General features: G+C 44.6%; 1 protein-coding gene, 1 long non-coding RNA gene, 1 other non-coding gene and 1 pseudogene across 3 annotated transcripts; 2 read left to right on the top strand and 2 right to left on the bottom strand.

Moving 5' to 3' along the window:
* The first annotated feature begins 37691 nt into the window (after positions 1–37691).
* On the top strand, positions 37692–43485 carry LOC147982436 (uncharacterized; annotated as a pseudogene).
* Positions 43486–44027: 542 nt separating this feature from the next.
* LOC147982435 (uncharacterized) lies at positions 44028–46048 on the top strand. The gene is made up of 9 exons (XM_087517332.1): positions 44028–44369; positions 44436–44504; positions 44580–44708; positions 44828–44896; positions 44976–45053; positions 45136–45216; positions 45331–45417; positions 45499–45735; positions 45822–46048. Exons 1-9 carry the CDS (start codon positions 44046–44048, stop codon positions 45840–45842), a joined length of 1095 nt encoding a protein of 364 aa, XP_087373458.1. The 5' UTR covers positions 44028–44045; the 3' UTR covers positions 45843–46048.
* A 7265-nt stretch (positions 46049–53313) lies between these two features.
* On the bottom strand, positions 53314–57264 carry LOC147982434 (uncharacterized). The gene is made up of 6 exons (XR_015600050.1): positions 56984–57264; positions 56383–56480; positions 56218–56295; positions 55404–55560; positions 54166–55319; positions 53314–53493 (listed from the first exon to the last, which is right to left on the bottom strand). It is a non-coding gene; the product is annotated as an uncharacterized LOC147982434 (long non-coding RNA).
* On the bottom strand, positions 54994–55127 carry LOC125517802 (small nucleolar RNA snoR80). The gene has a single exon (XR_007287810.2). It is a non-coding gene; the product is annotated as a small nucleolar RNA snoR80 (small nucleolar RNA).
* Positions 57265–72089: the final 14825 nt, after the last annotated feature.

Below are 72089 nucleotides of genomic sequence, written 5' to 3'. Positions count from 1 at the left end.
TCCTGCCTGCATCTACTACTATTACTCCACTCATCGACCGCTATCCAACATGCATCTAGAGTATTAAGTTCATGAAAACAGAGTAACGCCTTAAGCAAGATGACATAATGTAGAGGGATAAATTCATGCAATATGATAAAAACCCCATCTTGTTATCCTCGGTGGCAACAATACAATACGTGCCTTGCTGCCCGTACTATCACTGGGAAAGGACACCGCAAGATTGAACCCAAAGCTAAGCACTTCTCCCATTGCAAGAAAGATCAATCTAGTAGGCCAAACCAAACTGATAATTCGAAGAGACTTGCAAAGATAACCAATCATACATAAAATAATTCAGAGAAGATTCAAATATTGTTCATAGATAATCTTGATCATAAACCCACAATTCATCGGTCTCAACTTACACACCGTAAAAAGAAGATTACATCAAATAGATCTCCACAAGAGAGGGGGAGAACTTTGTATTGATATCCAAAAAGAGAGAAGAAGCCATCTAGCTAATAACTATGGACCCGAAGGTCTGAGGTAAACTACTCACACTTCATCGGAGAGGCTATGGTGTTGATGTAGAAGCCCTCCGTGATGGATGCCCCCTCCGGCGGATCTCCGGAACAGGCCCCGAGATGGGATCTCGGGGATACAGAAAGTTGCGACGGTGGAATTAGGGTTTTGGCTCAGTATCTGATCGTTTGGGGGTACGTAGGTATATATAGGAGGAAGGAGTACGTCGGTGGAGCATCAGGGGGCCGACGAGGGTGGAGGGCGCGCCTTGGGGGGTAGGCGCGTCCCTACCTCGTGGCCTCCTGCTTTGTTTCTTGACGTAGGGTCCAAGTCTCCTGGATCATGTTCGTTTCGAAAATCACGTTCCCGAAGGTTTCATTCCGTTTGGACTGCGTTTGATATTCGTTTTCTGCAAAACTCTGAAATAGGCAAAAAACAACAATTCTGGGCTGGGCCTCCGGTTAATAGGTTAGTCCCAAAAATTATATAAAAGTGGATAATAAATCCCAATAATGTCCAAAGCAATGATAATATAGTATGGAGCAATCAAAAATTATAGATACGTTGGAGACGTATCAAGCATCCCCAAGCTTAAGTCTTGCTCGTCCTCGAGTAGGTAAATGATAAAAAAGATAATTTTTGATGTGGAGTGCTACTTGGCATAATTTCAATGTAATTCTTCTTAATTGTGGTATGAATATTCAGATCCGAAAGATTCAAGATAAAAGTTCATATTGACATAAAAATAAAAATACTTCAAGCATACTAACTAAGCAATCATGTCTTCTCAAAATAGCATGGCCAAAGAAAGTTCATCCCTACAAAATCATATAGTTTAGTCATGCTCCATTTTCGTCACACAAGAATGCTCTCATCATGCACAACCCCGATGACAAGCCAAGCAATTGTTTCATACTTTAGTAATCTCAAACCTATAAACTTTCATGCAATATATGAGCGCGAGCCATGGACATAGCACTACGGGTGGAATGGAATATGATGATGGGGGTTATGTGGAGAAGACAAAAAAGGAGATAGTCTCACATCAATGAGGCTAATCAATGGGCTATGGAGATGCCCATCGATTGATGTTAATGCAAGGATTAGGGATTTCCATGCAACGGATGCACTAGAGCTATAAATGTATGAAAGCTCAACAAAAGAAAACTAAGTGGGTGTGCATCCAACTTGCTTGCTCACGAAGACGTAGGGCACTTGAGGAAGCCCATTGTTGGAATAAAAAAGCCAAGTTCTATAATGAAAAATTCCCACTAGTATATGAAAGTGAAAAAGAAGAGACTCTCTATCATGAAGATTATTGTGCTACTTTGAAGCACAAGTGTGGCAAAGGATAGTAGCATTGTCCCTTCTCTATTTTTCTCTCATTTTTGGGCCTTCTCTCTTTTTTATGGCCTATCTTTTTTATTTATTTATTCCTCACTTGGGACAATGCTCTAGAAAATGATGATCATCACACTTCTATTTATTTACAACTCAATGATTACAACTCGATGCTAGAACAAAAGATGACTCTATATGAATGCCTCCGGCGATGTACTGGGATATGCAATGAACCAAGAGTGACATGTATGAAAGAATTGTGAACGGTGGCTTTGCCACAAATACTATGTCAACTACATGATCATGCTAAGCAATATGACAATGATGAATGTGTCATGATAAACGGAATGGTGGAAAGTTGCATGGCAATATATCTCGGAATGGCTATGGAAATGCCATAATAGGTAGGTATGGTGGCTGTTTTGAGGAAGATATAAGGTGGTTTATGTGTGAAAGAGCGTATCACATCACGGGGTTTGGATGCACCGGCGAAGTTTGCACCAACTCTCAATGTGAGAAAGGGCAATGCACGGTACCGAAGAGGCTAGCAATGATGGAAGGGTGAGAGTGCGTATAATCCATGGACTCAACATTAGTCATAAAGAACTCACATACTTATTGCAAAAATCTACAAGTCATCAAAAACCAAGCACTACGTGCATGCTCCTAGGGGGATAGGTTGGTAGGAAAAGACCATCGCTCGTCCCCGACCGCCACTCATAAGGAGGACAATCAAAGAACACCTCATGTTTAAATTTGTTACATAACGTTTACCATACGTGCAGGCTACGGGACTTGCAAACTTCAAAACAAGCATTTATCAAATTCACAACTACTCAACTAGCACGACTTTGATATTATTACCTCCATATCTCAAAACAATCATCAAGCATCAAACTTCTCTTAGTATTCAAAACACTCATAAGAAAGTTTTTACTAATCTTGAATACCTAGCACATTAGGATTATTTAAGCAAATTACCATGCTATTTAAGAATCTCAAAATAATCTAAGTGAAGCATGAGAGATCAATAGTTTCTATAAAACAAATCCACCACTATGCTCTAAAAGATATAAGTGAAGTACTACGGCAAAACTATATAACTCAAAAGATATAAGTGAAGCACATAGAGTATTCTAACAAATTCCAAATCATGTATGGCTCTCTCAAAAGGTATGTACAGCAAGGATGATTGTGGTAAACTAAAAAGCAAAGACTCAAATCATACAAGATGCTCCAAGCAAAACACATATCATGTGGTGAATAAAATATAGCTCCAAGTAAAGTTACCGATGGAAGTAGACGAAAAAGAGGGGATGCCTTCCAGGGCATCCCCAAGCTTTGGCTTTTAGGTGTCCTTAGATTATCTTGGGGGTGCCATGGGCATCCCCAAGCTTAGGCTCTTGTCACTCCTTGTTCCATAATCCATCAAATCTTTACCCAAAACTTGAAAACTTCACAGCACAAAACATAAAGTAGAAAATCTCGTAAGCTCCGTTAGCGAAAGAAAACAAAATACCACTTCAACGTACTGTAATTAACTCAATCTTTATTTATATTGGTGTTAAACCAACTGTATTCCAACTTCTCTATGGTTTATAAACTATTTTACTTGCCATAGATTCATCAAAATAAGCAAACAACACACGAAAAATAGAATCTGTCAAAAACAGAACAGTCTGTAGTAATCTGTAGCTAGCGCAAGATCTGGAACCCCAAAAATTCTAAAATAAATTTCTGGACGTGAGGAATTTATCTATTAATCATCAGCAAAAAGAATTAACTAAATAACACTTTCTAAACAAAAATGGCAGCAGTTCTCGTGAGCGCTAAAGTTTCTGTTTTTTACAGCAAGATAACAAGACTTTCCCCAAGTCTTCCGAACGGTTCTACTTGGTACAAGCACTAATTAAACACAAAAAACATAACCAAAACAGAGGCTAGGTAAATTATTTATTACTAAACAGGAGCAAAAATCAAGGAATAACAATAAAATTGGGTTGCCTCCCAACAAGCGCTATCGTTTAACGCCCCTAGCTAGGCATAAAAAGCAAGGATAGATCTAGGTATTGCCATCTTTGGTAGGCAATCCATAAGTGGCTCTCATAATAGATTCATCAGGTAATTTAATTTTCTTTCTAGGAAAGTGTTCCATGCCTTTCCTTAACAGAAATTGGAATCTAATATTTCCTTCCTTTTGCTACCTCTTGAGCACTGCGTTGGATTTCCTTGAAGAGGAAAGGATGATGCAGCTAAGTATAGTAAGTATTTCCCTAAGTTTTTGAGAACCAAGGTATCAATCCAGTAGGAGGCTACACGCAAGTCCCTCGTACCTGCACAAAACAAATAACTCCTTGCAACCAACGCGATAAGGGGTTGTCAATCCCTTCACGGTCACTTACGAGAGTGAGATCTGATAGATATGATAAGATGATATTTTTGGTATTTTTGTGATAAAGATGCAAATAGTAAAATAAAAGCAAAGTAAAAAGCAAAGGAAATAAATAAGTATTGGAAGATTAATATGATGAAGATAGACCCGGGGGCCATAGGTTTCACTAGTGGCTTCTCTCAAGAGCATAAGTATTTTACGGTGGGTGAACGAATTACTGTTGAGCAATTGATAGAATTGAGCATAGTCATGAGAGTATCTATTTATGATCATGTATATAGGCATCAGGTCCGAGACAAGTAGACCAACTCCTGCCTGCATCTCTACTACTATTACTCCACTCATCGACCGCTATCTAGCATGCATCTAGAGTATTAAGTTCATGGAAACAGATTGACGCCTTAAGCAAGATGACATGATGTAGAGGGATAAATTCATGCAATGATAAAAACCACATCATGTTATCCTCGATGGAACCAATACAATACGTGCCTTGCTGCCCCTGCTGTCACTGGGAAAGGACACCGCAAGATTGAACCCAAAGCTCAGCACTTCTCCCATTGCAAGAAAGATCAATCTAGTAGGCCAAACCAAACTGATAATTCGAAGAGACTTGCAAAGATAACCAATCATGCATAAAAGAATTCAGAGATGATTCAAATATTGTTCAAAGATAATCTTGATCATAAACTCACAATTCATCGGTCTCAACAAACACCCCGCAAAAAGAAGATTACATAGAATAGATCTCCACAAGAGAGGGGGAGGACTTTGTATTGAGATCAAAAAAGAGAGAAGAAGCCATCTAGCTAATAACTATGGACCCAAAGGTCTGAATTAAACTATTCACACTTCATCGGAGAGGTTATGGTGATGATGTAGAAGCCCTCCGTGATGGATGACCCCTCCGGCGGAGCTCCAGAACAGGCCCCAAGATGGGATCTCGTGGATACAGAAGGTTGTAGCGGTGGAATTAGGTTTTTCGCTCCATATCTGATCGTTTGGGGGTACATAGGTATATATTTGAGGAAGAAGTACGTCGGTGGAGCAACAGGGGGCCCACGAGGGTGGAGGGCGCGCTTGGGGGGGGGGGGTAGGCGCGCCCCTACCTTGTGGCCTCCTCCTCTGTTTCTTGACGTATGGTCCAAGTCTCCTGGATCATGTTCGTTCCGAAAATCACGTTCTCGAAGGTTTCATTCCGTTTGGACTCCGTTTGATGTTCCTTTTCCGCAGAACTCTGAAATTGGCAAAAAAATAGCAATTCTGTGCTGGGCCTCCGGTTAATAGGTGAGTCCCAAAAGTAATATAAAAGTGGATAATAAATCCCAATAATGTCCAAAAAAGTAGATAATATAGTATGGAGCAATCAAAAATTATAGATACATTGGAGACGTATCAAGCATCCCCAAGCTTAATTCCTGCTCATCCTCGAGTAGGTAAATGATAAAAAACATAATTTTTTATGTGGAGTGCTACTTGGCATAATTTCAATGTAATTCTCCTTAATTGTGGTATGAATATTCAGATCCGAAAGATTCAAGATAGAAGTTTAATATTGACATAAAAATAATAATACTTCAAGCATACTAACAAAGCAATCATGTCTTCTCAAAATAACATGGCCAAAGAAAGTTATCCCTACAAAATCATATAGTCTGGCTATGCTCTATCTTCACCACCCAAAGTATTTAAATCATGCACAACCCTGATGACAAGACAAGCAATTGTTTTATACTTTTGACATTCTCAAACTTTTTCAATCTTCACGCAATACATGAGCGTGAGCCATGGATATAGCACTATATGTGGAATAGAATGGTGGTTGTGGAGAAGACAAAAAGGGAGAAGATAGTCTAACATCAACTAGGCGTATCAATGGGCTATGGAGATGCCCATCAATAGATATCAATGTGAGTGAGTAGGGATTGCCATGCAACGGATGCACTAGAGCTATAAGTGTATGAAAGTTCAACAAAAGAAACTAAGTGGGTGTGCATCCAACTCGCTTGCTCATGAAGACCTAGGGCATTTTGAGGAAGCCCATCATTGGAATATACAAGCCAAGTTCTATAATGTAAAATTCCCACTAGTATATGAAAATGACAACATAGGAGACTCTCTATCATGAAGATCATGATGCTACTTCGAAGCACAAGTGTGGTAAAAGGATAGTAGCATCGCCCCTTCTCTCTTTTTCTCTCATTTTCATTTTTTTATTTGGGCTTCTTTGGCCTCTTTTATTTATTTATTTTCGTCCGGAGTCTCATTCCGACTTACGGGGGAATCATTGTCTCCATCATCCTTTCCTCACTGGGACAATGCTCTAATAATGATGATCATCACACTTTTATTTAATTACAACTCAAGAATTACAACTCGATACTTAGAACAAGATATGACTCAATATGAATGCCTCCGGCGGTGTACCGGGATGTGCAATGACTCATGAGTGACATGTAATAAAGAATTATGAACGGTGGCTTTGCCACAAATACGATGTCAACTACATGATCATGCTAAGCAATATGACAATGATGGAGTGTGTCATAATAAACGGAACGGTGGAAAGTTGCATGGCAATATATCTCGGAATGGCTATGGAAATGCCATAATAGGTAGTTATGGTGGCTGTTTTGAGGAAGGTATATGGTGGGTGTATGATACCGGTGAAAGGTGCGCGGTATTAGAGAGGCTAGCAATGGTGGAAGGAAGAAAAGTGCGTATAATCCATCGACTCAACATTAGTCATAAAGAACTCATATACTAATTGCAAAAATCTACAAGTTATCAAAGCAAATTATTACGCGCATGCTCCTAGGGGGATAGATTGGTAGGAAAAGACCATCGCTCGTCCCCGACCGCCACTCATAAGGAAGACAATCAAAAAATAAATCATGCTCCGACTTCATCACATAACGGTTCACCATACGTGCATGCTATGGGAATCAAAAACTTTAACACAAGTATTTCTAAAATTCACAACTACTCAACTAGCACAACTGTAATATCACCATCTTCATATCTCAAAACAATCATCAAGCATCAAACTTCTCATAGTATTCAACACACTCATAATTAAGTTTTTACTATTCTTGCATACCAAGCATATTATGATTATTTAAGAAAATTACCATGCTATTTAAGAATCTCAAAATAATATAAGTGAAGCATGAGAGATCAATAGTTTTTATAAAACAAATCCACCACCGTGCTCTAAAAAAATATTAGTGAAGTACTAGAGCAAAACTGTATAACTCAAAAGATATAAGCGAAGCACATAGGGCATTCTAACAAATTCCTAATAATGTATGGCTCTCTCCAAAGGTGTGTACAGCAAGGATGATTGTGGTTAAAAAGAAAAGACTCAAATCATACAAGACGCTCCAAGCAAAACACGTATCATGTGGTGAATAAAAATATAGCTCCAAGTAAAGTTGCCGATAGAAGTAGACGAAAGAGGGGATGCCTTCCGGGGCATCCCCAAGCTTTGGATTTTATGTGTCCTTAGATTATCTTGGGGGTGCCATGGGCATCCCCAAGCTTAGGCTCTTGCCACTCCTTGTTCCATAATCCATCAAATCTTTACCCAAAACTTGAAAACTTCACAACACAAAACTTAAAGTAGAAAATCTCGTGAGCTCCGTTAGCAAAAGAAAAATAAAGACCACCTCAAGGTACTGTAATGAACTCATTCTTTATTTATATTGGTGTTAAACCTACTGTATTCCAAATTATCTATGGTTTATAAACTATTTTGCTAGCCATATATTCATCAAAATAAGCAAACAACACACGAAAAACAGAATCTGTCAAAAACAGAACAGTCTGTAGTAATCTGTAGCTAGCGCAAAATCTGGAACCACAAAAATTCTAACATAAATTGCTGGCCGTTAGGAATTTATCTATTATTCATCTTCAAAAAGAATTAACTAAATATCACTTTTCAAATAAAAAAGGCAGCATTTCTCGTGAGCGCTAAAGTTTCTGTTTTTTGCAGCAAGATTAACAAGACTTTCCCCAAGTCCTCCCAACGGTTCTACTTGGCACAAACACTAATTAAACACAAATAACACAACCAAAACAGAGGCTAGATAAATTATTTATTACTAAACAGGAGCAAAAATCAAGGAATAAAAATAAAATTGGGTTGCCTCCCAACAAGCGCTATCGTTTAACGCCCCTAACTAGGCATAAAAAGCAGGATAGATCTAGGTATTGCCATCTTTGGTAGGCAATCCATATGTGGCTTTCATAATAGATTCATAAGGTAATTTAATTCTCTTTCTAGGAAAGAGTTCCATGCCTTTCCTAACGGAAATTGGAATCTAATATTTCCTTCCTTCATATCAATAATTGCACCAATCGTTCTAAGGAAAGGTCTACCAAGAATAATAGGACATGAAGGAATGCAATCTATGTCAAGAACAATAAAATCTATGGGCACATAATTCCTATTTTCAACAATAAGAAAATCAATGATTCTTCCCATAGATTTCTTAATATTGGAATCCTCAAGGTGCAAGTTTAAAGAGCAATCATCAAAATCACGGAAACCTAACAAATCACAAAAAGTCTTTGGAATCATTGAAACACTAGCACCCAAATCACACAAAGCATAGAACTCATGATCTTTAATCTTAATTTTAATAGTTGATTCCCACTCATCATAAAGTTTTCTAGGGATAGAAACGTCCAACTCAAGTTTTTCTTCATAAGATTGCATCAAGGCATCAACGATATGTTTAGTAAATGCTTTATTTTGACTATAAGCATGAGGAGAATTTAGCATGGATTACAACAAGGAAACACAATCAATCAAAGAGAAATTTTCATAATTAAATTCCTTGAAATCCATAATAGTGTTTTTAGCAACATCTAGGGTTTTGATTTCTTCAATCCCACTTTCATCAAATTTAGCATCAAGATCTAAAAACACTGAATTTTTGGAACGCCTTCTAGGTAAAGGTGGATCATATTCAGTCCCATCATTATTAAGATTCATATTGAAAAACAAATATTTAATAGGGGACACATCAATAACTTTTAGATCTTCATCTTTATTTTCATAGGAACTAGAAGAACACGCTCTTATAAAGGCATCCTTCTTAGCACGCATCCTAGCGGTTCTTTCTTTGCACTCATCAATGGAAATTCTCATGGCTTTGAGAGACTCATTGATATCATGCTTAGGAGGAATAGATCTATGCTTTAAAGAATCAACATTAAGAGAAATTCTATCAACGTTCGTAGCCAAATCATCAATCTTAAGCAATTTTTCTTCAATCACAGCATTGAAATTCTTTTGCGAAGTAATAAATTAATTAATATTAGATTCAAAATCAGAGGGTATCTTATTAAAACTTCCATAAGAATTGTTGTAGAATTACCATAATTATTAGAGTAATTACTAGGATAAGGCCCAGGATTAAAGTTTCCTCTACACGCGTTGTTACCAAAATTATTCCCGCCAACAAAATTCACATCCAAAGATTCATTATTATTCTCAATCAAAGTAGACAAAGGCATATCATTAGGATCAGAAGAAACACTTTTATTAGCAAATATTTCATAAGTTCATCCATCTTTCCATTCAAAACATTATTTTCTTCTATCACATGCACTTTCTTATTAGTAGATCTTTCAGTGTGCCATTGAGAATAATTAACCATAATATTATCTAGGAGTTTAGTAGCTTCTCCTAAAGTGATTTTCATAAAAGTGCCTCCCGCGGCCAAATCTAAAAGATTTCTAGAAGCCAAATTCAATCCGGCATAAAATTTTTGTATAATCATCCACAAATTCAAACCATGTGTAGGCCAATTACGTATCATTAATTTCATCAAGTTTCTTAAAATTCATAATATCGTTTCTAAGAGAGATGATCTTAGCGAGAGGAAAATACTTAGAGATAAAAGCATCTTTGCACTTGTTCCAAGAATCAATACTATTTTTAGGCAAAGATGAAAACCAAGCTTTAGCACGATCTCTAAGCGAAAAAAGGAAGTAGCTTCAATTTAACAATATCATTGTCCACATCTTTCTTCTTTTGCATATCACACAAATCAACGAAGCTATTTAGATGGGTAGCGGCATGTTCACTAGGAAGGTCAAAAAATGGATCTTTCATGACAAGATTCAGCAAAGCGGCATTAATTTCATAGGATTCAACATCGCTAAGAGGAGCAATCGGAGTGCTAATAAAATTATTGTTGTTGGTATTGGTAAAGTCACACAATTTAGTGTTATCTTGAGCCATCGTGACAAGCAAGCAATCCAACACACAAGCAAACAAGAAACGGGCAAAAAGAGGCAAATAGAGAAAGAGAGAGAGGGCGAATAAAACGGCAAGGGTGAAGTGGGGGAGAGGAAAATGAGAGGGAAATGACAAATAATGTAATGCGGGAGATAAGGGTATATGATGGGTACTTGGTATGTTGACATGTGCGTAGACTCCCCGGCAACGGCGCCAGAAATCTTCTTGCTACCTCTTGAGCACTGTGTTGGATTTCCTTGAAGAGGAAAGGATGATGCAGCCAAGTAGCGTAAGTATTTCCCTCAGTTTTTGAGAACCAAGGTATCAATCCAGTAGGAGGCTACGTGCGAGTCCCTCGTACCTGCACAAAACAAATAACTCCTCGCGACCAACGCGATAAGGGGTTGTCAATCCCTTCACGGTCACTTACGAGAGTGAGATCTGATAGATATGATAAGATAATACTTTTAGTAAAATAAAAGCAAAGTAAAAAAGGAAAGGAAATAAATAAGTATTGGAAGATTAATATGATGAAGATAGACCCGGGGGCCATAGGTTTCACTAGTGGCTTCACTACAAAAAAAGACACATCCGTGACATTTTGGGCCGAACGAATTTTTTTTGTCATACATATGACACTTCTATGATGATAATTGTGACAAAACCCGGTATCATCATAGATGTGGTGGGCTCCTACTTCTATGACAAAAAATCATGACAGAAAATGGGCTTTTTGTCCTGGGCGGGCCAGAGACGCAGTTGCATGACATTCTTTGGGCCGTCCATGACGGAAAAAATCATGGTAGAAGCGAGGGGGAGGAAAATTTCGGGGAGTTCCCGGTTACGGTGGGAGGTCAGGGGCTGAGCGATGCGCGTTTCTCTCGTACACGTACACTCGTGTGTGCGAGGCGTTGGCTCTAACTGAACCCGAGCGAGGCGTTGGGCTCTAACTGAACCCGAGCGATTGCACTGCAGGCTATGCGTTAATGAACCTGAGCGATCGATCGATGGCTGTTAACTGAACCCGATCAAGCGATTCCTTCGCTACTGCTACTAACTGAAGCCGATCGATGCTGCCTCTGGGATGAACAGTGAGCGTTGCGGGGGGTTTTGGATGAACAGTGAGCGGTGGCGTTGCCTCTGGATGAACAGGACCCCGTGGTGTGGTGGAGGGCTGGATGAACATTAGACGGTGGACGGGTTCCCATGGAGGGGTGGTTGAACAGGACCCCGTGGTTTGGAGGGCTGGGTGAACAGTAGACGGTGGAGGGGTTGTTGAACAGTAGCCGATGGAGTAGGGCGCGGTGGAGGCTAGATGAACAGGAGCCCGTGGAGGCTGGAGGAGGTCAACGGTGGAGATGAACAGTATCCCGTGGAGTCCCGTTTTGCGGTACGCCACACCCCTCCCGATGAACAGGACCCTCGTTTCGACCGTAGGAGGTCTGTTTTGTCCGTTTTGCGGTACGCCACACCCCTCCCGATCAACAGGACCCCCGTTTCGACCGTAGGAGGTCCGTTTCCTTCGTTTTGCGGTACGCCACACCCCTCCCAATCAACAGGACCCCCGTTTCAACCGTAGGAGGTCCGTTTCCTCTGTTTTGCGGTACGCCAGACCCCTCCCGATGAATAGGATCCCGTTCCAAACGTGCCCGATCGAACACAAGGCCGTTTCCTCCATTTTGCAGTATGCCAAGCCTCGTTTCCATCACCTGTTCCGTCCAAGCCCTCCCGATGAACACGACCACGCATTCCGTTCCGACCCAGCCGGTTGGCTCCCACGCGTTCCGTTTGCCTCCCGATGAACACGACGCATTCCGTTGCCTCCCCATGAACACGACGCATTTCGTTGCCTCCCCATGAACACGACGACGGCGTTGTTTCTCCGTTCCGACCCAGCCATGTACACGAGCCCTGGCAGTACGTATGCGCGAGTAGGCGTTTGAGACCCTGCCCGTATGTACGTACGTGGCCGTATTTTCTTTCTTGCACCCTGGCCGCTGTACGTACGTATACATGCTACATGCGCGCCTCTACTACGACACGTACGCGCCTCTACTACGACACGTGCGCGCCTCTACATCGACAGTATATATGTATGTACACGTTCGCGACCAGAATGACAACGCTACGTACGCTTCGACCAGGTGGGTCCCGACTGTCAGGAACTTCCTTGCCTGCGAAGATGTAGCTGGTGGGTCCCAACAGTCAGGGGAGAACGTTTTTTTCACGAAATACGGTGGCCCGTCTGGTGGGTCCCCGCTGTCAGGTGGAGGAATAATTATTTTGCACGTAATAAGGAGGCACTTCCTTGTTGCGGCCGTGGACCCAGCTGTCGGCCTCTCCACGTACAGTCCACGTCCGAGGGAAGCCGTTCCTTCACCACGTTGACCACGCCGCGCCGAGAGCACCAGGGCGGTGGACGACAGCGAGGCCTAGGAAGTGGACGAGGCGGAGCCGGGGAAGACGCGGTAGTGGATGCCCACGCGTAGAGGAGTACGAGGGTTCACTGGTTCGCTGCGGTGTGAGGCTACCGTCGCCGTAGAATAACAGGGGGTGTGGGTGAGTAGAGGGATTGCCTGGCCAGCGGTGGGAGTAGTAGGGGGCAGTGAGGTCTCCGCCGCATCGCAGCCGGCCATGGGAGGCAGGAACATGAGGCACGACCGGCGCAGGTTTGGGCGGCTGGAGCAAGAATACCAGAGGTTGAAGAAGCACTACGGCCGTTGGATGGACATCGTACGGTCACTGGAGCTAGAATCGTGCATATTGACAAAGTTGACAAAGCCCTCCGTCCCCGTCAACTTAGTAGGCTCACAAGTTAGCCTGCCACTATACTAGGTCCCAGCTAACAGGGGGAGTATTCATTTTTTGTGTGCGTAATAAGGAGGCACTTCCTTGCGTGCGAAGATATAGCTGGTGGGTCCAAGCTGTCAGCGGCGGTAAGGTTTTTTCCGCGAAATACAGAGGCCCTTTCGGTGGGTCCTTGATGTCAGGTGGAGTAATCATTATTTTGCGCGTAATAAGGAGGCATTTCCTTGCGTGCGGCCGTGGACCCAGCTGTCGGCCTCTCCACGTACAGTCCACTTCAGATGCATGTCGTTCGTTGACCACGTTGACCAGGCCGCACCAAGAGCACCAGGGCGGTGGACAACGGCGAGGCCTAGGAAGGGAATGAAATGGAGGCAGGGAAGACTCGACAGTTGTTTCCCACGTGGAGGGGAGTACGACTGTACGAGGGTTTACTAGTTCGTCTGCCGTCGCCGGAGAATAACAGCAGGGGTGGGTGAGTAGAGGGATGGCTAGGCCAGCGATGGGAGTATGGTGGGGCGGTGAGGCCTGCGCGGCAGCAGAGCCGGCCGCAGGGAGGAGGGAGCAGGCAGTCCCGCCGGCGCTTGTTTGAGTGGCTGGAGCAAGAAGAGCAGAGATTGAAGAAGCAGGACGGCCATTGGATGGCCATCCAACAGTCACTACTTGTGCGTCAACCTTTTTTTTAGGAAAGCCTCAAATCTATGGAAAACAGCATACAACCCATCTGCAATTATTTCTAATAATTTACAGCCCATTTGCTAATTATTAAGGTTTTTTGGAGCCCATATTCTTTTTTTGACTATATACTGCAAGGCAACAGCCTCACAGCCCTTTATTAAAAACAATAGGTACGCTGTACAAAATTACAAAGGATAAAGAAAGGCTACTCACAGAGAGGGATTAGGGAAGGGAAGCTATCCAAGAGGTTAGTCTATCTCTATATTTACACTTGATTCTATGAGCTAAAAGAGAAATATCATGAATAAAATTCCTCCTCCAAGATCTGAAAGTGGGCAACTCATTTCTGAAGATCCTTCCATTTCTTTGGGTCCAAATATTCCAAGTAGCCATAAAGACAACCTCAGTGAAAAAAGGCTGACCAAATTCCTTCCTGGCTGCGCAAGCCATTTCAAAAGTATTCTGGTTAGGGTGAACACTCCATGAGATGCCCAAATAATTCCAGACCCGTTGACTAAAGTTGCAAGCAAAGAAGAGATGAGCTCTATCTTCATGCAAACCTGTGGAGCACATAGCACATGTACCATCCTGAATAATCCAATGTCGTCGCTGCATCATATTCCTAGTGTTTAGACGATCCATCAAAAGGAGCCAGCCAAACACCTTGAGTTTGAGGGTGCAAGAACATTTCCAGATCCACCCAAATATGGGGTCAACCACAACTTCGGAAAAACAAAACTAATAGTAGATCCTGGATTGATAATCCCCAGTCCTTGAAGGCCATTTCCATACATCATTAACTCCCTCATGCAAATTGATCAGAGGCATTAAAGCCTGGAGCTGGTTGAATTCCTCAAAAGCTTCAACTGATAGAGGCAGGTGAAAATTGTCGGTCGGTTCTGGCAACTCCATCACCTCCTTAATGGTAAGAGTGTCATCAATCACAAAAGAATGAAGCCTCGGGAAACGTTGTTGCATGATAACCACCTCGTTATTAAGTTGCCACCGATCCAGCCAAAAAACCACCGAGTCTCCGGAGCGCACGTGAGGGACAGCCAATTTACAAAATTTATCAAACAGTTTCATCACGTCACGCCACCAAAACGAACCACAACTTCGAGTTACTTGGGGCGGTGCAGCAGCATAATATGTGTCCCAGATAAGAGAAACCCAAGGTACATCCAACTTGTTAAAATTTTTGAAGAGATGCTTGATCAACAAGGCATCATTCTGTATGCCCAGGTCCAGAACCCCAAGTCCTCCATGGCTCTTGGGCCGACATACTAACTCCCAAGCTGCCAATGATTGTCTTGGTGTATCAGAGTTGCCTCGCCACAAACATTGCCGCATTATGCGTTCAATCTGCTTCAAAATTCCTTGAGGTAATGAGAGAGTGCACAAGAAATATATTGGCATCGATGAAAGAACATATTTCAAGAGTTGTAGCCGGCTACCCTGGTTCAAAAGACAAGAGGAGGCAGACAATCTTCGCTCTATGCAGTCCACTAAGGGGAGCAGGTCATAAATTGTGGGTCTACTAGTACCCATTGGCAATCCCAGGTAAGTAAATGTCATGGAACCAACATCACACCCAAGAAAAGCAGCCACACGTTTACCCTCCTCATCTGACATATTCATTGGGATTAATGAAGATTTACTAAAATTAACCCGCAAACCCGTAGACTTAGCAAAGGTCTCAAGCATATCCTTGAAAGCAATGAGCTGGCTGTCCACGGCAGGAAGGACAATTAAAGTGTCATCAGCGTATTGCACAATCGGATAGTCCTGTGAAGAGGTTGGTATGGGCAGTGTGAGAATGTTTCTTGCACACATCTCATTAACCACAGACTGCAATAAATCCACAGCAATCACAAATAACAAAGGGGATAATGGGTCTCCTTGACGCACACCCGAACGACACACAAAATGACTACCAGGCACACCATTTAAAAGAACCGAAGAGGATCCAGAGGACAAGATGCTCTCAATCCAACCTGTCCAGCGATCATCAAAACCCTTACATTTCAGGATCCTGAGAATCAGCTCGTGCTCGATGGTATCAAACGCCTTCGTGAAATCCAACTTGAGTAGGATTATAGGCCTTTTGGATGCCTTGCACTGGTGGATATATTCAAAACACCATGCGAGACAATCTTGAATGGATCTACAGCGAAGAAACCCATATTGATTGCGGTGAATACATTTTAAGACCACACTTTGTAAACGATTTGCCAAAAGTTTAGTTAAAAACTTGAGGCAAGTATTTTTCAACAAAATGGGCCTAAAATCACCAATATACTCCGGGCACAACTTCTTGGGAATAAGGGTAATGAGAGATGTATTTAGACACTCCAGGTCACACTTTCCCTCATAAAATTCCTTGACCAGCTTCATAAAATCTGGCTTTAGAATATTCCAGCATTTCTTGAGAAAAAGACCAGTAAACCCATCAGGGCCCGGAGCGCGGTCAGAAGGCATGTTCTTAATCACCGTATCCACCTCGGAGTCCGTGAAAGGCAAGGATAAATTCTCCAGGCCATCAATCCGCGTAAGTAATGTGTCAAGGTCAAAACCCATTTGAATACCTTTTGCCTGGCCCATTCTACTATTGAAGTCAGACCAAAACATCCCTGCTAACTGATGATGGTCAGAAATCACCTCCCCATCCATAGATTTGATCGAGGAGATGGTGTTTCTCCGATACCTTTCCATTGTCATAGCATGGAAAAATTTTGAATTTTCCTCACCAACTTTGATATTTCTGATCGTGCAACGTTGCTTCCAATAAATGAACTGCCAGTGCAAAATATTTTCAAGATGTAATTTGACAATCTTGCGAAAATAGAACTCCGGCCAACTCAAGTGCCTAAATTCCTCAATATTATCCAAAAACATGATTACTTTGTTGCAATCCGAAATGAGAGCCTTGACTGTGGATAGGTTGATATGCCATTTCTTAAGAGCACAACGAAGGGTTTTGAATTTAGTAGAAATGATTAATGCAGATGAAGATCTATCCACAGGTCTGTTCCAAACCTCAGATACGCAATCCATAAAACCAGGCAGATCAACCCAATTGTTTTCAAAGCGAAAAACTTTTGCCTTAGGAATACAAGTGGCAATGGAAACCACACACGGAACATGATCAGAGGCAGTGCGCGCAAGCGGTAGGACCATTGTGTTGGGGTGATCATGTGTCCAGGCCACAGATGTAAAGAACCAATCAATTTGTTCTAGCAGAGGTGTGGTTTGCATATTAGACCATGTGTACTGACGACCCTTTATTGGCAGCTCAACCAGACCCAAATGACCAATTATTTCGTTAAACAAAAAGATATCATTCACATCACCACCTGGCTGATTTCGGTTCTCAAACGACCGCATAAAGTTAAAATCGCCTAAAAGCAGCCAATTATCCTCAAAATGAATATCCAGATTATATAACCACTGTACAAAATCATCGCCGCCGGTCCTTGACACGGACCGTAATTTGAGACAAGAGACCAAGTCTCTGATGTATACTTAGATTGAAACTTTATAATAATACCAAATGACTTAGCCTCAATTAAATTGCCTATGAAGAAGGATGAATTCCATATGACCACCATACCAGCTGATGCCCCCACCGATGGCACATAAACAAAGTTATCAAAACGCCGAGGACAGAATTTCCTAATGAAGCGTTGATCAATATGCATGCATTTGGTTTCTTGGAGGCAAACAACAGAGCACCCACTTTCATTGATCTTTTGCCTAACAGCGAGCTGACGCGCTTCAGAATTCAAACCCCTAACATTCCAACAAAGTACTTTCCACTCTCTAAACGAAGTTTGATTCATTACAAACCAAAAGAGCACACAATTAAAAGTAAGCCACGCAATGACCTACAACCCACTAAACAGACGAAAACCGCAATGTTCCAAACAGATAAGAACAGATAAATGGCAATTATGGTACACCATGGACCTAAACCCTGGATGAAGCAACTAATCATCTGAACTTGCACTTTTGTTGGAGCGGGTAGGATTAGCTGCAAGCTTATCCGTCGTGATCTTCTCCGGCGCGATACGAAGACGAGTACCAATTCGCTGAAGATCGACTATGGCCATCAGAGGAGGCACTGTAGAGTCTTCGTCAGGCTGGGAAGGCATAGATTTGCGCTTCTTCAGTGTATGCAGCCTCCTAGGAGATGTGCCAGAAGTTACCTGACGATATCCATCATGCATCGCACTAAGACGAGCACTGCGCCTGACCTCAGAATCCACCATAACTCGAGAGGCCTTTGGCTTTCTCCCACGCTTTAGAGTAACTTTAGAAACAGTCGTAAACTCAAATGCTTCAGCAACAGGTTCATCAATATCATCAAAACAAAGAGCTCGGGCTACCGGCCGTTTAACAGGTGTCACTTCCATAGACTGAGTCATAGAAACAGGTGCAGGCAGAAGCTGTAATTTTGGGGATGGACTGTTGAAAAGAGTCGCCCAGGACTGCTTGTTCGGAAAAGCACCAAGATCAGATCGGAAGCCAAACTTTGGGATATCAGAGATCCCCATAAGCGGCAGTACCTTCTCAAAAGTACGTTTCCACTGCATTGCAGGGGGCATAACAGGCCCAAAAATAGTTAGAACTTGTCCGATCATCAGAGGAGGCTGCTGCAGTCCCATTGGGTGTTGGAGAACAGCCATTTCAGCAGCATCATTCGCATTGTTAATTGAATCCTCAGACAGCTGGAGCATGATGGATTCCTGAGACTGAACTTCCTCAACATTATCCTGCTGCAGAACTTCCTGAAACTGTGGGGGCTCATTCTGTGGATGCCCATTGTCAGGTGCAGGCACATCATTCCAGCCCAGTTCTGGGAACTCAGGCAAGACCCAGTTATGATTGTTGAACTGCATGTTGCCAGGGAGAGGGTGGGGATTGCCATTGAAGGGCATTGGGTCCTCATCAGCAGGTAGGATATCAGCAAAGTCCGTAGATAGAATATAAACTGGTGCAGACCAAGAGATCCGAACCCCTCCAAAGTCTACAAATTCTCTGTATGTGACTGATCTCGGAACCATAGTCGGCGCAGGAAAAGACACATAGACCAATGATCGGACCATCATCGGATCATCCTGGTGCCAATTATGAAAACGGCCAAAAGTACTAATAACATCTGCAAGATATTGAGAGCGCCTATAGTCCAAAGGAACGCCTAGTAGCATAACCCATCCCCTTTTAAAACCCTATGCAGCTCTGTAGTTGATACCTTCATCATGCGGAATAAACCTGACAAATCTATCGTTGCCCAAGTTGAAAGGAGGGTGATCAACTAATGCTTGGCGGGCCAGAGCACTACGCAATCTAAACAAACCAACCCCTTGGATCCACGGCTGGGCATCCAACACAGCTCTCTGCAGATTATTGACAACAAAATCACTGACCATGTTCCGGAAGATGGCAACTTCTTCAGGTAGCGTAGACGGCTCGACAATGGCGATGGCATACTCCTCATGCTGTCTATCCGGAGCCACCGCCGGCGCAAAGAAGGTGCGAGGCAGGCGCAGCTCCCCTCCATCAATAATGTCGAAGCCATGCGGGAGGAAATCCATCGGGTCCAGCGGGAAGTTGGCCATTGTCGGAGCTGGGAAGGGATGATCCAAAGCCGGAGTCGAGACGATTGAAGGCGGTGGTGAGGTGGGCGGCAGAGGTGTTGTGGGCGGTGGCTCAACTGGCAATGGTGGGATGGACGGGGTGGCAGGCTTGATTGGACTGGGCATAGACCCCTCCGGGCTAGCTATGGGAGAAATCGAGGAGTCCCGCTCCGATAAACTAGTAGACCGGTTAGATACGGTGGATTTGCTCCGTGGGACCCACTTGTAAGAGGGAGATAGACTAGAATCGGAACAGCCCTTTGCCCGATGTCCCAACCGAAAACATCTACGGCACCTAACCTTGCTGTTGCACGCGCTGGATAAATGCCTCATGGACAAACAATTTTGACATTTCTAGACTTTGAAAACCGTGTCATCCACCAAATCATTAAATCTGTCATAATCAATAGGTGATTCCGATGCCCTCGGGGTAATAATCTCCTCATTTCCAATAACAGGTGGAGGGGTAGATTGAGATCCAGCTGCAGCTTGGACCAAATCAAACTGGACTGGGGAAACTTCCTGGGGCTGGGTATTAATCTGGGCTGAAGTGGTCACCTGGGCCGCAGCCGGACCAGCCCGTTCCTTCCCATGCACATGCAGATTCACGTCCGAAATGGCTGGATTAGAAATCCCAACCGAGGAAATAGCTTGGACGTTGACTGTTCCGATAATAATGGGTGGCTCTGCCACCGTCCATCGGAGTTCAGTCACCGGCGGTGGAGCCACGATGTCTCTCTCACGAGGCAGCAATGCATACCCAGCATCTGAAACCAGATCAACAAGGCCTGGCGAAGCAGGATAAGAGTATCCCTTGCAGGCATCGTACTGTTGGAAAGTAGCGAAAGAAATGTTCCTCGGAGGCCTAGAACCCGAACGTAAGGCAGATTTGGAAGGAGGCTTATGCATAGCAAGCAAACAAGCACGCCTCTTAGAGGGGCTGATGATAATCCATTCCGCATCACACTCTTTCTTCCAAATAGTAAATTCACGTTTCCAATTAGGGCCGCCATTTCCCCACAGATGAAAATAACATTTGAATTGCGGACACGCGAAAGAGCGCAAATGGAGAATAAACATGCCAACACGTTTGCAAGATACCATAAATGAGAATACCTTGTCCGCAATGAGTTGCATAGATAGATCGATTGCAGATCCTCCAGTTGCACATTCCAATGCCACCGCCACCGAATCCTCATCAAGACGGAATCTATGTCTGCTGAAAGACACAACCATAAGAAAATGGTTTGTGTCATCCGAGGGATGAATGGTTTTCCCACAAGATCTAAAAACCTCATCCGCAAAAGTCACTCCTTTGGAGAAATCCAGATCCAAGGTGGATCCACCATGAGAACCCATGTGAGATGGGTATAGGGTGGTAGATCAGAGAGCGCCGGAGAAGATTGGTGGAGAGAAAACCAAATTTACTGGCTGAGGAGGAAGATCACCGGGGAGCCTAGGGCGCCGGAGGGAGGAGAGGTGGGACTCTCATTGCCGCTGTTATCGTGGATACAGAAAGTTGCGGTGGTGGAATTAGCCCATATTCTTTTTGTTAGCATTACAGCCCATATTGTGGCCACGGTTAAAAAATTATACGAAATTTGCATATTTCAGTGCGGTCCGAATTGTTTTTAATCCCGAAATTTCGACTCACATTCAAACTGATTTTAAAAATAAATGTATATCAATATAAAATCCAACAAATTCTCCACGCATAAAAATTAATGTAATTTAAAATCTCGAAATAAAAAAAAGATATTTGAAACTAATTGCCGGTTTGATGTGTTTTAAAAATGTACAGCCCATTTCTCATTACTAATGGGCCATTTTCTCGTCCAGCCAAATGAAAGCTCTCCTCGTCTTGAAATATTTGCAGCCCAACAGGCCTGACAAAGCGACTTACTTGGCAAATCACAAAAAAACTGGCTGTGTCCGTGGACCCAGCTGTCAGCCTCTCCACGTACAGTACTCTTCCGATGGAAGTTGTTCCTTGACCACATTGACCACACCACGCGGAGAGCACCACGGCGGTGGACGACGGCGAGGCCTAGGAAGGGGACGACGCGCAGCCGGGGAAGACGCGACAGTGGAAGCCCGCGCGGAGAGGAGTACGACAGTTCATTGGTTCGGCTGCGGTGTGAGGCTGCCGTCGCCGCAGGGCTTGGCCAGCGGTGGGAATAGTAGGGGGCGATGAGACCTCCGCGGCAGAACAGCCGGCCACGGGAGGCAGGAGCAGGCGGCACGACCGGCGCTGCTTTGGGTGGCTGGAGTAAGAAGACCAGAGGTTGAAGAAGCACTACGGCCATTGGATGGACATCGTACGGTCACTAGAGATAGAATCGTTCATATTGACTAAGTTGACAAAGCCCTCCGTCCCCGTCAACTTAGTAGGACCACAAGCCAGCCACCCACCAAGGTGGGTCCCAGCTAGAAGAGGGAGTATTCATTTTTTTGTGCGTAATAAGGAGGCACTTCCGGTGGGTCCGAGCTAACAGCGGGGGGAACGTTTTTTTCACGAAATACGGTGGCCCGTCCGGTGGGTCCCAGCAGTCAGCGGGGAAACATTTTTTCCGTGAAATACTAGTGGCCCCTCCGGTGGGTCCCTGCTGTTAGGTGGAGGAATAATTATTTTGCGTGTAATAAGGAGGCACTTCCTTGCGGCTGCCGTGGACCCAGCTGTCAAGCCTCTCCATGTACAGTACTCTTTCGATGGAAGTCGGTCGTTGACCACATTGACCACGCCGGCCGAGAGCACCATGGTGGTGGACGACGGCGAGGCCTAGGAAGGGGACGACGCGGAGCCGGGGAAGACGCGGAAGTGGATGCCCACGCGGAGAGGAGTACGAGGGTTCACTGGTTCGGCTGCGGTGTGAGGCTGCTGTCGCCGCAGAATAACATGGGGAGTGGGTGAGTGGAGGGATGGCCTGGCCAGCGGTGGGAGAAGTATGGGGACGGTGAGGCCTCTGAGGCAACATAGCCGGCCATGCGAGGCAGGAGCATGCGTTACGACCGACGCTACTTTGGGCGGCTGGGGCATGAAGACCAGAGGTTGAAGAGGCACTACGGGCGTTGGATGGACATCGTTGACCACGCCGCGCCGAGAGCACCAGGGAGGTGGACGACGGCGAGGCCTACGAAGGGAACGACACGGAGCCGGGGAAGACACAGTAGTGGTTGCCCACGCGGTGGAGAGTATGAGGGTTGACTGGTTCGGCTGCCATCACTGGAAAATAACAGGAGGTGTGGGTGAGTAGAGGGATAGACATGCCAGGGATGCGAGTATGATGGGGCCGTGAGGCTTGCCCGGCAGCACTGCCAGCCACGGGAGGCGGGAGCAGGCGGTTCCGACGACGCTAGTTTGGGCGGCCGGGGCAGGAAGATCAGAGACTGATGAAGCACGATTGCCGTTAGATTGACATCTAACGGTCTGACGCTGGTAGAGTCGATTGTTGACTAAGTTTCTTTTTTGAGAAAACTTTTGTACGCATGAACTTAGTAGGCCCACAAGTCAGCCTCCAAATCTGTGGCAGACAACATAAAGCCCATTTGCTATTTTTTATAATTTGCAGCCCATTTGCTAATTCTTAAGTAATTGATTACAACCCATTTTCTGCCCAGGACCACGGTCAAAAAGTTCAACCTTATTTTGCATATTTCGGTGGAGTCCGAACTGTTGTAATCCCGAAATGATAAACATTTTTAAGAACTTATTGATTTTCCAAAAAAATCGTTTTGTTTTTGTAAGCAAATAAGATGTGGGACAATTGAGTTGGTTTAAGGGAAAACCAGTGGTAAAAAAATCAACGCTGGGTGGGAAAAAACAACAAAAATAAGGATGTAAATATGAAAAGGGAATTTTATGTGTTTTCAATATAATGATACGTGTATATGAACTAGTAAAACTATAGGTAGAGATTAGAAAACGGATGTAGGACATGCGTTTCAAGAGGAAAATAGAACTGGGATGTATGTTTGATTCAGTAAAAAAACTGCCTGCGGATGTTGTAAGACAAAATATAACTAACGCTAGTGGGCCAGAGGCCAGTAGATACCTGCTGGATCTTTGTGCGCCGTTGTCGTCATGGGCTGGGCCTGTTAAAAAGAAAACCAACCCTGGGCAGTCTACAGCCCAGTTGAAACTTGTGACCTGAAAAAACAATATACGTGCTAAATAAACGAGAGAATTCTGCAAGTACAGACTGGTAACTGGGATGCAGCACGGATATTGTTTTTTATCGTGATAATAAGTTCATGCACTTGTTTCGAAAAAATTGGAGAACTGGGAATTCGAATGGCGGGTGCTTATGCTACCCATCAAATAAAAATCAGATGCCTGAAAATTCGTTTCGAAACAAATGATTCAGCTTTATATCCACGTCGACCCTCGGCATGATGGTTGGAAGCAAATGCAAGTTCATACCAAAAGATCTTTAACAACAATACCAACTTGCGGACGACAAGGTAGTACAACTACCAATACCAAACTAACTTATAATCTTTTTACTCCTGGCCCTAGTGTTCGTCTGGTAGAAAATCTTGCAGAGGACCAGCTCCCGCTCCTTCTCTTACTCTAGGTCCCCAAGGTGGTACTGGTGCATCACCCAGTTGGTCCTCTGCTGGTCGAAGTTCTTGTTGGTGTGCAGCACCAGAACCTTTTTTCCTGCCCGTCTGCTGGCCGTTGACCATCACCGGTAAGGTATTGCCAGTCTTGTGCCACATCGCGTGCATGCCGCACTCCGGCTGTATCTTGCGACGCGTCCACGTGCCCCTTTTGAATGCCTTGGAATTGCGCTGGAACAAATGCTTCCTTAGGCCACTCAGTGTGATACCTGCAGTATTGTGGAATACATGTTTTAGTGTACCTAGTTGGCATTTTCATAACATCTTTGGCATGTTGCAGTCACTTGTTTCACTTTTTATTAACTGTCAAATTGTAATTGCTACACCAGGTCTGCGTCTAAAAAGATAAATAGAGCTATAAACAAAGGAATTTGTTTGTGCAAGTAGACGGCCGATCGGTGTCTTACCTGGAAGTTTCTCAGGTTGGGTGTAGCATATGCCGTGCTCGCTGTCGAGGGTTGGTATGAACAAATCGATGAGAGACTGAAATCTCGCGCTATCAGCACTCACTTTGGCCTCAAGGTGCTCGATCAGCTCCTGATCCGTGGGATCGAACTTGACGCCAGCCGGCAGCACCGGCCAATCCTTCTTCGACTTGCATCGGTAATTCCAGTTATATGGTACTCAATGTATGATCAATCGACTGTTTTAAGTGAATGATGAAAGATTTCGACAGATAAGTGGTACTCGAAATCTGAAGTCCAGAATTCCCGAACACGTCGCGCGGGATTCTTGTGTCACCTCACGCGCAGTGTGATGTCACATCAATTCAATGTGTGGACATGATGAATAATTTGACCGACGTATACTAGTATTGCTACTTTACTACTTATTAGTCATATTTAGTGTCACAATTTATATATAGCTTCTGCACAACATCTCCATCATCATTATCAGTACATCCTACGCAGGTGAGTTAGGATGCACTTGATCCCAGGTAGGTATCTATCCTTCAAACCAGAGGAGTGCTTCAAACTAACAACAGTACATAATATCCAACAAAAGAGGGTCATGCTATAGCAGTAGAATACATGGCTCAGTCTAGATAACAACACGAATCAAGTTGTGCATATTTGCTGTTGGCATGAACCACATCGCCGCATGTCGGGTTTGCAAAAGCCATCCATCGCATGGAAGCTTGATGCCTATCACACACTGAAGATTATCTGGCAACAAGATGTGTCGACGAATCTCTGGATATGGTGATTCATGAAATCCATCGTATGATGTGTAAACACATCCCCCCCTCGCGAATGGAAGTTGCATAGCATAGTAATCATCGCTGGTGATATGATCGATGATTGGTTGGTTGATCGGATAATTGAGCCCGAGGAACAAGGAGTGGTTGTCGAGGCCGTAAACCCGCCTCCAGTTGAATACGCCTGGCCCAACAGAGCTGGGATCTTTCTCGAACACGAAGCAACCTGTCGGGACCCTGATTCTAAGTCACACCGATCTAGCATGTAATACGTCATATCACTTTGCGGCCTCACGCACGGTATTCCCATGGGTGTCGCCTTACCTGGACCGAGATCGTTTGCACCTTTTGGCTCACGTATATGACACTGTCGCTAGCATCCATATGACAGAGAACCCGGGCCGACATGACTAGTCGTGAACCCAAAGTGGCACTAAGTTACCGGAACAGGCATACATGAAACAACATCGAGCATGTCGGTCATCAGCGTGTGAATCCGGGCTGTAGCAACTGGGCTAACAGGACTATGGGAATCCGGGCTGTAGCAGGCTAGCAGGCCTTCGGACGTCACCGCGTGACATTTCCCCGAAGGGACAGACACAGGAACGAAGTGAATCACATGCTGGCCAGTCTGAGTGTTCCGGAGCAGTAGTGCTGGGCTAGAAGGACTCCGGTGAACCGGGCTATAGCAGACTACCATGGCTCAGTGGAAGCACTAGACTACATTTCCCCATAAGAGAGGCTACCAAGGATAAACAGGTAGGTTGTCGGATCCCACACATAGCAATACACATCACATGTACGCATAACATGCAAGTATGTGTTGTACAACATGGCATCACAACATAACTCGAACTCATATATATATATATATATAAAGGCCCAGAAGAGCCACGTAGCATTAATACAAACAGAGGTCTCTTGACCCATCATTCAGAGCATACAAGCAATGGAAGCATTACATGTCTGAGTACAGACAACTACAAAAGAAAAAGGCCCAGAAGCCTGACTATCTACAAGACCCTCCCAAGGGTACAAGATCGTAGCTGAGGTAACAAGCTACTCGTCGAAGTCCAAGCAGTACTACTAGTGAGACAGATGTCTCACCTGCAAAACATAAATAAAGCAAATGTGAGTACAAAGGTACTCAGCAAGACTTACATCAGATCCTATCATACATGCATTTGTATCAAGAAGGTAATGTGGGGTTTAGTTGCAGCAAGCCAACTTTGACTCAGTGGCTATCCTGTTCTACGACTACGAGAAACTTCTTTGAGGTGAGGCAGCGCACACGAGTCCACTAATCACCACATCAATACACTACTATGGATTCATCCCCGTCTCCTTACGAGAAGGCCATCCATAGCACTCACACTTGTCTTGAGCATTTTAGAGTATGCTCTTTAAGTTGTCTATGTACCACGTAAGCATCCAAGAAGTCCATAACCGAGGAAACGACTATTCGAATAGATCATGATAACCCTGCAGGGGTGTACTTCTTCACACACGCTCTCACCACTTATCACCATATACACGTCATGTATCTCGACAACCTTCAAGCGGAAGCTAGGCGAGGGTGTCGGCCACGACCTGACTAACCACTCAAGATTCTAGTCCAGGTTTATTGCCTATTCGGGTTCCATTCGTAAGGAGATCCGGCCGGGGTTTCGCTCACGGCCTGAAACGATGTGTACAGGGTTCTCGAGCCCACCATCCGGGTGCCACGCGGTACACCGGGCCATGATGCCTAGTCTGTCCCAAGTCTACCCTGCCGAGTGCCACTCGGTAGAAAAATAGCACTACCTACAAACACCAGAAACTAGTTGCAACTCCTGGATAGAGATCGAGGTGACTAATAAGTCGAGTGGGGCACTTAAGCATTCCAATGCGTGGTAGTAGCTAGTCATTGGACAACATACAGAGAACTCAGTGCTTAAGGACGGTTCCAGCGAGACAACCCACCATGTACTCCTACATGGCCTCTCACCGCTACCTTTACCAAATCGTGTTCACACACTTAACTCTCAGCATCAGAACATAGCATAACACTCCAATCCATTCCCAATGAATCAGACTTGACACAACTCTAAGCAATAGCAGGCATGGCATGGTAGGAACACAACATGGCTCAATCAACTCCTACACATGCTACTGGGTTTTAACTATTTACTGTGGCAATGACAGGTCATGTAGAGGAATTGGTTCAACTACTGCAGCATAAAGTAGCAGTTGAATCTTTGTTGTCCTAATGCAATAAATGAGAGCAGGAGCGAGAGAGTAGGATTATATTGGAATGAACAAGGGGGTTTGCTTGCCTGGTAGATCAACAGGGGGGCACTGCTCCTCTGACAGGTACTCTGGATCGGTCTCTAGAGCAGGACCTATCGAGAAGGAATGGTGTCGGCAATCAAAACACAAGCTTATGCAACAATATGATGCATGAACATGGCATGAAGATGTGATGTTGTTTGTGTTAATGCATCTAGCAGTCATTTGGATGAAGTCCATTTGAACCAAAGATTCAAATGCAACTCCAAAATAAGCCTTTATAAATGCCATTAGTGTGTTTTCATATATACAACATGTATAGGTTGGTTTGTCATGCATGAAACTGGTACATATGGATATATTGAATTGTTCTGATAATTTTTCATATATGAATTATTTCAATCTAAGCTACGGTTGAATTTCTATGATTTTTTGAAGTTTGGAACATTTTCTGGAATTTCTTGATTTATTTTAAATCCAGAAAAGAATAACTATGTCAGCATTGTGTCATGCCTGCGTCAGCAGGTCAACGGTGCTGACCCGGTCAAACCTGACATGTGGGGTCCACATGTCAGTGTCATAGTGTTAAACAGGGGGGTTATTTCTAATCTAATTTAGATTAGTGGCGCTGTGGCCCACTGTCAGTGTCTCTAGGGGTAATTAGAGCCTAATTAGAGGCCACGTAAGTAGTCGTCGGAGTTCGGATGGCGACGACCAAACCCGCGGCGGCGACTCGCCGGAATTGCGCTCCGAGCCGCGGCTGGACGCGCGGAGACCACCAGGGTGTAGCCCGTCATCGTCCGCATCCAGTGGAGCATGTGGGACGAGCTGGGGAGCCCGGAGCTCGCTGGAGCGGAGCTCAGGGCGGCGGCCGGAGTTCAGCCTCAAGCGGGAACGGGCTACGGGGCACGACAGGTGCTGCGGAAGGCGTCTACGGCCTCCTGGCATTGCACTGAGCACGACTATGTGCTCGGTTGCAGCTCTATGTGACAGTGGCCACGGCGGCGACATGGCTGGCGGAGCCGAGCTCTCGTTCGCGACGGCAACGGTGTTAGCGGGAGTAAAGGAGCCATGAGAGAGGGGGGATCGACGCAGAAGCTCACATCGGATCGAACGGAGGGGTTGGCGAACTCGGGGACGCGCTGAGATTGACGGTGTGGCGATGGGGATCCACGGCGGCCAGAGATGAAGACGACGGCGATGGAGGCGATCCAGGGCCTCCTGAGGCGCATGGCTCGACGGAGAGGTAGACAGAGACGTGGCAGAGTTTGCAGACACGGAGAGAGAGCGAGGGCGAGGCGGTAGCTACGACGGCGATGAGCTGCGGCGATGGGAGCGCTCGGGCGCGGTGAGAGAGAGCGAGGGAGAGGAGGGGAAGGAACGAGAGAGAGTGAGAGAGGTGTGGGGCGGTGTCTGGCGTCGCACAGAGCATCCAGGGCGACGAGGGGGAGGCCAGGCAGGCAGGAGGTGGCCGGGCGCGTGGCCGCGCGCGCCGGGCGCGTGCCCCTGTCCTCCTGGCGAGAGGAGAGGGACGACTGGCAGGGGCCAGCTGGCTGGGCCGGCCCGTTGGGCCACTGGGCCAGGCCAGGCTGCTCAGAGAGGTAAGTGCATGTGGGTTTTCTCCTTTTTGTTTTTTGTTTTCTATTTTTCTGACATTTGTTCTTATTTAGTAAAATACTAAATCATTTTATTTTCTTCTGACAATTTTTGTAGGGACCTAAGGGATTATTCCAAAGCGCCTCACTAAAATTCAGAACTTTTGGACATATATAAATATATATCACATATATATATATCCAATGCAATAAATATTGGATTAATTCCAAATGGCCAAAATAAATATTTGTGTGCTCCTAAAACTATTGGTTTGATTTTTACCTCTGACCAATATTTTCAGAGAGCAACGTGAACATTTTCTTGGACCCTTTTGGAGCACTTTTTATCTAGGTCATTTCCAGAAATGATTTCTGAGGGTTTCACAAATCCCCATTTCAAATTTAAATGAAATTTAAACATGATGCAAACATGAAGGCTAGCCTAGGTCATACCAAAACTAGGGATGTGACAAGTCGCCCCCACTCGAAAGAATCTCGTCCCGAGATTCAGGAGTCGGCCGAAAGAAAGTGGGGTACTCGAGTCGAAGACGATCTTCACGCTCCCAAGTAGCTTCTCTCTCTCAGAATGATGAGACCACTGAACTTTGAGAAACTTGATGTTCTGACGTCGGGTAACACGCTTTGCTTGATCAAGAATGCGAACAGGGTACTCTCGATATGTGAGGTTATCTTGGAGATCAAGCGTTTCATGGTCCACTTCACGGATGGGATCTGAGAAGCAACGCCTGAGTTGAGAGACGTGGAAGACATCATGTACTCGAGAAAGATGTGGGGTAGTTCCAACTGGTAGGCAACCTCTCCTCGTTTAGCGAGCATGCGAAAAGGACCAATGTAACGGGGAGCCAACTTGCCCTTGATACCGAAACGATGGGTACCCTTCAAAGGGGTAACCCGAAGGTAAGCTTTGTCGCCAACTTCATAAGCCACTTCCTTGTTACGGCGGTCATACTGGCTGTTTTGACGAGATTGGGCTGTTTTCAAGTTCTCACGAATGATGCAAACTTGCTCTTCTGCCTCCTGAATCATGTCCGGTCCAAAGAATTGTCTTTCACTGGTTTCTGACCAGTTCAAAGGTGTTCGACATCTTCGTCCATACAGAACCTCAAAAGGAGCTTTCTTGAGGCTAGATTGGTAGCTATTGTTATAAGCAAACCCGGTGAAGGGAAGACACTTCTCCCAATCCATACCGAATGAGATAACACATGCTCTAAGCATGTCTTCGAGAATTTGGTTGACCCATTCCACCTGACCACTTGATTGAGGGTGGAAAGCGGTACTGAAGGAAAGATGGGTGCTCATGGCAGTTTGGAAACTCTCCCAGAAATGAGAAGTGAAAAGACTACCACGGTCTGAATTGATCTCTAGTGGAACACTGTCGGGACCGGGTTTTCGGGATATTAGTTTCCCAGAAAATGGCCCTTGTGCTCACCAGCCCCAGGATTACTGTTAGCTGATGAGGCACCAACTTGATACAGAAACTCCAAGCAAAATACAAGATATGTAGTACAAGACCATTCTAGCCTATGAGTACAACAAATGGTTTCTAGTGGTTGATGGCGGAAGCGGTTTGCGGATCATCAGCGTCTATGTGACGCCATTTCCCACAGGAACAGCTGACCTGGATAACTCCTATCTTCATGAGGCTGCTATCACCATTGCGTAGGTTCCGGGGTTGTCATCGCGAGGCTCCTCTCCACACAAGAAATCTGGCCAAGACAATAGCCAGGGATAAGCCAGTGAGTACTTTTGAATGTACTCGCAAACATTATGAACACAGGTATAATATAACAAATGATAATCATGCTCTGAAATGTTTCATGATCACAACGTTAGTCACGAAATAAAAATCCACGATGCACGCAAGCAGTTTATTCATTTACAACAAGAATCTACGATAAGAGAGTAGAAATAGAATGCACCGATCGGGTGTCTGAAGCGACGGCTCAAAGGGATAATAATATAAAGCATGCCTCAGTCGGGTGTCTGAGCGACACTAGATAAAGGGTTTATAAATAAAAGATATAACAAGCATGCCACAGTCGGGCGTCTGTGCGACACCACATAAAGGGCTTATAAAGTAAATGAATATCAAGCATGCCACAGTCGGGCGTCTCTGCGACACCACATAAAGGGCTTATAAAGTAAATGAATAACAAGCATGCCACAGTCGGGCGTCTCTGCGACACCACATAAAAGGCTTATAAAGTAAATGAATAACAAGCATGCCACAGTCGGGCGTCTCTGTGACACCACATAAAGGGCTTATAAAGTAAATGAATAACAAGCATGCCATAGTCGGGCCTCTCTGCGACACCACATAAAGGGCTTATAAATAAAAGATATAACAAGCATGCCACAGTCGGGCGTCTCTGCGACACCACATAAAGGGCTTATAAAGTAAATGAATAACAAGCATGCCACAGTCGGGCGTCTCTGCGACACCACATAAAGGGCTTATAAATAAAAGATATAACAAACATGCCACAGTCGGGCGTCTCTGCGACACCACATAAAGGGCTTATATGAGAGTAATCACAGTGAACATCCAGGAGATAGAACCGTCCGAAGGACACTCAATAATTCAAATAATGTAAATGGTTAGTCCATAATAATTGTAATCATAATCATCATGAGTCACAAGACATGATCCATGTTCTGGTTTAGCAATCTTTTCCTCCTAAGATCGACACTAAGACCGACACTTGACCCATCCCAGACTGTAGTCCTTAACCACAGACATGGCTATTCGAATAGATATAATCTCTGCAGAGGGTGTACTCTTTACCGACGAGTGACGGATTCCTTTACTCACTACAAGAAATATGTCAACTTGTGACCACCACTATTGGTCACTGAATGGTCACAAATTTCCATTTGTGACCTTTTTGTGACCAAAACCATAAGGTCAAAAGCTGGCCGTCATAAACTGACTATAGCGACCTTTCTTCTGGAATGGTCGTAGACGTTTATGACCAAAATACGTCTACTGTGGCGTTTTGGTCACTAGCAACCTCCCCAGGCCATGTAGGCATCCAGCGTGGCAATCTGACGTGGCACAAGATTCAACCCGGTCCAATTCAATTTTCTACATGGGCCTAGCCCAACAATTCAACCTTTTTACTATATATTTTCTCTATTAATTTTCTCTAGCTACATGGGCCTGGCCCAACAATTTGGCCTTTTTATTTCATGGATCATGGCCTTTTTGTGATCTATTTCGTTTTTGGGCCTAAGCCTTTTTATTTACTTGGCCATCGCCCTTTGTTCATTGTTTGATTTGTGGCCTTTTTAGGGCCCAAATAGTATATGTTTCATTTCTGACATATCAACAATAAAGTATCAACAATAAAGTAACTAGTATTTTGGTCCAAAGAGCCCCAATCACACAAATTTTCATAAATGGCGACCAAAATGAGTATATTATGTATATTACAATCATGCCATAGTTCACATCATCCAGGAATTTAGAACAACTACAAAAGTGCTGTTATGAAATACTATAACAGCCATTCATATCATCCAGGAACATATAATTAGCTACAAAGATGAAGCGTTCCCTTTTTCCAACTTCTTGAGCCTAGAGCTCCTGTAAAAGATAGGAAACGATCATTATCATGGCTGTGAATTCAGAATGAAAGCAATATCCTCAAACATACAACAGCTAGGAAAAGAATATTGAACAGAATAATAAACAAATACACAAGCAGCTAGGGGTCGATCCTAATGCCACAGTCGGGCGTCTCTGCGACACCACATAAAGGGCTTATGAAGTAAATGAATAACAAGCATGCCACAGTCGGGCGTCTCTACGACACCACATAAAGGGCTTATAAATAAAAGATATAGCAAGCATGCCACAGTCGGGCGTCTCTGCGACACCACATAAAGGGCTTATATGAGAGTAATCACAGTGAACATCCAGGAGATAGAACCGTCCCAAGGACACTCAACAATTCAAATAATGTAAATGGTTAGTCCATAATAATAGTAATCATAATCATCATGAGTCACAAGACATGATCCATGTTCTGGTTTAGCAATCTTTTCCTCCTAAGACCGACACTAACCGACACTTGACCCATCCCAGACTGTAGTCCTTAACCATGGACACGGCTATTCGAATAGATATAATCTCTGTAGAGGGTGTACACTTTACCCACGAGTAACGGATTCCTTTAGTCCATTGGGACTAATTCCGTCTACGGTCTTTTAATTGAAAACACACCTGACTGCACACACCAGCCAAGCTTACCGGTGCCTGGAATCACCCACGACACCCATTAAGCAAAACTCCAAGTGGGGAGGCTACAACCTCGAATAGCATGGGATCACAAAATTTATAACGTGCGCAAACTAGGGGAGCTACCCCCTTCGGCTCCTACCGGATGCAGCCAGCATCTTCCACCATGGCCTCTCTGTACGGTGTGTGCTAGGAAGGGGTTGATAACTTACTGAACCGTGCCCTACCTATGGCAGGGACGAGTGGTAGTACGAAAAAAGTATGGGGGTTACTGGAGCAAGACTCGATCTATGGTCGACTCAGGAGGTTAAAGCATTTCCTGCATGGTTAGCATAAGAAAAATATTTCACACCAACCAGACAGAGTCACCACCCGTCATACCACCGGACATAACTGTCTCGACGATGGATTAGGGACAAGCTCGTGTCTACCCAAGACAGAGACTTTCCCGGATCCCTTCCGGTAGTCATGAAAGGCATACAAGGGTGAGTACTATCACAAACATATCGAATACGGACAGCACGAAATCATCAATATGCACTTGTGAGTATGATCATATCATTGCATAAAATAATGAAAACTCCGAGACGAGGTGGTGTTGTAACCATATCAAACGACACACGACAATATTATGCCAGGGTTCAGAATGCTTGCCTTCAAGTTGTGGGGAGGCAGGGTGCATTCCAAAACTTTTGGAAGTTTTCTTCTCTCTCCATAATCCTATTTTAAGAAAAATTCAAATCAACACATAGTTTCAAAACAGTACAAAAAAGTTGCTTGAAATTTTTTCAAATAAATATGAAAATAAACTAGACAAAATTTGAGAAACAACAGAAAAAGAATCGATTCAATTGGAATTATATTTAAAAAGTTATAGCAAGTCAAAGTTCAGTCAAAACTTTGTTTTTAATAAAAATCAGTAAAAGAAAACGTTTCGAATAAGAATACGTTTTCGAGACGGAGGAGACGTACTTCTGGGTTTACGCCTCCACTTAACCAGCGCGGGCTGTCTCGGGGTCATTGACAGTGGGTCCCTTAGGCCCACTGGTCAGGTTTGACCAGTCGTCCGCGCCTCCCTCTCCTCTAGCCGAGCAGAGGCGGGGCTCCGGTGATCACCGTCGATGAACGGCGGCTTCCCACGGCATTCCGAGGGCAAGGATGGAGCTGCCAGTCCAGGGCGGTCCTCTCGGTGGTCGACAGGCTGGCGGGGACGAAGGGAGTCGCCGACGGCGAGCTCTATGGCGGACGGCGTCTCGGGAGGATTTACGGTTTCGAGCTATGGTGGTGCTTGATTGCGTTTGAGTGGTGGGGTGGCTCCGCAAGGATCAGGGGAGTTGAACGGTGGCACCGGATGGACGGGGGAGGTCCTGCTTGCGATGAATTGAACCGGAGCGTGCCGGCGGCCGAACCTGCCGGAGACGAGGAAGAAAGTCTCCCTCCGTCAATTGCTGGCTGTCACTACAAGGATACTCCCTATAAAGCAACACATGTTCTACAACGTTTTAACTATATGGTGCAAAAATCATGATAGATACGGATATAAACGATGCAACATATGCGTTGTAGACTTGCACCTCGTGAGACCCTATTGCGTGCAACAGATCTTATATGTTGCCATTTATTGTTGCAAATTATATGTGTTATAAAACTACAAATATACATAATTAAAAATAGAAATTAATTCAGAGAAAAAAAGGACACGCCGGTACACATGGTTAATAATGTGGCGCGAAAATCTGTGCTGACCGTCCTAGACAAACCAAATCGCGCGAACAAACAAATCTTCCTCTTCTATTCTCCGATCCAGATTTGATATTGCCCTTCATATCCAAATCGATCTAGGTCTCTCCCTCCGACTACGACACAAATCAATCATCCAATCTCCTCTCGTTAGGCTTGAAGGCGGACGGAAAGGGGAGCGGCGAAAAGGCGGCGACGGACTGGCGAGCGGCGGGAAGGCGGCGACGGACAGGGGAACGACGGCTTTGCGGACATCACAGAAAGGAGAAGCAGCAAGGCCGTGCTAGGAGGGCTGGAAGTCGTCTGCTGGCGGCCACTGCTCCTCCGGCCACCACTCCGACCTGCCTGCCGTTGGTGCACTGCTCCTCCGGCCGGCCATCTTCTCCCTCGCCCGTGCAGGACGGCAAGACTGACCACCGAGGTAACCCTCCCTCCTTCTCTTCTCCTCTCATCTAGTCAACTTATTTGTGCGCACCTGGAGACATGGCCGTGGGATGTAGGGGGATTTGGTAGATGACGAAGGGGATGAATTTCAGAGCTATACAGTACCACCTGGGCTATGTTCAGTTGTTTGGACTACCCTCGCTGTTCAGACCAATTCCAAAAGTCCATGAAGGGACTACCAACATAAGTTATATAATTGTTTGGACTACTCCATCAGCTCCCGTGACTGCCAGAATAAGTGCCATAATATTTTTGAAGCTAACCTGACTACCCTGGCTGTGTTGTTTTGTTCTGTAGTTGCTTTTTGTGTGTAGATTACTACTGGAGGTAGTATTGTAACTAAATGTGTTACCATCTGAGTATTTCACTGATGTTATTTGGGTACTTCTGACTAGATTATAGATTTTTTAGAAACATCTCTATTGCTCTGCTCTTTGTAGGACTTCAACTTTGACGTAAGTGAATTATAGCTGTAGCTATGTAACTAAATCTGTTATTTTAGAACACCATTGGCGTTAATTGGGTACTGTCTTCTCGAAAGTGCAGTAGACTTCAGATTTTGGTTGTATTGATTTTCTGAACAATTGGAGAAATGACTGATATGATTTTTTGAGGAAAATGTCTAGTCAGATGCCAATGATATGGTTTGTGTATAGTTTCTGTTGATATTTTTTCTCCACATTTTAAGCTTGTTGTTCCAGTTCACAACTGCAGTCTGCTAGGCAATGGTTTGACTGCTTCTAAACTCGTGTTTGTTTCCTAATCAGATACTACAAACGATGAATGTGCCACTTTTTTTTCTAGTTGCACTTTGAGTACAGATTACAGAAGAACGTGTCCACTCTGTTTGTTTCTAATCTCTTATCTTTTTTAGGGATTTTCTAGCCTATATTGATCTGCTCTCTCCAGAACTTCAAGCCTAGATGTTCCAACTCGCAACCGCAGTCTGTTAGCCTAGTACTGAAAATGGCCATTGGCTGACGATTTATCCGCGCTTTATTGATGTCAGAAAATTAATGCCTTAGATGATGCTATTTCATTGACAGTAGTGACTTATGCCTGATGGATTAACAAGTGTTACTCTGAATTGGCTAACATAGGCATCGGCTACATGATCTTGTCAGTTTGTTAGCTGCCTTTCGAGATGGAATTGCTGCTGTAACTACATCTGTTATGTGCTTGCATCATTGATGTTATTTCGACACTGCTGTAAAAGGATTCAGATTGTACTATATGGTCTTTGGGACTAACTGGAACTTTTGCAGCTGCTGCTGGTGTTGTATCATGGTGAAAATTCAATTGGTCAACAATTGAATTGGACTATTTGAACTTGCTAGCTGCTCTCGTACAAGAGGTGAATGCTACTTATACTATTTGTTGCTTGTGGTGTATCATGTGTTCACCGATTTTACGTACCTGTACTATGCGCTCACAAATTTACTGTCATTCTGTGTTGTTGGATGTCAAGTTCACATTGTTAGGAAATAGTGTACAATCTGGTTGCCCTTTCTTTGAACCAAAGATATATTAAGATGATTTCACTAGTTTTGTAGCCTAAATAACTTGCAATCATGTTTGCCTATAACATGTAGTTTATGAACTGGAAACAACTATACATTGTTATATATTGTTGAAAAATGATATAATTTTGAATTTATGTTGTACAACGATAGGAACTTAAATCGCAAATCAGATATTTACAAGCTAAGCTTTTGAAATTACGTAAGCGTTACAACTGCAGTAATATTTGTTATTTTTATGCAGTGTGCAATGGATTTAGAATCCACCAAATTACTATTGTGATTTCCAAGGGAAAGTACACAATACTCAGCTGGTGTAGATGAATTTCTGGAGTTTGCATATAAAGATATACCAGTAGATGCAACGATCCGATGTCCATGTGAAGATTGTGTTCACACTTCAGTACTATCAAGGGACGATGTCCGTGGCCATTTGATGTGGTATGGAATACTTCAGAGCTATGACAAATGGGTTTTTCATGGTGAGTCTTCATCCGATCACAATGATGATCAACAACCACAACCTGAAACTGAAGGAAATGCTAATATGCAAGAAATGATTATGGATTCAATTAGGAAAAAATATGATGGTGATGTGCCTATGAGTGATAGTACAAAATTTTCAAATCCACTTCCAGATGAAGCGACTAAAGAAGCAGAAGCATTGTACAAATTAATTCAAGATTCAGAAAAGCCTTTGTGGCCAGGATGTGAATTGTCTCACCTTTCCTTACTTGCGCTTCTGTTCAATACAAAATCCATGAACAAATGGTCTGATAAGTCATTTGGAGATCTACTTAATATTCTGCACATGGCTATTCCAAATGGAAAAGATCTGCCCCAAAATTTTTACGACGCCAAGAAGATCATCTTGAAGTTTGGATTAGGATATCAAAAAATTCATGTGTGACCAAATAACTGCCAGTTGTTCTGGAAAGAGACAGAAAATGATGATTTTTGCTATAAATGCAAGGCTTCTAGGTGGAAAGATAAAATGCCTGAAACCAAGTTAACTAAAAAGGAAAGAAAGAGAGCTACGCCAATGAAAGTTCTGAGATACTTTCCAATCAAAGAGTGGCTGAAAAGGATATTCATGTGCAAAGAAACAGCAACTCTAGCTAGATGGCACGATGAAGGGCGCACCAAGCAGCATGGAGTGATATGGCATCCAGCAGATTCCAAGGCATGGAAGAAATTTGATGAGAAGCATGGATTTGTAGATGATTGTCGTAATATTCGGTTTGGAATAGCGACAGATGGATTTAATCCATATGGGATGCTGAGCAATAAATATAGTTGTTGGCTGGTTGTGCTACTCATGTATAACCTGCCTCCACGGCTATGCATGAAGAAATCTTATCTGTCATTGCCTTTAATTATTCCTGGACCTAAGAGCCCTGGAGATCAGATTCATGTTTTTATGCAGCCTCTTTTAGAAGATTTGAGAGATCTTTTTGTGAATGGGATGACAACCTATGATGCATCTAAACAGAGAACATTTAAACTCAGAGCGGCTGTCTTGTGGACCATAAATGACTTCCCAGCATTAGGAATGCTTGCTAAATATATGGTGCATGGAGATTATGCATGTCCACCTTGCGGTGCAAATGTATGGACCAAGCACTTGAAATATGGCAAGAAAGCTTGTTTTATGGGTCACCGGCGATTTCTGCCACCTGATCATGAATTTCGTAATGATGCTTCTGCTTTTGATGGAACAGCTGAGAATAGAACAGAGCCTATAACCTATTATGGCCGTTCCGTATTAGATGACATGGCTGCATGTGGAGATTTTAGTACCTCAAAAACTTACAAAGGAAAAAGTAGTTTATTCACATTACCATATTGGGACAGTAATCTCCTTCGACATAATCTGGATGTCATGCACATAGAGAAGAATGTGTGTGATAATATTTTGGGCAGACTTCTCAATTTGGATGGGAAGTCAAAAGATAATGTACATGCTCGTCAAGATCTTGAAGATATGAACATTAGAGGGGAGCTCCATCCACAGAAAAAACCTTCAGGCAAGTATTACTTGCCACCAGCTATCTTTACCATGTCTAAGGAAGAAAAGCAATTATTTTGCAAAGTTATTTATGGTATAAAAGTTCCTGATGGATATTGTAGAAATATATCGAAATGTGTGAACTTTTCTGAAGGAAAAATTCATGGGCTCAAAACACATGATTGTCATGTCCTATTGCATCAATTTCTACCAATTGCTGCGAGAGGTATTCTTCCAGATGATGTCATAGCCGTACTATTTGAACTGTCGTCATATTTTCGAGGCATATGTTCAAAAGTTCTTCATGTTGATGAGCTTGACCGTTTGGAAGAAAGAATAAAACTTACACTCTGCAAAATGGAGATGATATTTCCTCCTGGTTTCTTCACTGTTATGGTGCACTTAGTTGTCCATTTAGCGAGTGAATGTAAAATAGCAGGACCAGTTGCATATCGGTGGATGTACTTCATTGAAAGGTAATTTATTGCATATACATTGATAACTTATTACAATCTTTCTCTCCTAAACTTATTACAATCTTTAATTTTTGCATATGCATTTATAACTTATTGGATATATATCTGCTATAGGTATCTTGGTGAGCTAAAGTCCTTTGTTCGGAACAAAGCTCGTCCAGAGGGTTCAATTGCAGAATCTTTTCTAGCGGATGAGTGCATGACATATTGTTCAAGATATCTACAGGGTTTCTCCACCAAGCATAATCAACCATCGAGGAATGATGACAACCCAGAGGACTCTGAATCTTCAATATTTTCACAACAATCTATGTTGTTTCCTCCAGTAGGGAAACCATTGGGAAGAACAATGGTATACACTTTAACGGATAAGGAGGCAACACAAGCCCACAGATATGTGTTGTTCAACTGTGATGCCGTGAACCATATTTGGAGTAAATGTCATGCCACTACCTCTTCATTTGTTAATTAATAAATTTTGAACTGAAATAGTGGTCTTTGTATTTTGTAGAGAACATGGGGCTTATTTGAGAAGGAAGAATCGCAAGAAACGCATAGATCCAAGGACCTTTGAGAAGATGCAACATGAACAATTTCCTCAATGGTTCAAGGATCATGTAAGTACAATGATTCTATTTATTTAGGATTAGAATGTAGCTTATGCACTCTATTATTTGTGTTCCTGTAGGTGATGCAGTTGGAGAGGGAGAAAGGTAGTGACAGCATCGATGAGGAAATTAGATGGTTGGCCCGTGGTCCACTTGAGGTTGCAACGAAACATAGAGCATTCAATATTCAAGGATACAGATTTAGACCAAAGCGTTATGACAAAGTAACTCAAAATAGTGGAGTTGTTGTGACAGCAAAAACATCAAGCTACTCTTCTGCACGTGATAGAAATCCTATTCTTGGAAATGTCATGTAGTTTGGAAGGATTGTGGACATAATTGAGTTAGACTATTTCCGAAAATTTTCAGTGGTGCTATTTAAATGTGAATGGGTTGATGTTACCGAAGGAAAAGGTATGCAAATAGATAGGTATGGGTATAGACTTGTGAATTTCTCGAGTCTAACTCACACTGGTGAAAAGGCAGCGGATGAACCTTTTGTATTTGCCAATCAAGTTGACCAAGTGTTCTACGTGGATGACCATCTTTATCCAGGATGGTCAATTGTTTTGAAGATGATGCCTCGAGATAATTTTGATATGGGTGAAGAATGGAATGATGTGGAAACAGAACCTTATGATGTCAGCAAATTCTTTGAGCTTTTTGATACTGCCCATCAGAAACAAAATTGGATGAGAAGAGATATAGAGGGAGAAACTGTAGATGCTCCGGTCGAAGTGTATCGCCCCCTAGGTGCCTCTCCACCCTTGCCTACTTGGGGTATGGGGTGCCTGATGGAGCGTTCTTTCTACTACGTGGACGCGACCCTGGAAGATCGGCCCGTTTGGTCTCGCTTGGCCTTGACTGCCGAGGTCATCAAGGCCGAGCTGTCAGCACACGTTGGCGATTACAAAGACAACGTCTTCTCGTGGGAGGTCACTGAGACGGCACCGATGGTCTTCTCGGTGCCCTTCCCCTTGGCCTTGACATTTTCTTTTTAGGTTTCACACCGATTTTTTCCTTTCCCTCTCCTGTCTCCCGCCAATAGTGACTAATTCTAGTCAGAAGAAATTAAGCTCGCGCGCTTGATTACCATGGCCCCACCTGTCATACTAATTAACGACGGAGACTAACATCAGGTCTCGGAGTTAACTGTGCCATGAAAATAGGAATCCTCCCGCCCCTCCCCCCATATCAACTCAGATCCCTTCCTCGTCTTGTACGAAGGATCCATCTCTTGAGCAGATCGATCATGGCGTGCCCTCCCTCATGAACCTCATAGCTCCACCCCCATTCCACGATTGAAGGTTGAGGGCAAAGGAGGAGTGTCTTGTTGAGCATCTGGGACGGAAAGCATATCAATCCCCACCCCCGATTTCGTAGAAACAGCAGGTAAATACTAGTAAGATTTGAAGATTTTGCCTCCTCCCCCCTTTTTGCTTGAGATCTGGCCCTTCTAAGCCTTCTAATTACTCTTCTCTTGAGTGAATTTGATAGTGCACACCAAGTGTTTGATAGTTGTCCTCTGTTATTTGTTTAGATTAGAATTTTGGGGACCCTTCAGATAGATGTGGTTGTTCCTGATTCTTCCTATACTTCTTCTATAAGGTTACACCTTACATATACTTGATTGAAATTAGCATTTTACAGTTTATTCATTAGTATTTACAAAAACTGCAGTAATTTCTCTGTATAAAAAAAGAACACTAAACCTCTTTTTTTTAAAGAGAGCAAGCGAAAGAAAGGAGTCCCGTCTTGGCTGTTCCCTTATGCATACGAGATAGCTAGGCTCAGAATCTTGTCTGCAATTATGCAGGCAATAGGCACCCATGTCTGCAATGATTGTTGTCTATATAATGATTCAGAGGCTGTTTTCATCACATTTTACTAGGTGGTAATTGTTTCATTTGATTTTCATCAGATTGCTCAGAGGTCATGTGCTATTTACTCCGCCACCGTTGCTGCCGATAGTCATTGTTAGTCTAATCAATCCATAGATTCTAATACTGCAACATGCAACAGGAAACAGTACACAACCGGCCAGCTGCGCTTGTTTGCATTGCTACCACAACGGCTAGGTAGATGCGACTGCCTAACGGCTAGCCAACAAATGTTAAAACATTCTGTACTGTAGTCAAACACGCTGCTCTCTATTCTGAATAATCCAAAAAACTCTGTTAAGCTAAAACCATGGTATTGTGCACCTATTGACTAAAGTACTTGAGTGTAGCTCAGTTCAGTTCAGCTAGCTATCTTCAAGATTATCCATGCAATGAACAGTCAAAACCATAAAACTGAGAAAAACAACACTTGCCAAACACGTTGGTTGTTTTGCTAAAACTGGAAAAACAAAACTATGTTTTTGGAAAACATGTATTCATTGCCCACATATTCATGTTGCAGCAGATATGTCACGGACAAGAATTAATGTTGTTGAATCCAGTGAAGAATATATGATGGAAGAACCGGTCGAACATCATAATTCTATTGAAAAAGATGTCGAATCATCTGATGTTCATGAAAGAAGTACTAATGATGACGAAGGCTTCACAGTTCATGATGATGCTGATGCGGATGAAAATGAAGATGGTAAGTTTGTTGCTGATTCCTTACCGTCTGCAATAAATGATTATTCATCATCGTAATATATAATTCATGCTTCTATATATTCAGCTGAAAATGCAGAAACAAAAGAGCGTAAGAAGAGGAAGCTGAAATATATTTGGAACCTTCCAAAAGGGAAAAGGATAATGGTTCGATGCAATGACATAGATCAGCCAGTTGGAAAAGAGGCTAAACATCTTGGGGACTTTCTTGGCTCGGTTGCGAGGAATGGTTCATTGTGTTGCTTGAGCTACAAGGATCGGAGATTTCTCAAAACTAAAACAAACGTAAAGGCTATACTAGATCAAGTGAAGGTAAATTTTAATCCACTCAATATCCTTTACTAGCTTGTTCTATGTTGCCTTACATTGCAGTCACCCTATTTATGTTGTAATGGTTCTGTAGATGAGGTTCCTGTATCCTCCTCGCATGGAAAAGTATATATTGAAGACAATTGGAGACAGATGGAGGCAACATAAGTCTGATCTGAAAGCAATTTATTTTGATGAGAAAAAAGCACCGAAGCCAATTTAAACAATAAACCAAAATGGGTGACTCCGGATCAGTGGAGATCTCTAGTTAATCATTGGACAACCCAGAAAGCGAAGGTACTTACAGAATTCCATTTTCAACTTTCTTTGTTGGACTTTATATATATATTGTCTTGCAGATACCATGAAAGATATGCACATAATTGTTTTGATTCAATATTTGATAGGAAACTAGTGCTACAAATAGGAATAATTGTTCACTGAGGAAGTCTACACACACTACTGGGACAAAAAGTTTCGCTCGACAGAGGGAAGAAATGGTAAAATTCTACTAACTTCATGCATCTCTCTTCCATTCATGTTATGTAATGTAATTCATGTTTACGTTACATATCAACAGAATGATGCAGATCCTGAAAAGAAGTATCCTCATAGGGCTCACTTGTTCATCCATACGCACAAGCCAAAAACTTGCAAGAACAAACTAATTAATGCTCATGTGGTATATTTACAACTCTCAACCAGTCATTTTTGAATTTGATATTATATACATTCTTCTTATTTACATTCTTTATGTATATTTAGGAAGAGTTAAAGGATATTATGGGAAAAAACCCTGAATTAGCAGAGAACAGTGATGGCAAGATTGCATGGAAAGGAGATGCGTTAAACAGAGTATTAGGAGATGACAAGCCTGGTCATGTACATGGTTTGGGACTAGTTCCATACCCGAAAAAACTTTTTGATGTTTCTACTTCACGTATATTCCAGAATACACATTTTACTTCGGTGGAGGACACACCAAATGAAGATATGCTAGCATTTAGAGTTGAACTGGAAAAGTTACAGCAAGATACGAAAAATCAAGATGCTAAAATTATGGAACTACAGGAGCAGATGAGAAGAATGGAAAGACAACCAAATCAGGTAAATTTCTATGAAGTATAAGCTTCATTTAGTTTGTGGACTAACCTTTCTGAATTTATATCATAGGAAATTTCAGATCCAATGGCTACAATTGGGCTTGAACCTTCGGTTGATGGACATAACTCAAACAGAAAAGTTTGTATCATAAAATCCTAAAATTTCACTCTAGAAATTATGTCTCAACTAATGTTTATGTTATGCTATATGTAGAGGGTGCTTGCTCCTCCCGTTGATGGACTCCGACTTGTTAAAACACGACCAAGTAATTTACAGAACAAGCGAAGTGGTTCAAATGGTGCAGATTTGGAAACATCAAACAACAATTCTGTTTCAGATAGGGTTTGTCTACTTAAATACTCTTTGGAACCTGTCATTGCTGAGTTTTAAGTTGTTACTCTTGCACTTTTTGCAATTGCATGTATAATACCTAAAAGTTGATTTGTACCATTTTATACTAGAACAAACAAACTATGGTTCATAATGGTGGCAGTGCACGACAAGTAGAACAATGTTCTGCTGCACCCAAGGTATCATCATAGTCTCATATCCAAAATTATGATCAAACTATATTGCTCCCATGTTGATGTGGTTACTTGTTGCTATCAGAATGTTGTCCAGAACCATGAAACTTCTGATCATAATTTTAGTGCATGGCAAGGGGAGATAAATTCTGCTGCGCAAAAGGTATAATTCCATTACCATATTCAATATGTTCAAAAAATATTGTTTCCGATGGTTATGTATCTACTGGTCATCGTGCTATCAGAACGCTGTCCAAAACAAAGAAAATTTACTTGAGGATGTCAGTGCGCGTCAGGGGGAAAAAACTTCTGCTTCAAATAAGCTGGTATCTTTTCATAATCACAAACAAATTTGTGTTCAAACTATGGTGTTAGCTGTTTATTACTTCTTATTTGGATGATGTTCCTCCTATAATAACCACTATTAGACTGTTGTCCAGCCCAAAAAAACAACAAAAGCTGCTAATGCAAGCAGTAAGAGTTCTCAAAGTGCTTCCCCGACTTGGTTGGGTGCCAATGAACTACCTGTAAGAGTCCTCGTTCATTTCATATGCTCCCCTGTTCTTTTTTCTGTTTTCTCATATGGTAACTTTGGTTTTCTCTAACAGGTAGGAACTAAAGTATTCTTGAAGAGCCTGAAAAAACATAACAGGGACGTAGCTCTTGCTACAATTGTAAGTTGTGATCCTAAATTTAAACTTGATGGTGCTGAAATTGGAAACGAATTCTGGGCGGTGCATGTCGATATGGCACTTGTGAAAACTGACAATTTGGTACGGAGTCGCAAAAATTGCAATACTCTCGGTAATGCTGAAAAAACAAAGATTGCATGGCCTTCAACCTTTGTACGTGACTAATCCTGCCTCCGTTAGTACTTGCATCATGTCAATGCATTGTGTGTTAACAATTCATTTTATTTTCTTGTTTGTAGATTCAGAAGATAAATGGATGACTATATGTGTGTGTGGCAACTCAACTGCAAAGAAATATGTTGATGGTCCATTTCGTCATGATGATGATGATGTTGATCGATGGATGCTATCAGTTTTAGTTATGTCGTAGGGATAACGTTCCTGTTGGATGTTGTTCCCTTGTTAAGTTTTAATTAAGTTGTAGGGATGTTGATGGATGCTTTTGTTTAAGTTTCAGTGTCAGAAAATAGTTAGATTATGCATCACATTTGGATGATGTTCTCCTGTAATAACCACTATTGTAATCTGACAATTTTATCTAATATATGATTTCTTTGTCTCGTCAGTATATTCTCTTGTTTTTCCTTCACTTGAAATACATAATTATCACCTCTACATGGAGCATTACTTTAATTGCTAGCAATAATAATAATAATAAATAATAATAGTAATAATAATAATAATAATAATAATAATAATAATAACAACACTATATGTACCAACACTTGGAGCGTTGGAAATACTCCGTTGCCAAGCAATGGGATTTTGATTCTTGTACATTACGCACCAACATATAAAAGTGTTGTAGATGTCTGTTTTAACTGTTGTAGTCTTGCAACGGTCCCTTTTACCAACGGCAATATAAGCGTTGCATTAGGCGCTAGCAACACTGGTTAAGGCTACGCATCCCAAACCGTTGGTAAAGGCACTGGCAACGCATATATGGAATTTTAGATACAGAAAAATGCGTTGCTATATGAGGGGTCCTGTTGTAGTGTTTGGGAGCACTAGGGAGATGGCTTGAGGCTGCCTGAGGGTCTGGACGAGCTCGGGGCTCCTTATTTATAGCATGACTAGGTCGGTTCCATGGCGGCCAGGGATAAGATCGACGGTGTGCTGCTCCTGTGGCCGTAGACGACGTGGCGATGCAGGAGGCGGCTTGGAGGAGCGAATGGATGAGCTCGGGCTGTTCCAGGGGCAGCTGGCGCGCGGCTGTGGCTCGGGCGGCGCCGTCTATGGCAGGAGCCTGCTGCGGACGTGGGCGTGCCGCAAAGGGGCTCTGACAGCGGCGCTGTAGGGCGCCAGGGTGTGGCTTGGATGGCGAGCAAAGGCCAGGCAAGCGAACGCGGTGGCTCGGTGCACAAGTGTGCAAAACATGCGCTCTGGGCGTGCCCAGAGCAGGCACGCGAGGTGCTCGGCACAATGCCAAGGCATTCTAGGCTTCTCTGATGCCTCTGCAACTAAACAGAACTAGGCTAATGATCATGAGAGAGCTAATAGACATGCTGGTAAGGTCACTAGAGCAACTTCCTAATGCAAGTCTAAAAGTATGCCAAAACTGGCCATGCTCCCAACCTGCTTAATGAAATGCCAAGGGCATCTAGGCATCTCTACTGGTGGCCAAAAACTCCAGACCATAGTCTCTTTAGATGACTAAGAGGGTGGCAAGGTTAGTTTGTTAAAAACAAAAACTTGTTAGTGCAAGTTTTTGAGAAAACCAAATCTGGACAGAAAGAAAATGGCATTATTGCATGAACTTAAAATCCTCCATTAGGCCCAATCTCCTAAACTTAAGGGTTTGGTAGACTGTTCTCTAAGAAGGAGAAAGATCATGGGTACTAGAGCAAAACAAAATAGGGTTGCAATAGAAAACACCCAACTGAACCAGAGAGCAAAAGAGGATGATTTGCTCAAATTTTTCAAAGAACACCAATGGGTCTTTGCACAAAGTTGAATCATACATTACTACTAACATCCCCTAATTTTGGTGGAATTTTCAGAGAAATATTAAATAGGTTGCAGTGCAAACCACAAACTGATCCAGATTTGAAAACTTGAGGTAGAGCTCAAAGTCTCCAAATGACTAAAAGATATTTTTGCATAAAAGTGATGTGGGAGCATCCCATGACATCTTCAAATTTTGATGAAACTTATAACTAATTTTACCAAAGGGTTGTAGTGCAAAAGAGGCTCCAAAACTTATGAAAAATCATTTTTAAAGAAATAAGGCTCAGGGAAAATAATTATGCAGATAAATCCACTGATAAAAGAATGTTTTTCTTGAGAGGGTAAACAAGTCCAACAATACTTTTGAAAAGTTTTCACTTGGGGTGAAAACTCCACAATATCAAGGAAAAGAGTGGTTCTGATATCAAAAGATAAATCCACAAAAATGAAAATTTAATTTCTTGGCAAAATTTTAATAAACAAAACATGGTTAAAATTTTTGGGGTGTTACAACACTACCCCCTTAAGAAAAATCTCGTCCTCACGCTTTGAAAAAGAATTACTCCTACTATATCAAAGTAATATCACAAAAATAACCACCCTACTCACGCAATAAAACGTGGCTACAGTGAGTGGGAAAACAAGTGGTGCAAAACTATAGTGTGGAATACTAGCACTGCGTGGAGAAATCCATGGTTGGGGGGAAACGAGATATTTCTAAAATACGCTGGTCGCACTCGAGAGCACAGTGCTCTCTCTGGCTGACAGGTGGACCCGGGGCCCACTGTCAATTTCTTCTTCTACCTCTGGCTCTCCCTTCTTCCTCTCTCTCGCGCGCTTTCCCGCGCTTTCTCCACCAGCGACGTCTAGCGCGTAGGGCATCTAGGCCGTACTGCCGTAGTGCACGGCGTGCTAGCTGCCGGTGCAGCGTGCACTCACCTTGCGGGCCAGTGCGCTTTCGGCACTGCTCGCGGATTCGCCTCCGAACACCGGTGATCGAGCGACGAGCGGCGCTGGTGGACTTCGCCCACCGTACACCGATCTCGAGCTATAAAATGACCGAGGTGCTCCTCTCTTCTTCCTCACACCTTGCCTCGCTTCTCCTTCTCCTTCCTTCTTCTCCATTTCTTTTTGCAGGAACTCGAGACGAGGCTCTAACGGCAGAGGCGATGCTGGACTGGTACATGATCCTGGTCTGCGGAGGGTTGGCGACATTGCTGGGGTTCTCTGTGCTCTTGTGCGCGATGATCCTCGATGATCGTCGTGATGCTGCTGCTCGAGTGTTAGCTCTCCGCGGTGGCGGTGATCATGAGGATTAAGTGCGGTGTCGGGTGCCAACTGTCGTCAGTGTGCTGTAGGCAACTTGCACCCGAATAATTACCCACAATTCCTCCTTCAGAGACTGTGGTGTGTTAGGGAGGAAAATTAGTTAGATGCAACATGTGCACACGGATTTGCAATTAGTGCATGTGGTCGAGTGGTTGGGGTTGTTAGTCTGCTGTCATGGTGCTGTGTGAATAAAAATCTATGTCGTGAATATATATGCTGCAATAACTTAGGAAAAAATCTCACTTCAGAATTTACCGCGAGCGAAAATTAGTTAAATCAAAATTAACAGCAGTAAAAACTACTCACATAATTGAAACCAAATATTTGACTCATTGCAAAAATTTAGAATACCACGCATAAGTTGCAACACATAAATAAATGCTGGGATAATAAACATAGAAGTGACGTCTACAATGAAAGCGGTAAATGGACAGGGTCCTGAGAAAACGTCTCTGGTACTGGGGCACACTTTTCTTCTACCGGGGGAAGCGGATCGACTAGTCGATGAATGCGTCTCTCCTGGTCGGGCCTCAGTGGTCTACTAATGGCGATCTGAGGATTTAAATCAGCGAGGCTCTGGAGATAACCCATTATTCGTTGGGTCAAACGCTCTTGAGCGATGACATACTGGGCAAGGTTGGCCAGTACTGGGTCTCTCTCAATTCGTCCACAGGGAAAAGATGCTACTTCTCCGGGTGCTGCACGACTCGGGAAGTAATAATACCCTCGTTCGCTGGCATAGGGTACCGCGAATCGAAGGCGAGCAAGCGCTTCATACGCAGCAGCTTCTATGGCCATTTGTGGGGTCGGCATAGATTTCCCCACGAAGGAGACTTCCGTTGGGTATTGGTTTGGGTTTGCAGGAGGGATGTGCACCACTGCCCAATATTTCGAGGTGGATGGGGTGATCCTCGATTTGAGCAACTCGTACTGGGGTGGATGGGTAGAACTCATTGTACTGCAGGTAAAGCCCCACAATATTTTAACAAAACTGCCTGGGGTGGCATCTGGGGTTCTCAGATAAATACTAGGGCTTGGCATGGCAAGGGAATGGTTGTGAGAGTTGTGCACAAGGTGAGGGGTACTTGGCAAGGTCACGAGGTGGCCTTTTATACAGCATCTGGGCTAGGTCATTTATCGCGGTGAGGGGCAACTAGCCTGTCGCTTCTGCTCTATGGGGCTGGGTTAATGCCATGGATACACATATCTCACAAAAGTGACGTGTTACTGTGGGTGTCGTCGGGGGTGGTACTTGGAAGCTACACCCGGAATTAAAAATGCAATCGTGCGCCAACATACTTATGTATGGCTATTATTTAAAATATGGGCGCAGAAGCAGACGGTATTTAATTATGGCGATACAAGATCACACAATTACAGGGTGTGGGCATACTACGACTCGGTACTACTCGTTTATATCTAAGCGGGCGTGCCTTGTGGACGCCGAGGCTTCTCCACGGGTTTCACCGTCGGGGTTAGCTGGAGGGGGTTGAGGAGCTGCAGGGTCGGGGTAGCGATGATGACCATCGCTGGCGTTGTTGACCACGATCCCGTTGGAGCGTATTCCCAAAAGGCGACGAAGCACTTCTGGGGATACCAAAGTGTTTTGGTCGATGGCTGGGGTAGACCTCAAGGACTCAATCGGTTGTCCGAACAACACGACTGGGTTGTCAGCGTCGGGCTCATCTCCGCCTCTTGCCGGGGCTCGGCGAACCAGTTCTCCACGGGCTGTGGGCAGATCAAGGGTTATTTGATCGAACAGTTCCTCTAGTGCACTTACATTGCGCACCAGATGCAACAATGCAGGATCCGTCTTGTGATCTCCGTTGGCATCCTACGGTGGCCTACCATACCCGTCACGGCTGGGGTAGTAGTAGAACGAGCGATAGTTAACTCTGGGCGACAAGTGCCGGAGTTGAACTATAGCCTCTCGAGCAGCTAGTTGGATGGCCTATGGCTCAAAGGAAGTTGTCCTTCCGGTGAACCTGTAGGGCTGTTCTGGCGATAGACCTCTACCATAGACGTGCACAGTGGCCTAGAATTGACGGCTCTCACCGCTCATGGGCCCTTGGTACACGACATATTCTGGGGGCGCTTCTAATGCAAAGGCACGACGGGTGAGCTTTGCTAGCACGGTCACAAAACCTCCAAGGTTGGTAGCTGTGGTCTCATTGTGAACAATGGGTCCAGGCATTTTAGCTCGGTTTGGGGTAGAGGCTGTGCTGTGTTGGGTTGAGGCTAGCGTGCCCTTTTTATAGAAAAAGGGGACGAAGTCTTCCTTCGCACGCTTGCGAATAAGACATTTTAGGTGTCGGTCACTGGCGTGTGATCGACAGGCTAGGCTGATAGGTTGGGCACCGACTGCCAAAAGGTGTCGGGGTCACTGTGTGGCTCTCTTACACGAAAAGCTTAGCCGGGGTTAGGTTAAGTTCTGGTGGGTTGATTTACCTAGGTTTATTGACTTGGCCAAGATAGGATTAGCCAATGGTCAGCCTGGCTCTGATACCAAGGTTGTCGGGACCGGGTTTTCGGGATATTAATTTCCCAGAAAATGGCCCTTGTGCTCACCAGCCCTAGGATTACTGTTAGCTGATGAGGCACCAACTTGACAAAAAAACTCCAAGCAAAATACAAGATATGTAGTACAAGGCCATTCTGGCCTATGAGTACAACAAATGGTTTCTAGTGGTTGATGGCGGAAGCGGTTTGTAGATCATCAGCGTCTATGGGACTCCATTTCCCACAGGAACAGCTGACCTGGATAACTCCTATCTTCATGAGGCTGCTATCACCATTGCGTAGGTTCCGGGGTTGTCATCGCGACGCTCCTCTCCACGCAAGAAATCTGGCCAAGACAGTAGCCAGGGACAAGCCAGTGAGTACTTTTGAATGTACTCGCAAACATTATGAACACAGGTATAATATAACAAATGATAATCATGCTCTAAAATGTTTCATGATCACAACGTTAGACATGAAATAAAAATCCATGATGCACGCAAGCGGGTCATTCATTTACATCATGAATCTACGGTAAGAGAGTAGAAATAGAATGCACCGATCGGGTGTCTGAAGCGATGCCTCAAAGGGATAATAATATAAAGCATGCCTCAGTCGGGCATCAGAGCGACACCACATAAAGAGCTTATAAATAAAAGATATAACAAGCATGCCACAGTTGGGCGTCTGTGTGACACCACATAAAGGGCTTATAAAGTAAATGAATATCAAGCATGCCATAGTAGGGCGTCTCTACGACACAACATAAAGGGCTTATAAAGTAAATGAATAAAAAGCATGCCACAGTCGGGCGTCTCTGCGACACCACATAAAGGGCTTATAAAGTAAATGAATAACAAGCATGCCACAGTCGGGCCTCTCCGCGACACCACATAAAGGGCTTATAAATAAAAGATATAACAAGCATGCCACAGTCGGGCGTCTCTGCGACACCACATAAAGGGCTTATAAAGTAAATGAATAACAAGCATCCCACAGTCGGGCGTCTCTGCGACACCACATAAAGGGCTTATAAATAAAAGATATAACAAACATGCCACAGTCGGGCGTCTCTGCGACACCACATAAAGGGCTTATATGAGAGTAATCACAGTGAACATCCAGGAGATAGAACCGTCCCAAGGACACTCAATAATTCAAATAATGTAAATGGTTAGTCCATAATAATTGTAATCATAATCATCATGAGTCACAAGACATGATCCATGTTCTGGTTTAGCAATCTTTTCCTCCTAAGACCGACACTTGACCCATCCCAGACTGTAGTCCTTAACCACAGACATGGCTATTCGAATAGATATAATCTCTGCAGAGGGTGTACTCTTTACCCACGAGTGACGGATTCCTTTACTCACTACAAGAAATATGTCAACTTGTGACCACCACTATTGGTCACTGAATGGTCACAAATTTCCATTTGTGACCTTTTTGTGACCAAAAACATAAGGTCAAAAGTTGGCCGTCATAAACTGACTACAGCGACCTTTCTTCTGGAATGGTCGTAGACCTTTATGACCAAAATACGTCTACTGTGACGTTTTGGTCACTAGCAACCTCCCGAGGCCACGTAGGCATCCAGCGTGGCAATGTGACATGGCACAAGATTCAGCCTGGTCCAATTCGATTTTCTACATGGGCCTAGCCCAACAATTCAGCCTTTTTACTATATATTTTCTCTATTAATTTTCTCTAGCTACATGGGCCTGGCCCAACAATTTGGCCTTTTTATTTCAGGGATCATGGCCTTTTTGTGATCTATTTCGTTTTTGGGCCTAAGCCTTTTTATTTACTTGGCCATCGCCTTTTGTTCATTGTTTGATTTGTGGCCTTTTTAGGGCCCAAATAGTATATGTTTCATTTCTGACATATCAACAATAAAGTAACCAGTATTTTTGTCCAGAGAGCCCCAATCACACAAATTTTCATAAATGGCGACCAAAATGAGTATATTATATATATTACAATCATGCCATAGTTCACATCATCCAGGAATTTAGAACAACTACAAAAGTGCTGCTATGAAATACTATAACAGCCATTCACATCATCCAGGAACATATAATTAGCTACAAAGATGAAGCGTTCCCTTTTTCCAACTTCTTGAGCCTGGAGCTCCTGTAAAAGACAGGAAACGATCATTATCATGGCTATGAATTCAGAATGAAAGCAATATCCTCAAACATACAACAGCTAGGAAAAGAATATTGAACAGAATAATAAACAAATACACAAGCAGCTAGGGGTCGATCCTAATGCATGAGGGCACGGATAATAGTAGCAACCATGAGTAAATATTAGCAAATATTATATTGGTGGAAAAAAGTAAATACCAGCAAGCTCTAAGAAGACTCCAAGAAATTGATGGCTCACAATACAATCATGCTTTTGACAACAAATACTACTAGAATTAAGGTGCATAACATATTCTAAGCAGTGTTAACATCATGACAGTAACAATTAACAGTAGCAGCTAGCAGGACATCAATCAAGCACAACAAAAGTACAACACCACACTTGGGATCTCGGAGCAAGAAAAAGATGATGTTGCTTTGGAGCTACCACAAATGATACTGATCAAGGGCAAAAACAAGTTGGTATGATATCATTCATTCATTCGTTCTCATCACGATCATACATTGAATTCATTAAAGGTTACAGATTCATTTTTTGACATAGCATTGGAAAATCACAAGAATAGTATATGTACCAAAGTGTCCAGATAAGTAGATAACACATGGAGGTCACAATCACATAGCAAAGGAAGAGTGGGACAGACCGAGGACTTACCCTCTGGACAAATCAAAGACTTCACGCTTCCTCTTCCTCGGTGGACAAATCAATGACTTCAATTCCTCTTCCTCATGCACCAACAGGAAGACCATCTCAAACACCTTGGTGCCAACAAGAAACTGTACTCACATAGTGAATAGAACAAAAGAACAGAAAGCACACGTATATACTGAACAAAAGCAACAACCAGGAATAGATGACTCAACAGTTCAGGTTTGTTAACAAAACAAGTGTGGACATCTCACAGTGAGTTAACTATCTGATGACTTTAGTAAAACACATACTAGCATTTGGTGCTACAAGAGACAATAGGAATCCAACTATCCCAACATCCCAACTTGGTAAATCCATGCTGCTAAAAGGCTAATCCTAATCGGGTTGGAACTGGACCTGGTTTCAAACATGTGAGCTACAACTATCGTAATACCACAGCCCAAAAAAACCCTACAAATCAATCAAACTACTGTTTGTAGGTCTGGCATCAGTGGTCTCACAATGTACAGTCAACTTACAGTCATTTGGGAGAAAATTAAAGTGATAATTAGACTGCCATTACAATCTGCTGGTAACTTGCAGTCTACTTACAGCTACAATGATATCTTAAGAGTTACAGTCTAAATACACAAAACTTAAGAACATGGGAATAAACAGACCAACCCCCACATTCCAATAATTCAAATACTCAGCAGTCAAATGTGTATGCGTGTGCGTGTAAATGAATTGAGGTTATGCAAAACTATGGTGCATTTAAACTATGAGATCATTTGGTCCACACATTTAGATCATTTAACACAGAGAAAAGAAAAATAACAAAGGACTGCATATGAATGTATGTGTCGTTTCCAGGATAAGTTGGCACATTGAATGCCACCAATCAGAATATACCACACAACAGAGAATAGCTTGTAGCGTCCGAGACTAATCTCCATGAGGAACACAAATCATCCTCAGGAATTGGTAATGAACGCACATCAATCAAAACAAAGAACAAAAAAACAGATGGAATTTGTGTTGTCCCTGCAAGTGCCATAAACCTGCAACAGCAACAGCAGCAGCTTCTTCCTAGCGACATTTTCCCGGGCCAGGTATCTATTAATGATGTTGATAGTAAGGAATAAAATTTCACCCAGTACCTCAAACTTATAGTGGACCTGCATTGGGTGAGTTCGCCAGGTCAGGTCAGACACACAACTCCGTACTAGATAACTTGACCAGGGTTCCAAGCAGATAATTACCTCGGTCCTTCTGTAGAAGCTGTAAATTTCATCCACATATTCAACAACCGCAAGGGAGTTGCCGAAGTCGCAGCTGTCAATGTCATGCATTTCCTCCTCTTCGGTGTCCTCCATGTGGATCTCCTTCAGCTCCTTCATCTCACTAGCCAATTGCTACCTGCCAAAATAAATTCAAATCCTTGAGTTGACAGTTACCTATTTTGCTCAGATTCTTGGTTCAAACAAGGTAAGGTAAAATAATCTGAATAATGCAGAAGATGGAAAATCTACAGATAACCCAATTGAAACTACATTGATATCATTCCATATATAAAAGAGAGCACCCAGTCCAGTTAGATAATATATACTACTACTTGCCTAAATCTGCTAGAACTATATTAAACCTACATTAATGATATGCCATATAGTACAAGATTTGGTAGGACTATGCTCAAATCTCTGAAGATTTGTGCTATGTGCCAATTTGCACCCGAATGTCATGGACTGGAACAATCTATAACACTGTGGATGTTGTTTTCCACTATATATCTCCAACAATAACACTAGTATCAAACTTGAAAAGAAATGCTTGACTAGCTAGCTAGTTTCTGAAAAGACAAGGCATTAAGAGGTATCATCATTCTTTTAATAACTTGCATTGCAACATTCATGATCAATAGCTATGTACAAATGCAAGAAAATCTACACGAACTGCCCTGCTCTCTTAAATATTTTCTTCAAGTGGTTTCTTTACAGCAGGGTATATGTTGCAGTTGACAAAATAAGATGTATTTGCAGTTGCCTGCCACTCTGGAATGTCGATGTGCTGCCTGACCTTCTCAATGTCAGCCACCAAGTCCCAGGTGGTGTTCTCCTCTAGACAAAGCATGGGGAGTGCTCTTCCAGAGTCTTTCTGGAATCAAACACAAGCAGATTAAGCACCGCGATCTCCTAGGAACACCGGTGAACAGACACATGAGGGGATCAAAACGAAACCAACCTAGTCAAACAGCACGATCATGTAGAACTCCGGATCGAAGAACCCACAGTTGTCGGGCGAAGTGCCATCCCAGGACCCCCGTGGAGGAAGACGACAGGCTGCAGACAGAACAAAGTCGGTATTACTAAAGGAAGAATTGTAGGTGTGCGACTGGTAAATGTCATAAAGCCTTCAGGTGCTAATCATAGTCCCATCTCCCACTCCTTGTTACTTACGACATGAAGTACCCATAGTCCAAGAGAACAATTCACCTGGTGCTAATCATGGTCTGATACTGGGATACGCACAAACTAGTGTCCTCATGTGCGCTCTAAATTTAAAAATTATGCCCTAAATGTAAAAATCTGGGAGGTGCAGAGGAGGAACGGCGCTGTGTTTCTTTCTTCTCTGAAGAAAAAAAAGAGTGTTGTGCCATCCGATGTGATACACCCTCGGATTACAACTCCATGAACCCTCGCCTGCTCCGACGGCCCTGCTTGAAACCCTAGCGGCGGCCGAAAAAAATGTAACAGAGAAGCTCCGGGGAGCCAACGCGGCGGCGGGCGAACCCTAGAACGGAATGGGAGGTGGGGAGAGAGGGGGAAGGGAAGGGGAGGGGAACCTTGGCCTCGTAGAGGAGCGGGCCGTCGTAGGCGAGCACCTCCTCGCCCTCCGTGAAGGAGACTGCAGAGCCCTTCGCCTTGTCCTTCCCTCCGCCACCGCCGCCGCTCATGGTCGTGGTCGTGTTGGAGCTGCCGCGCCGGCACACACGCCAAGGGATGGAGGGAGGAAGGCGTGGTCGTGGGAGGGAGGGAGGAAGGCGCTGGATCGAATCGAGGCACGCCCGCACCGGCACGCACGCACGCCAGATCGAGACTGGATATGGGGGATGAAGGCGAGGGGAGGGGGATGGCGGAGACGAGGTCGACGGTGGGTGGGGGCGGCGGTGGTGGGTGGGGATGGCGGCGAGGGAGAGGAAGGCGCGGTAGCCTCGATTGGATCTGGAGAAGGAAAGGGTGGGTGGGTAGGTGGGTTAGGGTTTTGATCTTTTAGGATAATATCCACCGTTGGATGGGCGCGTGATGGATGGCTCAGATCATGTCCAACTTGGTGATCCGCGTGGATGTGGTTCCTTGCTTCTCATTGGTTGGCTGGCTCGCGCTCAAGTATCCAAAATTTGGACCCAAATCTCTGATTTTTTTTAAATGCCTACAAATCGGTGTTGCAAAATTCAACCACACCATTTTCCAAAAGGCGACTGTTAGGCGCCGGTCAATCGGTCTAAATTTGGGTCGCTCGCCTGGCGCCCCTACGATGTTTTCGTATGTAACCATTTGATTCACCCCCAAAGTTATATTTTCTTTCCTATCTTGCTCGTTCTTATTAGATAGAACACATCGTTGACCCTCCCGCTGTTGCGCCGTCGCGCACAAGCGCAGTCTGGCGCCTCACAGTCGGCATCACCCCGACGTTCTCTAGTTGTAGCATTCGCCAGTTCTAGCACCTCCCTGAGGCTGCTCACCGCCGGGATGAAGCATCCTGAATGAACAGTTCTAGCAATCCATATTGTCGGTTCCAGCAAATTACTTCACCACTTCCAGAGCCTCCCCCGCAAATTGCTCACTACCAAGGATGCAACATGCCAAATTCATTTTCCATTTTTTGAGTGCCCAAAATAAGTTTTTGTGTGAATGACCTACCATATATTTGTTGTAAAATTGCACCAAATCAGTTTTCTAAAATACTAGGACATGTTTAATGCACAATTGACACAATGTTTGGGTGTAAAAAGCCTTGATTCACCTCTGGTGAAAAAGACAAATTTCCGCCGATTCAGCTGGAAGCGGGTCAAATTTAAATTGTATCTGCCTCGTAGTTTGCTCTTTATTTTTTCCGAAAATCATTTCTACGTACATAAGTATCTATTTAATCATAGAAACACCAAAAAAAATTCCAAGATTCAACCACTAGCTAGGAACGGTCAAGCCCGTCGTTTTGACCGCATTTTGAAACGGGCATAAAAAATTCAAAAAAATCAAAAAATTGGAAAACCTTCGCATTGCGTAATTATATGTGACCAAGTTACCAGGAAAAATAATAAACTTGTAATACGGTAATTATTTTAAAAAAGTGTTCTCGGAAACAAGCTATCTACACTACTAGAAAAAGGGCTATAGATGGGATTGATACTAATGGAGCACCAGACAAGCGGTGCGCCATTAGTATATACTAATGGCGCACCACCTACTGATACGCCATTAGAGTTGAAACTACTAATGGCACACCTGGCCCCGGGTGCGCCATTAGTATCAATTTTTTTTAACTAGTGCGCCTGTCCAAACATACTAATGGCGCACCAGCCGGAAAGTGCGCCACTAATGTTGTTTTTTTTATTATATTTTTTATTCCCTTTTTTGCAAAACTACTAATGGCGCACCACCAGGAGGTGCGCCATTAGTAACCTGGATTACTAATGGCGCATTTAGAGTTGGTGCGCCATTAGTAAGTGGGCAGCAACAAGATATTTTGGACAGCCTCTCCTACCCACACTCACTTTCTCCCCACTTCATTCTCTCCACCTCCTCCTTGTCTCGGGTACCTCCTCTTTTTCACCTCATTTCCACCATAGATTCATTCAATTTAAGTGGTTAAATTACCTTGTTTTGATAGGTAAGTAAGGGGGGAAGCTATATTTATGTTGTTCTCCCTACAACAATGTGCACATGCACTTTTTATGGCCTAGCTAGATCTATGTATGTTCGTGGTGTTGCATATGTTTGTGGTGTTGCATATGTGTTTGTGTTTGGAGGTGTACCGGTATTTGAAATTCGATAGTTGCCAATATTTTGCCGGAATGTTGATTCATTTCCGTTTCGGCGAGAATTTTGGCATTAAGCATTCTTTTTGGTCCTATTTTTGGGAAAGTCATGCCAAATTTTTTCTTGGTTCTAAAATATCGGTTTGCTCTACCCCGCAGGCGACCATGGTCCGCATGATGACCGAAGGCATCGTGAATAGGTTTTTGAGGTCCGTGAAGGCCGAGATGCTTCAAAAGAACGAGACGGAGATAAGATGTCCGTGTCGAAGATGCAAGCTGAAGAGCCTTATTGCGGACCCGGAATCCGGGCAGGTGCGGGACCACCTGCTCTTGCGTGGTTTCATGGATGGCTATCGGTGGCAAGGTGATGAAGATGACTACGAAGTCGTCCATGGGGGTCGGGCAAGAAATGAGGAAGGGCAGCAAGACAACCACCGTGGCTCGGGCGGGCGAGAAGACGAAGAATCCCCAAGAGATGATCACGACGGTGATGCTGTACACAGTCATCATGTAGAAGATGCAGGACATGATGATGAGGAAGATGCCAGAGCAGTCGACGGCATGATCATGAAGATGATGATGCCGGCGGAGCAAACGACGCTAGACCATCGATGGGCTGGGTGCAGGACCCTCATATTCAAGAGCTGCTTCTCAAGCAGACGGATAACGCAAGAGCTGCCGCCCAAGAGAAAGCCAAGATGGATCAACTTGAGTTAGACGCGGTTACTCCATTGTATGAAGGATGCATGCCCGAGGATACCCGCCTGAAAGTAACGCTCATGGCTCTGGAGATGAAGGTAAAACACAAAATGACCGATGCATGCTTCGACGAGAACATGTCATTCTGGCACGAACGTCTTACCGAGGGGAACAAGTGCCCGACCAGTTTGGAGGAAGCGAAGAAAATCGTGTGTCCTCTGGATTTAGCGCACGTGAAATACCATGTGTGCATGAACAATTGCATCATTTATCGGGACGAGCACGCGGAGTCTACCATATGTCCGGTGTGCGGCGTCACTCGATACAAGAAGAGGAAGAAAGCTCCTCGAAAAGTGGTGTGGTACTTTCCGATCACTCCTCGTCTGCAGCGGTATTTCGCGGATCCTAAGGTAGCAAAGCTCCTGCGTTGGCACGCGGATAGGGAGGAGAAGAAGCGAGAAGATGACGCAAATGATCCGGAGATAGATAAAAAAGACAAGATGCTGAGTCACCCTAAGGATGCGAGCCAGTGGCAAGCGTTGAACTTCGAAGACCCATAATTTGGGAATGATCCAAGGAACATCGTGCTGGGCGCGAGCACCGATGGAGTCAATCCGTTTGGCAGCCAGAGAAGCACACATAGCACCTGGCCTGTGTTTGTGTGGATGTACAACCTTCCCCCCTGGTTGTGCATGAAGAGGAAGTTCATTCACATGAGTATGCTAATTGAAGGACCGAAACAACCAGGGAACGACATCAATCTGTATCTGGGGTTGCTGAAAGAGGAGCTTGACACGCTGTGGAAAACGCCAGCCAATACGTGCGACGCAGCAGAGAAAGAATATTTCCCTATGAGAGCCGCGCTGCTCACGACGGTGCACGACTATCTCGGTTACGGATATGTCACGGGGCAGGTGGTCCACGGATTTTCTGGATGCGTCAGGTGCATGGATGACACAACGTATCGCCAGCTAGATAGAGATCCCGGGTCTTCGAAAACCATGTTCATGGGACATCGAAGGTGGATTCGCGACGATTTCCCGTGGAGAAAACGCAAGAATCTGTTCGATGGTGAAACCGAACCCCGAGGACGCCCGCGTACGAGGAGCGGCGAGGAAATAGACGAGCTGTTGAAAAATTGGAAAGACTGCCCACTGCCGGGAAAGAAGCAAAAGGCGCCAGAGCCGGGAAAGAAGCGAAAGGCGCCAGAGCCGCTGCTGAAGGTATGGAAAATGAGGTCTGTTTTCTGGGACTTGCCGTACTGGAAGATCCACCGTGTACCTCACAGCCTTGATGTCATGCATATCACGAAGAACGTGTGCGAGAGTCTGCTTGGTACCCTGCTCAACATGCCAGAGAGGACCAAAGATGGGCCGAAAGCAAGGGCAGACTTGAAATCAATGGGCATCAGGCAGGAGCTTCACGCTATATATGATGATCATGATGATGATGATGATGATGATGATGATGAGGCGAAGTAGGACACGGAAAGTCGTCACAAAGGCAAAAAGGCCAAGAAGACCGGAAATGACTACCCTCCCGCGTGCTTCACTCTAAGTCAGGAGGAGATCGAGCAGTTTTTCACCTGCCTCGTAGGAGTAAGGCTTCCTTACGGTTACGCGGGGAAGATAAGCAGATACCTAGACCCAGCGAAGCTGAAGTTCAGCGGGATGAAGTCTCACGACTGGCACGTGCTGATGACGCAGATACTTCCAGTTGCAATCTGTGGGATCATGGATGCGCACGTCCCTGAAACCCTATTTGGCCTATGGAACTTTCTCGACGTCATCTCTCAGAAGTCTGTTGGCGTGAGGCAACTCAGAAGGCTACAGGAAGAGATCGTGGTGATACTATGCGAGCTTGAGATGTACTTCCCGCCCGCATTCTTCGACGTTATGGTGCATCTGCTGGTCCATATCATGGACGATATCATCCAACTCGGGCCGACGTTCCTGCATAGCATGATGCCGTTCGAAAGGATGAATGGTGTCATCAAAGGATACGTTCGCAACATGTCATGTCCAGAGGGAAGCATAGCCAGGGGCTTTCTGACCGAAGAGTGCATCTCCTACTTCACGAATTATCTAGGCATCGAGAACCCCGTTGGTCTTCCCGTCAACAGGCACCTCGGCAGGCTCGCTGGATGGGGTCACCGTGAGGGTCGTCGCGAAATGCATGTCGACTTCGAGGGTCGACTCGCCGACATTGAAAGAGCAAACCTAGTCGCGCTACAACACATAGACGTGGTCGATCCTTGGGTGGTACAGCAGAAAACCTTTATTAAGAAGACGTACAATGACCGAGGCCAACAGAGGACGGACGGAGATATACTCAAAGAGCACAACTCATGTTTCACGCGTTGGTTCAAGCAGAAGCTTCTGTCGTACCCTTTACATGAGGATTCTTCCGCGGAAGAACAACTCATATTCGCCTTGTCACAGGGCGCCGAGCACAACCTGATGACCTATGAGGCATACGATATCAACGGCTACACATTCTACACCGAGGCCAAGGACATGAAGAGCGATGGTTATCAGAACTCCGGGGTAACGATGGAATCCTACACTGGTAACGACAAGGACAGATACTACATAAGGATCGAGGAGATCTGGGAGCTGAGCTACGCTGGAGAGAAGGACCCGATGTTCCGTGTCAGATGGGCCAAGAGCTTCCTAAAAGAAGACCGGTATTTCACCACCATGGTTATACCCGAAGCCAAATCCAAGACCGCGGGCGCAAATGTCACCGCGAAAAATGAGCCATGGGTACTGGCTTCCCAAGTGGACCAATGCTTCTTCATTACTGACCCGTCAAAGCCCAGTCGTGTTGTCGTGAGGAGAGGCAAAAGGAAGATCATCGGAATGGATGGAGTAGCCAATGAGCAAGACTTCGACAAGTACGGCGACCCGAGGATCGAACATGACGACGATGATGAAGTAGCAGCATACACCACAAGAAGAAGCAGGACCACCCTACCTAAAGGACGCCCGTTCCACAGAAGAACTCCATTTGCGAGAAAGAAGGGCAAGAAGATTGTGAACAGATAGCTAGCTAAGATCCATTGTATTTAAATCGTAGCCTTCATTTCTAGATTGTATTTCATGGGCACTTTTTGAACTATCATGAATATTTTTAAATTTCATGGACACTCGATCTCGATCCCCCTCCATCTCGATCGCTATCCCACCTCGCCAGATCCGGTCCCCCTCGCCGCCGAGCACCCCCCGGTCCACCGGCCGCCGCCGCCGACCCCCCGCACCCTCGATTCCCCTACTCAACCGCCGCCGCCGACCCTCTGCACCCCTCCCCTACTCAACCGCCACCGCCGACCCCCCGCACCCCGTGCACCCTCCCCCGCTCCACCGGCATTACTGTTTGATGATATTTTTTAAAAAATTATTACTGTCTTATAAAAAATATTACTGTTATGATTTAAACAAGTTTGAACATATTTAAACACAAAAAAATATCAAACAGCATTTTTAAATTTCATATGCACTTTTTGAACTATCATGAATATTTTTAAATTTCATGGACACTCGATCTCGATCCCCCTCCATCTCGATCGCTATCCCACCTCACCAGATCCGGTCCCCCTCGCCGCCGAGCACCCCCGGTCCACCGGCCGCTGCCGCCGACCCCCCGCACCCTCGATTCCCCTACTGAACCGCCGCCGCCGACCCCAGGCACCCCTCCCCTACTCAACCGCCGCCGCCGACCCCCCGCACCCCGTGCACCCTCCCCCGCTCCACCGGCATTACTGTTTGATGATATTTTTAAAAAAATTATTACTGTCTTATAAAAAAAATATTACTGTTATGATTTAAACAAGTTTGAACATATTTAAACACAAATAAGTATCAAACAGCATTTTAAATGCATAAAAAAAAGTGGAGCCTGGGAATCGAACCCAGGACCTCCTAGTGTGAGAACTGGCTGCTGACCAGTCGAGCTAGTAGAGGGAACTTGATGTGGATCAGGTCAGGTGGAAGATAACCTGTTGGCCGAGCCGCCCCCGTCACCGCCGACCCCCACCGCCCTCGCTGCCTCCCCACTTGCCCCCTCGCGCTTCCCCTCGCCCTTCCCCTCGCCCTCTCGCCTTCTCCTCTCCCCCAGATCTGCATCGGCAACCCGCGCGCGATGCGCCCGTCTCCGCCACCTCGCACCACCGTGGCAACCATCGACCTCATGCCACACTGACGTGCCCAAGCACTCCACCTCCCTCGACTACGTCTCCCCGGACAAGCCGCAGGACTCCGGACGCCCCTTGCGACACCTTCCCCGCCACCGGCTTCCTCTTCGGCCCGGCGGACTCCGTCGACAATTCGCTCCGGCGAGCTCTCCCCCGAGCCCGCTTTGCTCACCTGCAGGTGACGGTGAGCTCCTCTGTCGATCCCCTCCCTTTCCACTTCGGTTCGTCGGGAGTACAGCTTAAGTGATGCTTGGATGTGTAATCTGCTCTAGTGAGTTCCTGTTTGTGATGTGTAATCTTCTCTAGTGACCACTCCATCTGGTGGTGGTCAGCTACTTGTCCAAAGATCCGAGGAGTAGGCTGTCATCACTTAATCCGCTCTAGTGACCCGCAATGTGTAATCTGCTCGATGTTGTTGCTGCTGCTGCTGCTTAAGTGATGCCGGTGCTTGTTCTTGTAGTTGCACTCTAGTGATGCCGCTCTAGCTCTAACTTCTAAGTCCACTGAATTTTGTCAACTTGTGTTGCTGCTGCTACTGTAGATCTTGTGAACTTGTGATCTTCTGAACTTGTGAATTTTGCTTAGAAACATCAATGAATTTGGTGATGGAGTACAATTTTGTACAAAATGAAATGCAAGGTTGCTGATACTGTAACCCAGATCACACAGATCAATTTTTTTCCAATTTATGCAACTGTAAGAGTACCAACCAGATTACACAAATCATTTTTGATCTGCAAGGTTGTTGTTGCTGTGATGGAGTAACTCTGTAAGATGGAGTACATGAGTACTGTAGTAGTAACTCTTGATTAATTATGGCATTGTGTGTCATAATTTAAAATTGCCATGTTTATTAGAAGTGTTAACCGTCACTTCTGGGTTGTAACCTTAGCTGTGTTTCAATGCTTAAAGACTATTAGCTGCATAGTAATTTCCCTGTCCTAATTGTTGTTTTTCCATGCATAGATGAACATTCTATAATTTCCAAGGATCAATTAGACCAGATTGGGCTCTCCTTTTTATTGTTGTTTTGACCTTTCTGTTGTGAAAAATAAAGAAGGATTTTAGACTAATGTGGGCCTATGGCTACACCAGCATGGTGTTTTGATTCAGAAGTGATGATTTTCTACAACCAGTGCATGCATGCCTTTTTTCTTCTTCATTTTTCGTGAAGTGCTCTGTTCTGGGTCATGGACTTTGTGCCATGGACCAGTGCATGCATGCTGCTGCTGCTGTACTACTTGTCAAGTGATGCTGCTGCTATCTATGAGTTGCTGCTGGTAGTTGGGATTTTGTCAAGTGATGCTGCTGCTACTTGTGATCTTCTAAAATGACCCCTTTCTCCTGAAACGTTGATTAATTTCCGTTTCGGTTGAGAAATGGGGCACTCCAAGGTCAAGAAAATTAGCAAAGGTCATGCCCAATTTTCTTGACCTAGAAGGTGCCCGATTCTCAACCGAAATAAAAATTAATTTGCTATAGTGGTTGGATTAGTTTAGTATTATTTTCACACACACAGACACCCTTGCTTGCCATGTGTGTGAGAGAGATAGTGAGAGGAGACAAGAAGAAGGGGGTTAGGAAGATGTTGCCTGCTCATCAAAGCTAACCATCTCCCCCTTTTCACCCCTTTTCCTTTGTCTTTTGTGGGTTGCAAGGAAGCTACTGCCTTAGCTAGCTTAGCTTGTGCACAAATCCTAGTGTTACAATCTAGAAAATTAGCCTGCAAAGATGAGGTCCCATGCTGGCTGTACCACTGCATCATGCAACTGTGCCTTCAAGATCCAAGGCAATATCACAAACATCATAGGCAATTTGACCTAACTCACAACCTTGTATCTTTGCAGCAACCAACTTTCTAGACACACCCCTCAAGAACTAGGTTACCCTGAGAACGTGGACTTGGACCTTAGCAACAACACACTAACAGGTTCTATCCCAAAACACCTAGGAAATATCACAAACATCTCTCAATTGTTCCTTGACAATAACCAACTTTTTGGCGACATTCCTCGAGAATTAGGTTATTTGGTCAACTTAGAGATCTTGTTCCTTGACAATAACCAACTTTTTGACCAAACTTTGTTCCTATTTAGAGAGAAACATGGCCAACAACGATGAGGCCGGGGGTTCGGGCGTCAAGGCATTCTGGGAGCTGTCCCAGGAGATGGAGGAACAACCTCACTTATATGAGGACGCCGCCTTCCCCACCGATCCTGAGACCACTGATGGTACCGCCGAGGATGACCCCACTGATGCCACCACTGATGTTGCCGCCGAGGATGCCACCACTGATGATGGCGGCGCACGCACAGATGGCAGCCAACCAAAGAGGCAACGGAAGGACCGGCGCCCGACCGTGCTCCGCACCCTCAAGGAGGAAGTTACTGAAGTGGACTCCAACGGGAATCCAACAGCGCCCGAACGAATAGTCAAGGGGTACTCGCTTCAGCTCGGGTGCATTCTCCGGAGCATCGTCTCGATCAACACCGAGAACCTCAGGCATCCTGACCGAGGGAATTTGCGCAACCTCCTCTTCACGAAGCTGCATGAAGGATACAAGTTCCCCGCTGAATTTGAAAACACAAGCCTCAAAGGGAATAAAGTGAACAATGCTGCCCTCACGATGATGAGCACGGCCCTGTCTACATGGAAAAGCAATGTGAAGAGAATGATCGAGAAAGGTGAGAGTTATGAGAAGATCAAGGAGAAAAATCCTTCGATCACCAAAGATGACTACAACGACTTCAAGATCAATTGCTCGAGCACCGCAAGCTCCGAATCAAGTAAGTGGGGGAAAGAAATGCGGGAGCTGAACTTAGGGGAACACACACTCGGTCCCGGCGGTTACAGAGTGGCGGAGCCTATATGGGACAAGGAGGAGGCGGACCGTGCCGAGCAAGGCCTACCGCCCCTCTTCGATAAATACGGTGACAAGCAGACCAGGAACTTTGTCAGGGCCCGGTACAAGAAGGACCCGAAAACAAAGGAGCTTACCACGGATCCGAAGACCAGGGCGCTTGAGCTTGTTCTGGTAAGGAATACACCCCCGCGTAATTAGCTCCATATGGTTGCATTCTAATTAATGAAGCCAAATTTCTAAATGGTTCACATTCCTTCCGCAGGCGACTAAAAGCAGTAGCGCGGGGTCGACTAAGAGCAACCCTTGGGACACCATTCTAAATAGGGCGTTGAATGTAATGAAGAACAAGGATAAGCTCAGTAAGCCGACGTCAGCTGGTCGTGTGGCCGGCAAAGGCTTGTCGACAAAATGGTCGTCATACTATAACACTGGTGGGTGAAAGGAGAAAAAGACCAGCTCGGAAAGCCAGGCGCGCGAGGTTCAAGAACTCAGGGCACAGGTGGCGCGGATTCCGGAGATTGTCCAAGAGCAAGTGCAACAACAACTCGGAGCGACGATCACCGCCATTGTGCCTACCTTGATCCAGGGGATTAGTGCGTGGATTGCGGGCGGCCAACAGGGGCCGCCCCCGATTCCTAGCTTCACGGCCAGCAACTCGCAGAACGCGATGGCGGGGCCATTGGTGTCTCCGGCGGAGGCGGCATTGGTGTCTCCAACGCCGGCACGGGAGCTTAATGCACCAGGGTGTACGTCGGCCGGCAACTCTGCAGCAAGCGGCCCCTCCGTCAACTGCACGCCCGCCGTTGGTGGTGCCTCGACATTAGCCGAGCTCGACGCCATCATCACGGTAACTAATTAAGCCTCTCTCGGCTGAGGACTTCATCACCTTGCCTTTGACTGGGCATCCCTGACGCCCTACATGTTTTCGCAGGGCGCCGCCGACGTTCCGTGCACTCTCCTGCACTTCGTGAACAACGAGTTGGTCGATGTCGCCAAGGGCAAAATCGTTCAACCGGGCAACCCCTTGTTCCACGGTACCCAGATGCCACCCAACTTGTTTAGGGTTCAACTGGTTCGGGTGCTGCCAGGCTGCGACGAGTTGTTACCTCTGATTCGACCCATCGGGGCCGACGATGATGACGTGATGACCCTCAGCGCCTGCCTGAGCTGGCCCCTGCTTTGGCTGAAGAGCCAGATTCATTTGGGGGCGGGGGACACCACCCCAAAGACAACACCGCCAGTCGTGCCGGCGCCAAGTCGGCCCCATGGCAAGACCGCCGCAACGGTGCCGGACATCCCTATGCCACTGGATCCAAACATGCATATAGCACAGGATCAGAACGACGACGATGATGATACATTTGCCAACGTCGATCAGTACTTTGCCGATCATGGGTACGGTGACGACTTCATGGGGCCTCCTTCTCAAGAACCCAAACCAACGAAAGACGTGCGCGATCTAGCTGGTACCGCGGAGAAGCCAAGTTGCAACAGGCGTCGTCTGCAGTTCAGCTCTTAGGAGACGCCTCCAGCTGCCGACTTCACCGAGCCTCAGATAGGCGAGGTGCGAAATATGATCAGCCCCAACACACTCAAGAAGGCGGTCTATGAGCAGAACTCGGTCCCATTACAGGAGAAGAAGAAGGCACGCAAAAGAAAGACTAACAAGGGTGCGGGCCAGCCGGCACCGAGTACGAACCATGCTCAGGACGGGCCACCTTCACCCGAGGATATCTCGAGGAGGGTGCATGTGGCGGGTAGGCCGATGCTACCGAGAAATATGCTCGCTGCTGCAACCGGTGCTATGCGGAGTCTGCATGACAGTGTTCTTTCTTTGGAGAAGCGGCGTCTCGGAGAGAAGGATGTGGCATACCCGGTTTTCGCGGCCAAGGTGCCAGAGGGCAAGGGCTTTGTGGATAACTCCATCGGGGGTACGATCGTCCTGCGGTTTGATGACATCCACGCTATGTTGAACCTTCATCCGCTGCACTACACCTTCGTTCGGCTATTTTCGCTGAGTATGGAGATGCGGATCATTCGCGACAAGACCCTGGACATCGTGATAGTCGGCCCCTTCTACATGCGTGCCAAGATCTTGGGCAGCGCTGGGGACCGGCAAGTCGCGAGTTCTTACCTCGAAGGCGTCATTCTGGCAAACCAAGATAAGGATAACTTCCTCGTGCCTTACTTTCTTGAGTAAGTCCTCCCCTCAACCGCCCCGTAACATATGAATTCTTAGATTTCGATCGTTTTTCTTTTAACATTCCGTGTTTTCTGCAGTGACACACGTTGCACGCTCATCCTCCTAAGCCCCAAATATTCCATGGCCACGTATTTCGACCCGGACCGTCAGTCGAACGTAGACTACACAAATGTCAAGAAGGTTCTTGATGATGTTCTCCCCGGCTACGCCAAATCTGGAGGCACCTTCACCAGGCCTATTCGTAAGTACGGCAAGCACGTGTTCTCCCACAATACGACGTTCTGCTGCGTCAAGCAGCCGCCTGGCGGTCAGAAGGGTGCCTACTACGCCATCCATCACATGCGGGCGATCGTACGGGAATCATCAACTTCTGCTACCGAGTAGACTCAAAGATTGGGCCACGAGCATGTCGGCAATCCAGGACGCGGACATCAGACAAGAATTCTTTCGCATCCAGTCGGAGTTTGCGGAAATCATCCATCAAGATGTCCTTCGTACCGCGGGGCAGTTCTACCTCAGAAATCAACCGTCCAACAGTGACATCGACACAATCCTACAAATGCAGGCTGACAACGCCCGTTCTTTCATGACTCCCACGATAGACGGCGGCTTCATCCACGCTCCGGTCCCTTGAGTCTCATGTTGTAATTAAACTTTAATGAACTTGTAGTATGTCTCTTTGGTTTCGAGAGTCGTTCAACTTAAGATGTAATCGATGCTATTAATGTCTTGCTTTTCTCTTCCGATCGTTCTGTTGCATACTTATATATTGCTTATGTATTGTCTGTGAATTGGTACTAACGTTTCATTTGGCTACTGCATAGCGATGCCGTGGTATGTCGTGTACAAGGGTAAGGTTCCCGGAGTCTACGACGACTGGGAGGAGTGTCGGAGACAGGTTCACCGATTCAGCGGTAACAGTAACAAATGGTACGCCACTAGGGCCGAGGCCAAATCTAGATACGCCCGCTATCTAGCGGGAGAGGGGAGGGAGCGTTGGAGGAACCGGATGAAGACGAGTTTCATCGTGATGATACTCATCGTGATGACCGCAGCTCTCTTCTATGTGATGGTAGTTTAGATGATCGATATCGACTTGTAATGTGAAGACACACTCGCGGTCTCGAGACTTGTAATATAATGTTCTATCTTTGTTCGGTCTTTTCAATTCGGAGACTAATATGATGACTTGTATTCGGAGACTAAAATGATGAATTGTATTCAGAGACTAATCTTCTATTGTATTCGATGAATCTGTTGTTGATGTGTGCTGTCTATATTTTGTCCAATTATACATTTTGTAACCTATGCAAAAAACAGAAAATAAAAAAATAAAAAAACCTAATATTCATACTAATGGCGCATCACATCATAGTGCGCCATTAGTATGCCAAAGGATACTAATGGCGCATCATTAAAGAGTGCGCCATTAGTATGCCGAAGTTACTAATGGCGCATCTTGCTGTCGTGCGCCATTAGTATGCCAAAGCACCTGGGTATACATGGCCCCCTGGGAGGCATACTAATGGCGCACTGTTGTATGTACTAATGGCGCATCTGGGGTGCGCCATTAGTATACCAGATACTAGTGGCGCACCTGTGGTGTGCCATTAGTAAAATATACTAATGGCGTGCTACTAATGGCGCACCACTAATGCGCCATTAATGGCCAAATTAGGTGCGCCATTAGTAGGCCTTTTCCTAGTAGTGCCAGTGTGAAGATTCATGGCTTTCAAGCCAAATGATCAATCTTATGGCCACATTCATGGCATAGTTTGTTCAAATGATCTCATATTGTGCACAATGGTGCATCTTGGAATTTCTAAACAATGTTGCCTAAGGGAGTTTTCATTTTCTTTGCACGGAAAATACATTTTCCATTTTCCGAGTGCCCGAAATTAGTTTTTTTGTGAAGGACCTACCATATATTTGTTGCAAAATTGGACCAAATCGATTTTCTAAAATACTAGGACATATTTAATGCACAATTGACAAAATGGTTGGGTGTAAAAAGTTTTGATCCTCCTCTCATGAAAAAGACAAATTTCCGTCGATTCAGCAGGAAGCGGGTCAAATTTGAACTACAGCTGCCTCATAGTTTGCTATTTATTTTTTCCAAAAATCATTTCTAGTTACATAAGTACCTATTTAATCAGAGAAACACCAAAAAAATCCCATGATTCAACCACTAGCTAGGAACGGTCATTCTCGCCGTTTTGACCGCATTTTGAAACGAGCATAAAAAATTCAAAAAAAATCGAAAAATTGGGAAACCTTCGCATTGTGTCAATATTTGTGGCCAAGTTCCCAGGAAAAATAACAACCTTGTAATATGGCAATTATTTTAAAAAAGTGTTCTCGAAAACGAGCTATCACGTGTGGAGATCAATGGCTTTCAAGCCAAATGATCAATCTTATGGCCACATTCATGGCATAGTTTGTTCAAATGATCACATATTGTGCACAAGGGTGCATATTGGAATGGCGCATATTGGAATGGCACAACCTTGTAATATGGCAATTATTTTAAAAAATTCATTTTCGTTGGACGAAAAAACCATTTTCCATTTTTCGAGTGCCCGAAAGGAGGTTTTTTTGTGAAGGAACTACCAAATAATTGTTGCAAAATTGAAACAAATCATTTTTATAAAATACTAGGCCATATTTAATGCACAATTGACAAAATGGTTGGGTGTAAAATCTTTTGATCCACCTCTCATGAAAAAGACAAATTTCCGCCGATTCAGTTGGAAGCGGGTCAAATTTGAACTGCAACTGCCTCATAGTTTGCTATTTATTTTTTCCAAAAGTCATTTCCAGTTACATAAGGACCTATTTAATCATAAATACATGGTTTGGTGGTGATACGTCGAGGTTTGGGCGGTGGCCGAGGGCCCCAACTCTAGAGCGCGTAAACTCGCATGCCCGTCGCGTGACCGTAATGTTGCCATTT

Source organism: Triticum urartu, chromosome 3A, assembly GCF_056163025.1.
Source record: "Triticum urartu cultivar PI428250 chromosome 3A, HENAU_Tu73, whole genome shotgun sequence".
Lineage (NCBI taxonomy): Eukaryota > Viridiplantae > Streptophyta > Magnoliopsida > Poales > Poaceae > Triticum > Triticum urartu.
Note: the sequence above shows the minus strand (reverse complement) of the source record. Positions and strands in the feature narration are given on the sequence as shown.

Coding starts and splice junctions, on each gene's coding strand:
- LOC147982435 (XM_087517332.1), top strand. CDS start 44,046: ATGGGAAAAAACCCTGAATTAGCAGAGAACAGTGATGGCAAGATTGCA. Junction 45,418..45,498: donor TGGGTGCCAATGAACTACCT/GTAAGAGTCCTC, acceptor TTTCTCTAACAG/GTAGGAACTAAAGTATTCTT. Junction 45,736..45,821: donor TTGCATGGCCTTCAACCTTT/GTACGTGACTAA, acceptor TCTTGTTTGTAG/ATTCAGAAGATAAATGGATG.